The 52667-nt window shown below is 37.9% G+C and overlaps 2 protein-coding genes across 8 annotated transcripts; one reads left to right on the top strand and one right to left on the bottom strand.

Moving 5' to 3' along the window:
* Positions 1 to 5461: 5461 nt before the first annotated feature.
* Positions 5462 to 14696, top strand: cfap418 (cilia and flagella associated protein 418). The gene is made up of 6 exons (XM_079837847.1): positions 5462 to 5828; positions 6087 to 6183; positions 6321 to 6379; positions 6535 to 6600; positions 6823 to 6918; positions 13983 to 14696. The coding sequence occupies exons 1-6, from the start codon at positions 5689 to 5691 to the stop codon at positions 14140 to 14142; spliced, it is 618 nt and encodes a 205-aa protein (XP_079693973.1). The 5' UTR covers positions 5462 to 5688; the 3' UTR covers positions 14143 to 14696.
* LOC307138452 (uncharacterized protein) lies at positions 6221 to 31689 on the bottom strand. 7 transcript variants are annotated; one of them, XM_079836752.1, is made up of 20 exons: positions 31486 to 31689; positions 29741 to 29809; positions 27213 to 27503; positions 26807 to 27112; positions 23588 to 23650; positions 23363 to 23488; positions 22796 to 22912; positions 21779 to 21916; positions 17494 to 17580; positions 17325 to 17381; positions 17150 to 17230; positions 16885 to 16971; positions 16710 to 16796; positions 16532 to 16618; positions 16341 to 16421; positions 16129 to 16245; positions 15962 to 16042; positions 15064 to 15177; positions 14751 to 14908; positions 6221 to 6927 (listed from the first exon to the last, which is right to left on the bottom strand). In XM_079836752.1, exons 1-19 carry the CDS (start codon positions 31535 to 31537, stop codon positions 14787 to 14789), a joined length of 2163 nt encoding a protein of 720 aa, XP_079692878.1. In that variant the 5' UTR covers positions 31538 to 31689; the 3' UTR covers positions 6221 to 6927; positions 14751 to 14786. The 7 variants fall into 7 exon arrangements, with proteins under 7 accessions (XP_079692878.1, XP_079692877.1, XP_079692882.1 ...); XM_079836751.1 differs by lacking the exon at positions 6221 to 6927 and adding an exon at positions 14488 to 14659; XM_079836753.1 differs by lacking the exon at positions 6221 to 6927 and adding an exon at positions 14512 to 14659 and having other exon boundaries at positions 16341 to 16418.
* Between the last annotated feature and the right edge of the window lie 20978 nt (positions 31690 to 52667).

The following is a 52667-nucleotide window of genomic DNA, read 5'->3' as shown; positions in this document are numbered from 1 at the left end:
TAACTAATGTAAGCTAATGAACCTTATATATATATATATGTGTATGTGTGTGTGTGTGTGTGTGTGTGTGTGTGTGTGTGTGTGTGTGTGTGTGTGTGTGTGTGTGTGTGTGTGTGTGTGTGTGTGTGTGTGTGTGTGTGATTAATGGTTAAACAGTGTAAATTAATGGTGTGCTGGGCTAACTAGAGCTCTTCTTAAAACATACTTTGTTCTTATATTTTTATAGGCTATTCTTTAGGTAGGAATAAAATACAATACCGTTTTTATTTGTATGCATTTTCTACACTTCAGACAGGTTTCTGTCCGGATTTGTGTATAAATGGAAGACGTCACATTAGGCTGTTCAATTAGTTTCGTTTTGTGAAGAAAAGGATATGTAAATGTGAAGATGTGAACGTTTGTTCGTGGACGTGTGTTGTTTGGAGGATTCAAACGATTTGTCATTGCTTACACGAGCGCATATGAGGAAAACACTGGGACAGTGTGTGAAATAGTTTTATAATAAGGGAAAATTTCCCATAGTTACCAAATGACCGTTAATAGTGTTCAAATATAGGCATCATTGTGACACTTACCGCTACATGTTCTTTTCAGGGTGGAATTCTTGTATGCTGAGAGATGTCAGTTCGTTTTGGTGAACACAACATGCATCGCATTATGAAACTATTATTTTTGACATCTTGGAGTGAAAACATAGACTGAACTTGAGGCCACGGGCAATCTGCCTCCCGTAGCTCACACACATCTTCCTCAGCTTCGGCCATCATCTTCCGACTAAACGCGCGCTAATTATAAGCGGGTGATCCGTAGCAACCTCTCGCGAAGCAGCCTCTCCAACGTTTCGCGAGACTTGCGAAAGTCATATGAACTTATTTTAATATATATAATATAATTATTACCATTTGACAGTAACGGAGGAACGCCACCGAATGTAACTAAGTAAAAGTACAGTTTTTTCACAAAAAATTTACTTGAGTAAGAGTAAAAGTACCCATCTTTAAATCTACTCTAAAAGTACAAGTTACCCAAAATATTTACTCAAGTAAATGTAACGAAGTAAATGTAATTCGTTACTACCCACCTCTGTATCGGACCTACTTCCCATTTCTGAACACGTGATTTATTACGAGCTTGTCGCGCGCTTTGTTGTCGGAACTAACAGGAATCATGGAATAGCACTGGGTTTATTGCTTATTTATTGGGGAAATCTTATATATGCACTTATTTAACGAAAAGAAAGGCGATGTAGCTATTGTGGAAAAAACTAATAAAGAAAAGGCTACCACTCACAGCAACAACCGTTCTTTCCCTGTTCGTCACAGTCGCCGTTTGAGAAATAAGATGGGTACAAGCTTAAAAATCATACATAATTATTTTTCTTCTCTTTTTTTGATCATGTAAAAATGCAGAAACGTTTGTGTGGTGGGTAGGGTTAGTGTAAGGATAAAAAATATACAGTTTGTACAGTATAAAAAAAAACATTACGTTTATAGAGAGACCCCACAAAGAGAGTTATGCCGCGTTCCAGGCAACCGGTAACCCGTGTTTTTACAATCTTCTACCCGTGAAAGTGCACTGGAACGGCAGTCAAACCCGTGACTTCCCACCCGTGAACTCGTAATAGATCGATGTACTCCCAGTTACGAGATCTGACGTCACATAGCTCGCGAAACAATAATGACAGCCCCGTACACGGATGCGGTGTTTATCAATTAACGTTAAATAAAAGGTATAACAGCTTCTCTTGCCGTATGCGCCGTTTTTCCCCTCCGTTTCCCTCAAATAAGCAAGTAAGTAAGCACCTTTGGCAGTTTGGCGTGACTTTGTCTGGAGTCGCGAGTCGTGGTTTGAAGTTGTAACTTACGGGCTCAACCTGCCTGGAACGGTGTGTGTGTGTGTGTGTGTGTGTGTGTGTGTGTGTGTGTGGCGCGCGCACAAACACATAATATGTGTTTCTCCCTGATTTATAAAAGAGTCACCGACGGCAACCTAGCTTCTTATATGAGTTGTCGTGGCCGAGTGGTTAAGGCGATGGACTAGAAATCCATTGGGGTCTCCCCGCGCAGGTTCGAATCCTGCCGACAACGAAACGTTTTCCTTTCTGAAACTTACACCTAGCAAGCCGGAAGCAACATTTCCTCGTTGACAAACACGGTAATAGTTTATAGTTGACTTAGATGTGTAATTTTTTCTGACTGTCCTCTGTAACAAGAACTGTTTTGTTTTTAAAGGGCCAGCAACAGATTATGTTAGCCTACGACTTGTGACTACTGTAGGCTACTTGTACTTGTTTAACGATCAAGACTGGGACTCGGGGGAAAAACAAATATTATTATTACTGTATATAAATTAATGTGTTCTATTTGTGCTTTTGGAATAAACTGTATTTATGGTAGAAATGTGTGTATTAATCTTTCAATTTTACAAAAAAAATCTGATAGGTCAAATAGATGTTAGATGGCTAGGTGTAATTCTTGACTTTACAGAAAAATAAGTGAAAAATGTGAAGAAAACACATATAAAAGGACATATATATATATTTTTATTAATTAAATAGGCTATTTCATTTCTCTTCACACATTGAACAACCCATTTCCCCCCACACATTTTCCTCTAATTTCCCCCGAGCTGTTCGGAACTGTTAGGACTTGGACCATTGGCTGTTCGGAACTGTTAGGACTTGGACCATTTGCTGTTCGGAACTGTTAGGACTTGGACCATTTGATGTTCGGAACTGTTAGGACTTGGACCATTTGCTGTTCGGAACTGTTAGGACTTGGACCATTTGATGTTCGGAACTGTTAGGACTTGGACCATTGGATGTTCGGAACTGTTAGGACTTGTGTTAGGAATTATTTGGAATGTGTTTGGACCTTTTACAGTCTATGGTTTGGACATTTAGAGTGTGTTAGGACCATAGACTGTAAAAAAATAGGTTAGAACTTATAACAAATAGTTAGTACTAGATATTCTAATATTTGATAAGACGAAATATCTTCTTATGTTTGATTAAAAAAATAAAGCAAAGACGGCAGTATTATGAAATGTTATTACAATATTTGCTTTCTATTTGAATATATCTTAAAATGTAACTTAGTGTCACGTGATTCTTCAGAAATCATTCTAATATGCTGATTTGGTGCCCAAGAAACATTTATTATTATCAATGTTGAAAATAGTTGTGCTGCTTAATATTTTTGTGGAAATAATAATAATAAAATCAGGATTCTTTGATGAATAAAAATGTCAAAAGAAGAGCATTTATTTGAAATAGAAATGCTTTGTAATATTATAAATGTGTTTAGCAATTTGATACATTTATGTATAATAAAAGTATTCATTCCTTTCCAAAAAATAACTTTAAACCGGGAAATAACCAAGGTTTTTATGATATTAATAATTTAAAACAAAGAAACATTATGGCAAAATGACAATTAAGTCATTTAAAAAAGTAAATAAAAAAAATTCAAGAACCTGCACTAATTCTAATTTCAAATTTTAAATACAAATGAAATGTCAGATTTTATGTTTTAAAGTTTTATCTCAACATTTCTCTCGCTGATTATAAAAATATAATGAAAATTTTTATATTACTTTTTTTTATTCACTTGTGGTTTTAGAAGTTTATTTATTGTAATATGGTTAATTCATAATAGAGAAGGGCGTTTTCGCCAGTCTCTGTGTTCTGATAGCACTCTTCAGATGAAGTATCACCTGCAAAGCAGAAAAGACAGATAATAGGACATTTTTATTTAATTAAATATTTAAAATATTTAATTTATCTTCACACATTAACAACCCATTTTTTTCCTACACAGTTTCCCTTAATTTCCTCTAAATTCCTAGTTGAGCTGTTCGGAAATGTTAGGACTTGGACCGTTGGCTGTTCGGAACTGTTAGGACTTGTATTAGGAATTATTTTGCAATGTGTTTGGACATTTAGAGTGTTAGGACTTATAACAAATAGTACTAGATATTTCAACGTGTTTTCTTGTACTCATTTGCACAAAATGTGGCGTGTTGCGTAGGTTGTTGTTCAAAAGTGTTACTTTAACAGCCCGTCTAAATATTTTATAAAGCTTATCTGTAAGACAGAGGGTGACATGATGACTTCAACAAAGGTCATGCTGATGCTGAGCAAAAACGACAACATAGCAGTTGCCATACCCTGGCGTTCAGACAAGCAGGGGAAATAAGCAGCTCATGATGCTGCGCTTTAACTTAGTTCTGTTGCAGCTTTGAAAAGCAAATTTAAACAGCCTAACGCCGTGTCCTAAACATAGCAATGCATTTATTAATTTATGTATTTGCATTGATTTTGTATTGTTGTTAAGTTCTTTTAGTGGATTTCTGTCCACATTTTGTTTAGATATGATGTGATTATTTGGGAATGTCGTTGTTGTATGGCCAGAAGGACTCATGCCGTAGCCTACCCTAAGGCAGGGGTTTTCAAACTGGGGTCCGGGGACCCTCAGGGGTCCTCCAGAAGGTTCTAAGGGGTCTCCAGAAAAAGATAAAGCAAAAGTGGTTAAAGTCTACCGTACATTCTAACTGCTTCATTTCTAAATGCTTTATGCATACTTCCCAGGATTGTATGTTTGTTTTGTATCTTTCTAGTGAGTTTCTCATTATAGTCCCCTTTATCTTGCTCACTGGGGTTGTAAAGTAAAATATCTAGCTTCTGCCAGACCGCCTTCTGAATTCAACTTACAAAGGAAGTGTAACGCCTCTCGCAGTTCAATTTTTTTTTCGTAAGTTGTATACAGAAGGCAGTCCGCGGGAAGCTAGATATTTTACTTCATAAAGTTTTAAATATGGACATTTTTCTTACACACACACCCATCGATTAACTTCAGAAGGCCTTTATTAACCTTCCGGAGCCGTATGGATTATATACGGAAGATGGAAGCACTTTTTTGGGCTTCAAATTTTGGGCAGCCATTCACTGCCTTTATAAAGCTTGGAAGAGCCAGAACATGTTTTAATATAACTCTGATTGTATTTGCCTGAAAGAACAATATCATATACACCTAGGATGCATACATACAAAATATAAAAAGATTTTAGGAAGGGGGGTCCCTCATAAAAGGTTGATCATATTTGGGGGTATTTGGCATCATAAAGCTTGAAAACCCCTGCCCTAAGGTTATTGTGAAACGCCGCCACTGGATGCGTGAGGCAGTCTAAAATGCCTCACCTGCTACAGTGATTACGAGTGGGATACATGGAGCAATGCTGCCCCCTCCTGATGAAATTATGTTCCCACTTGGTATTTGGCAGATACCTTAACTGAAAAATAAACAGTCACAGGACGAGGCCACAAGCCACAAGATGATGTAGGCTTCTGGGTTTTCTGATTTATAAAACAGTGATCGACCACACATACGGTTATCTGTATGAGTTGTCGTGGCCGAGTGGTTAAGGCGATGGACTAGAAATCCATTGGGGTCTCCCCGCGCAGGTTCGAATCCTGCCGACAACGAATCGTTTTCCGTTCTTAAACTTACGCCAGCCATACGAAAGCATCATGTCCTCATGGATAACACGTTAATGGGAATGTTTACCAGGACATTCAAGTAGATTTTTTGCAGAATTTAACTAGTTATATGAAGCCTTTCTGAGCGGACAACAAATAAATGAGCCACACGTCTCTATGGTAACAAACGTGGCGTTCTCCATCAAATAATAATGGCGGATGATTTAGACGATTTACTTGATGAAGTCGAATCAAAGTTTTGTTGTAGCACGTCGACGTCTAAACAGTCAAGTTATGTTTCAAAACAAACGGATCAAAAGTGTGCGAATCCCAAGGACAAGAAACAGTCAAGGTAGTAGGCTAGCGGATTAGCACTCGAGCTAACGTAGCTAAGACTAATGCAAACAATTTAAAACTAAAACCTTTATGTATACAATATAGATGTGCATTGTTTTGTTAGCAATCGGACTAAAATGCTAAAAATGTTTGCCACGAGGCTAACAAAACAGCGTCACATGGCTAATACTTATAATGCATTCTTAACTAAACAAAACCAGATTCTTCCGAGTCAAACTTGTAACATGTCGATTTCTATTTCCACTTATTCCAGAAAGCAAGGCTGTAAAAGAACTGAACATGAGAATGATGATATTGACAGTATGCTGCAGGAAATTCTGGATGATGATTATCAACCCATCAGCACACACGTAAGTCAAATAACTGGACAAACCCTAGTCATGGTGTGAAGAAAGTAATACTTTTTATTTTTTCAAATAACACTGGATAACATTAATATTGCTAGTTGTTGTTGACAGTGCACAATCATCTCTTGTGATCTGAACAGGAACCCATTTCAGCAAAGACTTCCACAAGTGATTCCTTTTCTCAGACTGTGTTCAAGAAGTAAGTTTTTTTTTTTATTTATTGGGCCTGAAAAATCCAAACATGTACATAGAAGTCATACAGGAGAAATGGTGCATTTTAAAGGCAAAACGTAACTAGATTCAGGATGTAAGATGTGTTGTCAATGATTACCTCGTCACTTTTTCCTCAAACAGATGTTGCCCTGTGTTCCTTGGTGGAAGCTCTATACTACATGGCATTGGAACCAGCGTTTCTCAAAGGTGGAAATTACATCACAATATTGAATCTTGCCTGGATTGTAATTGTTCTAATGTGCACGTCGCACAATAATAACAGCAACCAGTAATACAATGCACATAGGCATTTTCCCCATTAAGAAAGCACTTCTTCTGACCAAGTAATTCAGTCATGACAGATTTACTTAGATGTGCAAATGGATTCTGACTGACTGTGGTCTGTAACAAGAACTCTTGTTTTTGAAGGGCCTGCAACCGATTAAGATGTACATCTTGTGACTTCAGCGTACTCATGTTTGACGATCACGAGTGGGACTCATCTTGCAACTATTTATTTTTCAGGTAAGGTATCTGCAAAAATATCAGGAAGGAACATAATTTCATCAGGAGGGGGCAGCATTGGTCCTTGTATCCCACTGTAGCAGATGAGGCAGTTTTAGACTGCCTCACGCATCCTTTATCTCTCGTTTTTGCACAGCATCAGCATGTCAGTTAATGATGCCTTTGTTGAAGTCATCATGTCACCCTCTTACAGATAAGCTTTATAAAATGTTTGGACGGGCTGATAAAGAAATACTTTTCAACACAAGCGTTCAACAACGCAACGCGGCACCCTTTTTGTGCAAACCCTGTTTTCCGCCGGACTGCGTCATTTCCTTATTATCTTCAGCACAGTGTCTTGCAGCGTCTCTCTCAACTTTAGCATCAAACAGACAGTGAATCATTCGCACCATGTCTTTTATGTAGTTATCTTCCATATTTAGGCCACGGTGCACTTTGCTGCTTGCTCAGACACAGTCGAGCTCTAAGGGCCTTTGTGTTTTAATGATTTACTTTTTCGAGATGTTCAAGCTTACATCTTTAATTAGGAGAGCATGTGGTTGGAATTTGTCAATGAAGCTTTAAAAACTTTAACCTCAGGCTTCCCCTTTTAAACAGGTGATATAACAGCTCATCAAGAAACCACCTGTTTGATTGTTTTCCAATTTACAGTTTCCATTGCTTATATTACATGCTGTAGTTTCAAATAAAAGATAGAATAGTATGAAATGAACCCATATTTCTGGGGGCGTATAACAAAACATTTCTATCTTAGGTCTTAACTTAAGATATGATAAGTTAATTTAGGAGTCGTATTACAGAAGCAAATCTTAACTTGATTTAGGATTCTTATCCTATCTTACAAAATCTCATTTTATTTGTAGTTAGGAAATCTTAAACCGCTCCATCGAGTTTGGTAATCAACTGTCAGGTCTGTTACCAAGCAACCAATTACGCACAAACTGCTTCTGAGGTAAACCTAAAATCAAAATGGAGAAATAACGGCATGCTTTTAATTTCAGTGCGGCAGAGATGAAATTTCGATAAGCTCCATTGAATAGTTAAAGCCTGTTTTATAAATTACCTTTTGCACACAAAAAAAAGCGTAAGGCGTTAATCACTTGAAGATGACAGCGAATGCTCCGTGACGGCTCGTTGGTCTCTGTAATGTTGGTCACAATTCGTCAACTAACTGCAAAATCATGTGTCGTGGGAGTCTAATTATTTATGAGTATTTTATCATCAAAGCGCAGCACATCCTCTGGGTCCTCCAAAAGTCTCTCCACCATCAAACGTTGCTGCTCTTCGTCTTGTATAATCAAATGTAACGGCAATCTCGAAAAAGGCTTTTTGTTCTGTGATTTTTACCGTTGGATTTCAAAAAGGTTGAAGTTAGGACATCAGTGGGGTTGTCCTAAAGTTAAAGGGTTACTTCAGCGATTAGCATTAAGCTTTGTTTCAGTAGAAACCCAGTAGTATATTCGAATTATCGTACTTTCCCCCTCATGCCCCCCTGAGACGAGAGAATTATGCATTTTATTTTTGGTATTTTATATCGTCATTTTGCGTCATTGGAGGATTTTTTGGCCAGAGGCTAGAGACTACAGCCAGTAGAAGGAGCTGTTCCGCATGTTTTCAACCCGCCCATAGGGGTGGGATCTCACTCACGGAATGTAAATGCGCACGCCCGCTGCCGCTCGGCTCGGGCATTCATAACGGAGCGGTGGGGAGCAAAGTGAGTGTTTCAACTTTTCACTGAATTCCTATGAAAGTTTAGCTTCCATAAGCATGATCTGAAAACGCGCCAGACTGGACACGTGCCGTGAATGACTGCCACGCTTACCTCAGCTCTGCTCCGCTCTTCTCTCGTGATGAATGAAATCTGACTCCTTCAGCGTCTGTGACGTGACTTTCGTTCGGCTCACTCACACGTTATTGAAAAGACACGTTCAGTTTTTAATTGTAGTGTCTGTTCTCTAACTGAACAAAATTATTTTATTATTATGAAAATCAAAACAACGGTGGGGGCGGTGCCGCGGTGGGCAAGTGAAAACCAGTAACCGTAGCTTTGGGAGTGGCCTCAAAAATTATTTCACATTTCTACTACATAAATGACTCAGTTTAAATACACATTCATCTTCCCAGCACTGAAGTGCCCCTTTAAGACAGCTTTTGGGATCTTTTGTTGAGCTAGGATGCTTCTGTAATACCCGTTTCCTATCCATAGTTAAAATAATATTATTCACTTAAGAAATGTCATTCTGTAATAGCTTTTGCCCTAAATGAGGTCCTAACTGAAATTGCCATGGTTACCAAACAGATAAGATGGTATTCTAAAGTTAAGATGTTTCTGTAATACGCCCCCTGAAGTATAACCTCTTCAAAATACTTTATGGCTGACAGACCATATCAGCAGTTTTTAACCACTTAAAGGGATAGTTCACCCAAAAATGAAAATTGTCATCATTTACTCACCCTCAAGATGTTCCAAACCTGTATGAGTTTCTTTGTTCTGCTGAACACAAAAGAAGATATTTTGAAGAATGTTTGTAACCAAGCAGATAGAGCAACCATTGACTACCATAGTATTTTTTCCCCTACTATGGTAGTCAATGGTTGCTCTATCTGCTTGGTTAATTTTCATTTTAGGGTGAACTATCCCTCTAAATAGATGCAGACAATTTTTCAAAGGACTTATTTTTTTAACCCTATGTTTACAATGTCTTCATACTAATGGTTCTTGTATTTAAGATCCAGCCAGGTGTATAAAATAATTCTACACAAGGTCATATTTCACTTCAAAACTGCATTTAAGTTATGCAGAATATGATGGAAATGTGCTTTATTGTTGTTAGATATACTGTATATAGCTTTAGAAATCCAACAGGTCTGATTAAAATGGTCCTTAAAGTTGAAGTATGTAATATTTTTTGGTTAAAATACATTCTCTTAACTTAGTTTATTGTTCAGTGACTGCTATTAGTATGCCATTCATGGGTTTATCTCCCCCAAAAGTGTAAACATTGAGCCTCCCAGTCACCATCTAAACATTGAGAGCGTTCTGCAATCTCTTGAGTTTGGGGGCGTGGCTACTTGTAGTTATTACAGACGTGGAGGCTTTTGTATGCGGTTGAACATTGTCTTTTATCAACTATATCCTCCTGAGAGCTAGAAAAAAAAAAGTTTTGTGAATTTAGTTTTTCATGTCATTACATTGTTTAGAGCATAACATTTTTTTTTTAATTATATTTTATTCATGTTATGTTATGTCTGTAGAGGACACCAGGACCCAATAAAAAGACATGAATAGACAAAAACCATGAGGTCCAGTCAATTTTTAGGTTTCAGGATTTTTTTATACCAATCTTTGTATACAGATGATCCTCAACTATGGTATCAAAGATATAACAGAATGATTTGATATACAATTTTGCTTTATGCAATGTGTGTTAAATGGCCTTATAAACAACCTTGCAGACGGCCCATTAGCGCCACTCAAACATCGCAAACACAGCTCTTATGGGTGCTTGTGAGGCATGTCTCAACCGCTAAAAGTAGGCAACTTTCAATAAAAGGCCTAATATATTATGAATACTTTTAGCTGTCTTGAGCAAATGCAAGTGTCTCGCTTATAATAAACCCATCCAGTGTTTAGGCCTAATGTTGTTTGTTAAAGGGCCCAAGGTTTTTTAACATTAATAAGAGTTCCCCTAGCCTGTATATGGTCCCCAAGTGGCTAGACATTTTGATAGGTGGCTGTCTTTCTCTGCCTTTGAGAAAATGAGAGCTCAGACGAGCCGATCTGGAATCTTCCCTGTTATGTCGTCATAACAAGAAAGGTTACCTCCCCTTCCTCTGCTTTGCCCGCCCAGAGAATTAGGAGAAAATGGATTCAGTTTATCAGTCGCGACTCGCGATGTCAGCACAGGCTTTACAAACAGACTTTTACCATATGGATTCGACAGCACCGCCACAAACAGTGAGTAACAGTATTCATTAATGCCTGATCTGTGATCAGTGATTTCAGATGTGTAGCTAAATATTCAAGTTCACGCAGACTTTCTTTCACGCTCTCAACAACTCGGTACAATAAAACTTTCTCAGCAATCTTTATCCAGCTCTGCTCTGCGTCTCTCTCTCTCTCTCTGGCAGTGCGTGGAGATCTCGCTAAACCATGCCCCCTCCGCCACATAGTCTAATACTCATTTCAAATCCAAAGATGTCAGCCAATCACAACAGTGGGCGTTTTCACTGATGTCTCACAGCAGACACGCCCCTTGAAACAGAGCATTCAAGCCAGAGGGCTAATATCAGTATAGAAAAATGCTTTTTATTTCTAAATTATGAATTTTTTTGATGTAAAAACCATACTAACAATATAAGTACACCTCCGGAAACATTATAAAATAATACAAAAAATCCATGCTATGGGACCTTTAAATGGTTAAATTAGCAAGTTTTCCCATTATAAACAAATGTATCTACCATCATCATCTTGGCGTATTCCTCGTGTCCGAGAAATTTGCATGTTAATGTGTTCTTGAGGCAACTTTTAATGAAAAAAGAAGTGTAATAATGGGAGTAATAAAACGCAAGATTTTCTTAATAATATCTAATATTTCCTAGGAATATTGAAATATAATTTATTTCCCTATTCACTTGTTGCTTCACTTGTATTCACTTGTTCACATTTTCCTGAGATGTTGATTTATAACAAACAATTAGAAAATGTCAGATTTAAAGGTCCCATGGCATGGCATTTTTCTATTATTTTATAGTGTTTCCTGAGGTGTACTTATATTGTTAGTATGATTTTTACATCATAAAATGTCATAATTTAGAAATAAAAGGCATTTTGTCTATACTGCTGTTTGCCCTGTGGCTGACTGCCCTGTTTCAAGAGGCGTGTCTGCTGTGAGACGTAAAAACGCCCACTGTTGTGATTGGCTGACATCTTTGCATTTGAAATGAGCGGAGGGGGCGTGGTTTAACGAGGTCTACGACGCACGAGCTGCTGCCAGAGAGACGGATGGACCGGAGTTCACTTCTCATCAGTTCTCTCAGCATGTCTCAGTTCAGGGTGAACTGTTGTAGTTACTAGAATATACTTCAGGTTATTAGTTTATTTCTAGTCGGAGGGGCTGTCACTCATGTCAGAAAGTTAGTAACTTTAGTAAATTATGGATCAGCGCTGACTCGAGACGCGAACCGTTTAGAACGATTCAGTCCGATTTGGTGAACTGGTTCGGTTCACTAGAAAGAACCGATTCAAAAGAATGATTAGTTCGCGAACCGGACATCACGGAAACGGAGCGATTGCTAACAAAGTTATTTATAGTAACTACTGAGTTGTGAGAGCGCTGTCAGTCAGCGCGAGTTTGTGTTTGTATCTGAGAGTTCTGAATAAACACGAGTCCCAGTCACGCCGAGTCCGTCTTCATCATTATTCTACCAACTTTGTAACACATGCAATGTACCATTACAGCGAGATGAACTAGTTAGTACGTTTGATTAAAGCATTATTTCTAGATATGTTCCAATCATATGAAAAGCGTCAGTGAGTAACTTACACAGCGCAAACAAATCAAGATCTCTTGAGCGTTTACATGGGCGTGGCAGATTCTCTGGGTGGAGGAAAGGGAGGTAATCGTTCCTGCTTGGACGTCAAACCAGGAGACTTCAGGATTGGCTCGTCTGGCCTGTCATTTTCTCAAAGGCAGAGAAAGACAGCCAGAACTCGGTTTTACACCAATCAACATTTCTATCCACTTGGGGACAATATTCAGGCTAGGGGAACTCATATTAATGTTGAAATACCTCATAAAATGAAAATTTCATGCCATGGGACCTTTAAATAATTACAAAATATTATAATTTCCATAAGAGTGCTAAATTTGATCACTAAATTAATGTCAGTCATTTCTAAAGACCAAAGAGAAGCAGTTTTCATTGTGAAATCTCTGAAAAGCCCTGGATGTGCTCTTTACAGGACATCTAATCTTAAAACGGTGACATGTGCGGTGTCAGAGAAATTCACTAAAATATAATGTCCACTGCAGAGGACAAAAGTCTATTCCTGGGTCCCAAGAGGATATGGAAAGAGACTGCATCACTTGAATTTGTTCATTTGCAAGGGAACCCCTTGGGATACAGGAATAACCATATATGAACTTCACTCCCATGGTATGCCATAACATGCCATAAATCACCATGGCTGGCCTTGCACCGCTTCGGTTACAGAAATGGAAGCTTAGATTCGCTGCATTTAAACTTTCAAAGATTAAACAGGCCATGAACACGTCAAAGCAACGCACTACAATGGATGCCTTCACAGCGTAATCATGCAGCTGTTCAGAAAGACATAGCAGTTTATAATGTTTTGATGTGTGCAGTGTAGGCAGCCTCAAACAGTTGTAGCGTGTCAAAATATGTGCCTGGTGCATTAGGCCTATACACTGGATGGGTTTATTATAAGCGAGACACTTGCGTTTGCTCAAGACAGCTAAAAGTATTCCTAATTTGTTAGACCTTTTATTGAAAGTAGCCTACTTTTACCGGTTGAGACATGCCTCACAAGCACCCATAAGAGCTGTGTTTGTGATGTTTGAGTTGCGCTAAAGGGCCGTCTGCAAGGTTGTTTGAAAATATCCTTCATTTTTGTAATTCTGCTAGGTGCCACATAAGGCTTCCATTTTTTGTGCAATAAATAACTTTTTTATATACATAATATTATTTTATTAGTAGTAGTAGTAGTAATATGTTACTGGGGTGTAATGAGACCAATGGACAAAAAGTGTGGGGTACTCGACTTTAGAACTTTTTTGGCTCTTGTTCAAAACAGCCAGCCCCAATTTGAAGTGAGAAAAGCAGACCCACATATAAGATATTAGTTCTTAAAATTTGTTGGGGATGTACATGTGCCAAAAAAAAAAGGGTTTGCTGTCGGTGATAAAGTTCCAAAGATAACCCGAAGCAGTGAGCACATTGTGTAACTGAGCGCTCTTGGTTGAATTGGAGATTTGTGAACTACAAGTACAGAAATATATTCAAATCCTCAAAGCTTCTGATCTTTTCCCTTTCTTTAGGAACAACATGCCGGACTATCACAAACTTAAAGCCAAATTGAGAAGGAGAAAGGGTGGGCGTGCATATGCCTGCCAGTGTAGCTGGCACTCTGTCCTGTCCCTCTCAGACCTGAGGGAGCAACAGCAGCTAAAGTGGGTTTGCGGCAAACACGAATCATGAACTCGAGTCTGCAACAGTTCTCCCTCTCAAATCTTATCCAGCAAGTGTCATGTCCTCCCCTCCCTACAAAAGAGAATGCTGGACATTTTTCTAAATTTGTGGGGTGGATAACTAAAATTCCTGTTTTCTTCTATAAGTGTAGTTTTTTGTTTTTAATAATTGTGAGTCTCGTTGTCTACACTACATTCTTCCTCAGAATTATGAAGCACAGTGGATGGTTAATATTATATAGACTATTTTTTGAAAGGATGTAATGTGTTCAAATATTGTACATACACACGCACATTTCTAGACAATTTGCACAATTGAGAATTATAAAAGAATAATGAGATTGGATCCATCTACAAGGTTAATAATAGGATGCTTGATCATTGTTAAGAATGTTTATTATAATATAGATGAACAATGTTGATTTATTTTCTGTTCTTCCGGTATATTCATAAGAAACACTCAGGTATTGCAAGGGCCCAGTTTTGTTACATTCCACGGTTTTCAGGGATGTGTTGTTGTGAATCATCTGTCCAAAATAATAAAATGCACAACATTGTCCACAGAATAAAGAGAATAAAAAAATAAAAAGTGTGCTTTTTGAAGCTTTTATACTTTACCTGCTGAGAAAATCTCTTGCAGTCCTCATGCTGTTTTCACCAGGTTCCAGTGTCAACATAGTCAGTGTCGGAAGATGCAGCAGAATTGTCCTCCCTCTCTTTTTTAGATGGTACATTCACGTACGATGCCTCTGATGTTGTACTACTATTATCGGTTTCTAAAGTAAATTAAAAAAAGTCAGTGTCAGTGTTTTTGCTTTACCTCCGACTTGATTCTGCTTGGGGTTTAAAGGTTACTGTACAAAATCTCCACGTTCAAAAGGGATTTCAGAAAGGAAGCTCACTGTGCAAAGTCTTGAAGTACAATAGGTACCTTGACTGAGGCTTCTAGGTAAGTGCTCGTCTTCGTAACCGTCAGTACTTTCTGTTGTCTGTGCAATGTGGGGATTCTGAAAAGACGTCTCAGGAAGTGATGGGCTTTCCTCACCTTCCAAAAACAAGACAGATGAATTGTAACTATACATATATATATATTTTTTTTTGTTGTTGATATTTTCGTAACTATTAATCTGTTTAAAAGGTGCAACTAACATTATGCAGATAAGTCAAATATACAGTGGTTTCCAGATCTGAAACCAAATTTATATTAAAAAGAATTTTATAAAAATATTGAAAATTAACAAAACAAAGGGACATGTTTTTGAATTAAGTTTCTTATGTTTTATAAAAAATACAGCATAGACTAGTATCATGAAATGTTATTACAATAACTGCTTTCTATTTGAATATATCTTAAAATGTAAGCAACATTTATTATTATCAATGTTGAAAATAGTTGTGCTGCTTAATATTTTTGTGGAAACAATATTTTTTTCCAGGATTCTTTGATGAATAAAAATGTCAAAAGAACAGCATTTATTTTAAATAGAAATCCTTTGTAATATTATAAATCATATTTAGCAATTTGATCAATTTATGTATAATAAAAGTATTCATTTCTTTTCAAAAAATACATTTAAACCAGGAAATAACCAAGGTTTTTAGGATATTAATAATTTAAAACAAAGGAACATTATGGCAAAATGACAATAATTTAAAAAAGTAAATACAATAAAAAACATTCAAGATTTCTTCAATTATGCTTTAAATTTTATCTCAACATTTCTCTCTCGCTGATTATAAAATTATAATGAAAATATTTATATTAAATTAGAAAAAATAATAATAATACATTTAAAATTAAAATTTATTGTAATATGTTTCATTCATACCATAATAGAGAAGGGCGTTTTCATCATTGTCTGTGTTCTGGTAGCACTCTTCAGATGAAGAACTGTCTGAATCATTCCTATCTGCAAAGCAGAAAAGAATTCATATGCTTTCGTATCAAAATACACTCATGTCAATATTGTTGCATTGGTAAAACAAAAAAAGGTACCTCGACTGTGGACACGAGGTACATGACAGCTGCTGTAAGGAGCGGTGTTTCCTGTCATCTGAGTGCTCTGGGGAGTCTGTAGTGACTTCTCAAGAAGTGATGGGCTTTCCTCGTCTTCTGCAGAAAACAAATGCCTGAGGTTTAGCTGACAGAATGAATCCTCAGAAGGCTCATTGACAATACCCATCAAGCTTCAATATAAACTGCTTCACCACAGTGGAGATTCATGTCCATCTCTGTGTTTTGATAGCATTCAAATGAAGATGTGCTGTCTGAATCATTCACATCTACTGCTGAAGACAAAGAGAATTCATGAATCTGAAATGTATTTCCACACTACAAGATACTGTTTACCCTTAAAGTTGGGAGAGATATTTAAAATCAGCGTGATACTGAGCTTTACCTTGACTGTCAGTGCCTGCTAAGTGATGGTCACCATAAGACAGGGGTGCAAACTGTGAATTTTCATGCAATGATGGCGCTTCCTCACCTTCATGGAGATAAAATATGAGTAAATACACCTAGACATGTTCTCCCTAGATTAAATGACCTAAATTAACATATGATTTATTTTTGCATACGTGACTTGAAATTGATGTCTGTGTCGGTCTCTGTGTTTTGATAGAACTCTCCAGAAGATGTACTGCTTGAATCATTCACATCTACTGCTAGAGACAAAAAAAAGGGTTCATAAATAAAAAAATATATAATTGAAATAAAGAAATATTTGAAATCTGAGGTTTCAATCAGCTTTACTTTTACTCTCAGGTGCTGGTGAGTGATGGTCACCATAAGACAGGAGTGTCAATGGTGACTTTTCATGAGGTGATGGGGTTTCCGTACCTTCACGAAGGAAAAAATATTAAATATTCACAACAATAATAATAATAAAATAAATGAACAAACATACCATTTTATCAATATTATGATACATAGATCTAGACATGTTCTCTCTGGATTAAACAAATGAAGGTGCATTCAAATATAAAATGAACACGGAATAGGATTTATTTGTGCGTACGTGACTTGGGAATGTTGTCCGTATCGGTCTTGGTGTTTTCATAGAACTCTCCAGAAGATGTACTGCTTGAATCATTCAAGTCTGAGCAAAGAAAAATTTATACATTTCAGACTAAATGTTTCTTTACTAAATTGAATTGCTAAGCTGATTAAATAGTCACATTAGATCAGTGTACCTTGACTGTGGGTGTCAGGGGCACCAAAAGACAGTGGTGTCAGTGGGGGTTTATCACCTTCAAAACAAAATAACGTTAAAATATCGGTAGACTTATTTTTGTTTAAAATTATGAATTAAGGTAAGAGTAAAATATTCCATTGATCCGATTAAGGTTTTTTTGTGCATACCTGACCTGATGGTGTCCATGTTGATTTGCACGTTGTGTGCATATCTTTCTCCAGAGCATGTACTGGCTTCGTCATTCATATTTCCTGCTAGACAAAGTGGAGAAAAATTCATACATAACAAATGTGGTTCTTCACAAGTCACTATTTATCATGCAGATACGTCCACAATGCTAAAAAAGAAAAACTAGTGAACTATTTAATTACTAGAGAACTACCGTACAAAAGTTTGGAGTCAAGGTTTTTTTTTTTTTTTTTTTTTTTTAAAGGTCCCATGGCATGGATTTTTTATTATTTTTTCTATTCTGATGTTTGCCCTCTGGCTGAATGCCCTGTTTCAAGGGGCGTGTCTGCTGTGAGACTTCAGTAAAAATGCCCACTGTTGTGATTGGCTGACATCTTAGCATTTGAAATGAGCGGAGAGGGCGTGGTTTAACGAGGTCTACAAGGCACGAGCCTGCCAGATAGACGGATGGACCTGAGTTCACTTCTCATTAGTTCTCTCAGCACGTCTCAGTTCAGTGAACTGTTATAGGTACTAGCATATACTTCAGATTATTAGTTTATTTCTAGTCGGAGGGACTGTCACTCATGTCAGAAAGTTAGTAACTTTAGTAAATCCGCGCTGACTGGTTCGACCGATTCACTAAAAAGAACCGGTTCAAAAGAACGATTCATTCGCGAACCGGACATCAATGGACCAGAGATGGAGAGATTGCTAACAAAGTGATATTGTACTGAGTTGTGAGAGCGCTGTCAGTGCAAGTTTATTTTGTTTGTATCTGAGAGTTCTGAATAAACACGAGTCCCAGTCACGCCGAGCCCTTCTTCTTCCTTATTCTACCAACTTTGTAACACATGTAATGAACCATTACAGCTGTCGAGATGAACAAGTTACGAGTAAGTGTTGATTATAGTATTATTTTTAGATATTTTCCTATTATATGAAAAGCGTCAGGGGCATTGAGTACACAGCGCAAAAAAAAAGACACAACAGCGCAGTAATCGAATGTAATCCAGTTTATTGTGAGGATAGCTGGCTAGCCTAGCCCCCCTTCAGCTTAATCTCGCGCCACGTCTGGTGCCTCCGCTGTGGGCCAGATGCAGTACTGGGGGTCGACGATGTTGAAGGCCGACCAGCCAGTGCAGCCCGAGCTTCGGCGTGCATGAGGTTTATCTCTAAAGATGTGGCTCTGCCGATGTTGAGCAGAAACTCACGACTATATGCACATTTTAGAACAGATAGACGCGACGAGGATGTACAAAAACACTGACTCACAAGATAGAAAACATGAAAACACCGTTCTGTCGGGAGAGCGAGAAGCCGCAGCGTGTGCATGAATAATAAAGTTCTGTGTGAACTTGAATGATTAGCTACACATCAGAAATCACTGATTACAGATCAGAAGGAACTGAAAAAAGACTTCTGTTTTCATTTGTATATCCAAACACTGAGAAACTGCCAGCATTCACTCGTTCACAAGCCATGATCTCTCGAGGACAAACAAATATGCCGCTTGCATGGGCGTGTCCAAATTCTCTGGGCGGAGGAAAGGGAGGTAACCGTTCCTGTTATGACGTCATAACAGGAAAATTCAAGATCAGCTCGTCTGAGCTGTCAGTTTCTCAAAGGCAGAGAAAGACAGCCAGAAATCAATTTACACCGATCAAAATTTCTAGCCACCAGGGAACAATATTCAGGCTAGGGGAACTCATATTAATGTTGAAAAACCTCATAAAATGAAAATTTTATGCCATGGGACCTTTAAAGGAAGTAAAAAATGAATACATGTATTCAGCAAGGAGACATGCTATTAAACAGAAAGTGACCGAAAAGACTTGTATAATGTTACAAAAATGTTGTGTAAAAATGTATCACTGTTTCCACAAAAATATTAAGCAGCACAACTGTTTTCAACATTGATAATAATAATCATAAATGTTTCTTGAGCACCAAATCAGCATATTAGAATGATTTCTGAAGAATCATGTAGTAACCTGGGTAATGATGCTGAAAATTCAGCTTTTGTCATCACAGGAGTACATTTTAAAGTCAAGTCACCTTCATTTCTATAGTGCTTTTTACAATACAGATTGCTTCAAACCGGCTTTACAGTAATAATAGGAAATTAATGGAGGAGGGATTGTTTTGACAGTACAGCAGCTCAAGAAAAAAGTTATTGTCCAAGGTATATTTTTGATTGATTATTTTCAGTTGTAAAAAATGATTAGTTATTTACTTTGGGGCCACTTACACGACACCATTTTCAACTAAAATAGAAAACATGCATTCTGGCCGTTCATTTGCAAGGCCACAGTGTTTGGTGGCTTGAGAACACAAACTTTGAAAAATTATTTGAATCTGTGAAGCATGCACGTAAGCATTACGTTTAGTCTATAGGCAAGCACGTTTGAATACTTATGTGTGCAGGTGCATAGTTTTTCTTTACAAAATGACCACAAAATGACTTGTCTGGCATACATTATAGTGAATCCATGTGAACGGGAATCATTTTAATAATGTTTTTAAAAATGTTAAAATAGTTATTTTAAATTGTAATAATATTGATTTTAATGTATTTGGGATCAAATTAATGCTGCCTTTGTAAGCATTAGATACTTCATTCTAAAACATGTTAAAAATCTTACCAACTCCAAACTTTTGAATTGTAGTGTACATTTTAGTTAATTCACTGTCAATGACATTTTGTACCGTTTTCTCTGTCAGTTTTACCTCTACTCTCTCTTCACATTTGAAATGTTAAACCGTTAAGCAAAATCACCACAGTTTTTGACCTACTAACTTTATTATTTCTATTCACATGAAACCTACTCATGTCAGCTAAAGTATTTCCTGATTCGTCTCTTTTATAGTAGTGAAAAGGTAAGTACAGCATATCCTGACATGAGAGTTATGAAAGATCTCAGACAAGATCAAATGTCAGTGTTGCACCGAATTTAATATTATATTGAATATTGAAACGTTAGTGTGTGAAAATTATAGAAAATTATAGCATATATATAATAATAAATATATAGCAGGGGTCCTCAAACGGCAGGCCGCGTCCCGGTTCCAATCGGACTGGGAGAAAAAAATGACAACGGTAACACCATTTTACAGTTTGTACAGCTTAAAGTGAGCAGTGTGTTAAAACAACGGAACAGTACACACCACAAACACTCAGGGTCGTTCATGGTTATGATCTTTTGGCGCTTCCAAACACGCTTTTCGCTCTGTGCACGATGCTTCTCTCTCCAGCTAAAGACATAGGGCCCTATTTTAGCAACCTAAGCGCATGGTCTGAAGTGCATTGCACCAGGTGTATTATAGGGCCCATAAAGCGCCAGTTATTTTAACAACAACAAAAACAGTGAACAGCAAAATTGATTGATACTTCTGCTAAAACACTGCAGCAAACGAGTATTTGTATCTGTCATAATGCTGTATTTGACTCTAACTGTTTTAAAAAAAAAAAAAATAGATTTAGCATTATTAATCAGCATGTTAAGAACATTTCATAATAAACAATGTCAATAATTGGGAAAGTTATTTGTAGATGGCAAGGAAAGACAACTAAATCTTTGAAATAACAGTTTTCTGCTCATGATGAGAGCATGTTGATTATTATGTACATTGTTTGTTTGTTTTAGTAGATTGAACCCATACAGTATCTTTTCTGTTAAAATGTAAAAATAAAATCTTACTTTTTAATAATCATATCCAATAGGGCTTCACTGATGAATTGTTTGTTTGTTTGTTTGTTTTAGAACTTCTCAGACTCCACTGCTTTGGCTCAGAGGGCCCAATATACTCATCTTTGATGACTATTTAGGATTTTTATTCTTTTCTTTTGCAAAGTACTACTGCTACACAGATGGAAATGTATAACTATTCCAAAAACGTATTGTCCAGAACTCTGCTGGGAAGGAAATATAGAGACCGAACCTCTTGGAAATTTAATTGAATACCCCTGCCATATAGAAAGGCTGTTGATGGCACTTTTGTACATTTGCTCTCATAACACAAACATACTTTGACTTTTCTAAGGGAGATGTTAAAAGTTGTGCTCAGCTGTTGCACTGACAGTGGTTTAGTTTTATGTGAAATAAAGTGCAGGGGAAAACTAATTTCCTTCTTTTTTTTAATGTAAAAATGGCTTATGCCAGTAATAGCTTTCGGCTGATTCTCGGTAAAGTAGCTTTTCTTGATGTGTGTAATTTTAAATACGGACTGGTTATATATTTGTGGTCATTTGCAGTAGAAATGGTGCCTGCTAAAGCAGCATACTTGGTGAGTTGTTTAGATGCAGTCGAACGCTGTTGTGATGTTCATAGTCTGAATCAGTGTCAGAGTTGTGAGTGGGTTGATTTGTTCTCTTGCTGAATTTACGGCCATAGTTTGAGCTCATTCTCGGGCCAAGACTTTCTGAGGGATAAAAAAAAGAAAAAAGAAAAGAAAGTGCACATTTATGTAACATTGAAAGTTTGACTACTATACTACCGAAATGAACGTTAATGGCGAATACAAAAGTCATGTCATTTTAGGTATATTAATTATTACAGATCCAGTGCATAAAAATTCAATAACTTTTTATGTAGTTTAACCCATAATAAAAGAAAAAAGAAAATCACAAAATATGAGTATTGACAAATTTCACCATTTGACTTGTGATTCGATTCAATTCTGATTTTCGATTCAATTCGATTTTGATTCATTTGGATATATCAGGTACAGTATATGGCAAATTTTCTCCAGAGAATGTACCCTGTCAGTTGGTACATTAGCTACTATAATAAAAAAAAGTTAAAATTAAGGATATTTTACCCAAAAATGAAAATTACCCCTTGATTTACTCACTCATCCTTAAGCCATCCTACGTATATATTGAATTTCGTCTGAAAGAAGAATGTCATATACACCTAGAATGGCTTGAGGGTGAGTAAATTATGGGATACTTTTCATACAAACATTTAAATTAGCGTTTTATTGACATCTTTCCATGGTTGAAACACTGATTTGAGCATGAGACATGAAACAGATTTGTACTGTATCTTTCAACATACCTTCAGATGTTTATTCACATTTATTTCATGCTATAATTAGCAGTAAAGCAGATGTCATGCCACATTAAAGAGAGCCGAATCGATACTTATTGATTGAATTTCGTAATAAAATTGACAATATTTTTGGTCCATTTAAATGAGAATAGATTAAAATCCATAGATTATATATAGGCTACTAAATACTAAAAATATATATAATAAGTTATGAGGATGCAGAAATAAAATATATTAAAATACAAACCATACTGACACCCCCTGGCAGCCGGGACAATTTGTGTGTCGTAGACTGCTGTCTCTACATTGGGCTGGTCCTCCAGGCTTGTGTGAGAATTACTGTGATGTTGGTGAATCACACTTGCTGTTGGCAAAGAGGATGAAAAAAGAAAATTGGCTTAAACTTCCCCAGGCAGCACTAAGCCTCTGCCTTAAGCTTTTGTATTGCTAATATCAAAAGAAATAGCACACAAAAGGTTTGACTCTCTTCATATTTTATGAAAAAAACATTTCCTGTTGTTTGAATGGAATGCACACGTTAATTGGCCAAGAAGTGAGTAAATTCTTGCTTAATTCAATAAAATGCAACGTGAATGAACATAAATAAAAAACATAAATGTTGTACTACTCTTTGTAGTTTACAAGTTTGTTGTAGCTCAGCTCTATTTGTTCAGTTCCATTCATTTAGAAGAAAACTTGTGCATCATTTCTTTTCCAATACCACTTCTAAGGTATCCATCAATTTTTTTTAAAAGTGTTTAAAATTGTCTGGAATATATCTTTTGAATATAAAAAGTGCTTTTACTGTACTTGCCCTTTTCTCTTTTGAAATGCACAATGATGACAGCATTTATAATAATAAACATAAGCAGAACAGTAGATAAGATGATGCAGCCAATCGCTGCTGCTGAAACTCCACTGCTGCGTTCTATTGCTGCCACTGCGGTTGACACAAAAAAAAACAGAGAAGGGTTTATAGACAGAAATCATGCAAATCATTTATTTTCTCTTTTAAAAAAAGAAGAAACTGAAGCATCACCTGCCACTTGTGTTGTTGACTCCAGCTTGGTTGTGATGACTGTGGGTATGCTCTTAACACTTTCTGTATGAAAGACATTTAATCCAGTGGATACATCACAGGAATACAAATAACCAAGACTCATCACTCTGGATTTCACAACAAGACACTAACAAGTTTAAGCGTATATATGTGTGCTTTGACATTTCAGAAATACTGTTGTAAGCCTGCCCTACTTTTAACCTATTTTCAGTCCAACTGATCCACCCCAAAAAGTTAAATCTGACCTACAACTGAGACTACGAGCAGAAAAAAATTATGTTAATGTTCCACCTCAAGAGGTCACATACTACAACCTCAAATACACACAGGAAATTCAGTTGCTAAGCAATACATTTGGCACAAAAAGTTCCCGTAAGCGTCCCAATTCGCATACTATACATCCTAAATAGTATTCGATATTAGAATTAGTGTCCCAAATTGTAGTATTTTTAATTAGTATTCCAAAGATACCAAGATGGTCAACTATTTCCAGCTATTCAACTATGGCTAATATTGCCCACAACCCATTGCGTGTTGGCCAGAATTTGATTAGAACTACAAACATGAAAAGTAGTTTTAAAAGTTTATGTTGCGGATGTGCGAGACCGACAATTAAGTAGAGAGGATTAAATAAAGGATTTGATTTGAGTGATTAATAACCAGTATCTATCCTAGTGAAAAAAAATCTTTATTCATTGATAACCACTTTATATTTCATCTGCAAAAGCATTGTGAACTTATATTTGGTTATTACCTTTTATATGTGTCATTATGCAAACACATGAGGAGAGTTCTCTGCATGAAAGACCCACGCCTGGCAGACCAACCCGCTACTACATTTCTCTCCCAAACGATAGGAAATTAAATTAAACTGAATGTGAAGGATTTTAACTAGTTGCAGTTTAAACGGTGACAGGATGCACGTAACTAAGCAACAGAGTGGTCTGTTAAAGATGCAATTATGATGAAGTAGTATGTCCCAAAGCTTGCCTATTATTCTGCTACACACTCAAAAGTATGCACTTTTTCTTCACAAAAACAGTACATACTTTTAGGACATAGTATAAGTAGGCGAATTTGGATGCAGTGAATGTCTACACATCAAATGTCAGCATGAAGATGAAATGGCCCCTTTTTACTTTCCTACTGAACAATTCACCAGTGTATGTTTCCAAATAAAATGTCTTTGTAATCTTTGTAATCTTTAATCTTTCCTTTCAGTTGACATCATTCAGGCCATGTGGAGGGCTTGGATAATGTTAAACAATTGCCAAATGGCTAAATACTATTTAAACAAACGTGCATTGTCCATACCGGTATGTAAGGTCCACATTTTACCATCCAATCAATTCCTGACAAGTAAAAATTCCCACCCTACATATTTTCTATTTGAAAATCCTGTTTCACTCCGAAATACGCAATGTTACGGAAGTTTAATTCACTTTGACTTCAAATGTTTTTTCTTTGTGTAGAAAAGAGTGGTTTACATGTGTATAGTAGGCTACCTGAACACACAACGCCAGCGTCTTCCTTGTGTTCACAGTAGCTGGCAGTATTGTTGATGCCCCCGGCTTGATTTTTTTGTGGTTTTAATATGCAAATTACACATTTCTGAGCGTGAAAGAGGATGACGCATTTAATATTTAAAAAATGATTTTATTTACAACACGGAAACGCCTGGAACTCAAGGAAGTGTTGTGACGCATGACAAAAAATAAAAGACTGACGGTAGGGGTGTAACGGTACACAAAACTGACGGTTCGGTACGTACCTCGGTTTTGAAATCACGGTTCGGTACGAGTTCGGTACAGCAGTTTTACAAAATTGCATTTTTATTTATTTTATATTTAACAGTGGTTTACTGAAGATGAAAAAAGTGCCTGTCCTTGAATGAATTAAATTATATCTAAAAGTTTATTGAAGATATTTCTGTAAATTATATAGGGAGCCCTTACTTGCACATTAATATTAAAGGTTAACAACAGAGCCCAAACTATTAGCCTAAATTCAGTTGCTATTTATTTTTAGGTATAATAATCAACACTCAAATAACACATTGTATGCAAACATGTTAACTTAACATAAGGCAGTTTTTGCATTAACTTCTAAATCTAATTATAAAATAGTTTTTTCTCCAATTCGTTGTTGAAATATAATCATTTATACACAGTGTCTGTCATTTTCATGACAGGTTTATTTAAACATGCATGGAATAATCAAGACATAACTAACAGGTTAAGTAGAATATAATGAATATATAGGCTAATATAGAGCATATATTTAGTGAAAGAGTTGATTTCTCTAATGAATACAATTTTGTGGACACTGACTGCCTGAGGTAAATGTGATGCTAAAATTACATTACATTGTTTCGTTTACAAGCAGTTATATTGACGTATTTTCGCCGTTGAAACACTGATTTAGCGATTACACCACATATATACATGACAGTAAGTTGTAATGTATCCTAAACATACCTTCATGTTTATTATTTAGTAAGAGATGATCGATCGCCTTCACAGATGATCTCGTTCACGCGCGTGGGCGTCGCGCGGCCGCTTGATCTGTGATCAGTGATCAGTCACGCGTCAAAACGGCATGTATCGTTTGAATTTCGTGATAAAATGGACTGAATACTTATATGTTCATGTGGGAACTCGGATTGAGGTGTGTTCCGTGCTTAAAACAAGCCGACTGTGAACTGTTAAAGATTGCACTCGGAAACCGTTCGGTAACGTACACTCGTGCACCGAACCCACCTCTCTAAAAAAAAAAAACCTCTCCGGTTCTACGCGATTTACGTAGGCTAAATGACCCAATTGACCAAGCAAACGGTGATTGTCGCCGGAAAGCGACAAGTTTTCAGGTGTGTATTCCTAATAAAATGTCTTTGTAATCTTTAATCTTTCCTTTCAGTTAACATCATTCAGGCCATGTGGACGGCTTGGATAATGTTAAACAATTGCCAAATGTCTATAAATACTATTTAAACAAACGTGCATTGTCCATACCGGTATGTAAGGTCCACGTTTTACCATCCAATCAATTACTGACAAGTAAAAATTCCCACCCTACATATTTTCTATTTGAAAATCCTGTTTCACTCCGAAATACGCAATGTTACGGAAGTTTAATTCACTTTGACTTCAAATGTTTTTTTCTTTGTGTAGAAAAGAGTGGTTTACATGTGTTTAGTACCTGAACAAACAACGCCAGCGTCTTCCTTGTGTCCACAGTAGCTGGCAGTATTGTTGATAGGGCCGCACTCCCATAAGTTGCTCTCTGTGCCATTGCATTTCATTTTGCTGATATGGATTGCTCCACTGCCGGCCTCAGAAATGTTTACTCTTATTGCACTGCCACATCTCAGCTGGGCACATACTACTTGTCCACTTTTGATGTCAAAATCATCATCACACACCGTTCCCCACTGCCCAGAATACAGCAGCTCCACCCGTCCAGCACAGCGATCATGTCCTCCGACCAATTTGACAGCCTGGTGTTCTGGAGGACCGAGGATAGCCCAATCAAATTACAATTAAAGCATCGAGACAAAAGTAGAGCGCTTATCAAAACATCTCTGAGAAGATCTCACATTACTCACCGCAAATGACTTCAGTTGCATTTGTGCAGTCGCCTTCTGCGGCTGTTGTGCAGTTGTGCAGTTTTGAGTCTTTCAAGATGCAGTCTGCAAGACAAGTGTCACTGTGCACTGTTGCTGTTGTGCCGATCTCAAAAACGTGGCCACAACCAAAACGTTTACAGATTTGGAGAGCAAACTCTTTCTTTTCCTCGGCATCCAGAAGGTTGAGGGTCACATCGACTGTAGTGTTCTGGTGAAGAGCTCTGAGAACACCAGAGCAGCCCTTGGACAGACTTAGTGTGGAGAGCTCAACTAGTTCAGAAGGGGGAAAAGGTCATAATTGATTTCATTGAATCGTCTACCTTAATTGTTTCTATCACTAGTCACACTTTTATCTTCACAGCATGCAGGGTTGAGTCAGAAACTTTTCCAGCATCGCATTCTGGCACTGATCTTATCTGACGGTTAATTCTGTTCTCAGAGTGTATTTCTAGCAAACCAGGCGCTAGACTTTTATTTAGACCCAAACAGCAAAGTGATATGTAAACCGTGGGGCATTGTTTTGTGTTGCAAAACGTTGTAGCAGTACACTGCAACACAGCCACATCCCGTGAGTCACTTCCTGTGGAAATGTCATATTGTAGCATGGAGGACACTGGGGAAAGAACTTTTTTTTTAAAGAAAGTTTATGACATTGCCTCCGCAGTGTGGTTTGAGCACATGAAGCGCTCCTGATTTTTGACTACAGGATGCAGATTGTGTGTATATGGTTTGTGGAATTATGACTAAATCTGAAGGTCTTTCTTTGGGGTGACTTCTGAATAGGGTCAGAGGTCACTGGTCTGTTGGTGGTGAAATACCCTACTGTTCAAAAGTTTGGGGTCAGTAAAGTTTTTTTTCCCTTTTATTCAAATTGATCAAAAGTGACAGACTTTTACATTGTTACAAAAACATATATTTCAAATAAAGCTGTACTTACTATTCATCTAAGAATTCTAAAAAAAGTTTTTCAACATGGCTATTAATAAAGAAAGCTTCTTCAGCACCAAAACAGCATATAAGAATGACTGAAGGATCATGTGAAACTGAAGAAATTTGCCAGCCATCACAAGAATAAATTACATTTTAAAATATATTAAAATAGATAATATTTTACAGTATTACATTTATTTTTTGCTGTGTTTTTTGGTCAAATAAATGCAGCTTTGGTCAGCATAAAAGATGGCTTTCAACAAAACATTGAAAAAAATCTCACAGACCCCAAACTTTTGGTAGTGTAGTTGATGCAGAATCATGGATATCTGTCACTTTCCACAAATAGGGAACAAAATAGTGTTTGACACTAAAAAAAGTTGTCTTATTTTTTTTTTTCAACAAATGGTCAATGACAGGAGGTGCCGAAATCTGCCGAAAATGTTAAATCATCAAACTCAGGAGGTCATATTAAACATTATATAAGCATCTTTTATTCTCTGTTCATTTTCTCCAATGTTTGAAACTTTTACAATCCTGTTAACAATTTGGGGTGTGTATAAATAAAGCAATACGCTCTAGGAACCCATGGTTTACAGCAAACAGAACAGCTAAAGGGCGATGTTACACTCTTAAAAAGATATGGTCCATGAATAACCTTTAACATCCATGGAACATTTCCATTTCACAAAAGGGTCTTTATAGTGGAAAAAGGTTCTTTAGATGTTTTTTTTACATGTTCTACACTAAGAAAAAAAAAGTTATATTAAGAACTTCACTGAGAGGTTCTTTGGGGAACCAAAAAAGTTTGTTCTATGGCATCGCTGAGAAACCTCAGTTTAGTAGTTTGGAAGCAAATGTTGGTATGCCAATAAAATTACACTTTCAAGAAGATAAAGAAAAAGAAAAATGTTCACAACAACTTCAATAACCGATGCCGATGAATACCATAAACACAGCAATATTTGTACAAAGTGGGAAAATGGAATACGATTATTTACTTGTCTCCTCGCAATGAAAGGGTTAAATATTAATATGTAAAATTACATTTTTGATAATTAAAATTAATTAGTAATTATATATAATTTCAACAGACTGTCAAAATGACAATATTATTATGGGATGCAGTCGAGAGACAAGGGTCTCTCGATTAAGTGCAAGAACTTTCTGTAGGACTCCAGCTTTTCTTTACCTTCTTCATGACTAATGTATGTGTGATTGTGTAGGGCATTTACTTGCACATATTAAACAGTGCTTAATGATTTTTAAATTAATTACAGCGTGCAAAAAATAGAAGCGGCTGTCTCTGGGGTGGTAGATTGCTTGTGCAATCTTGCTGATCTCTTTTCTCTGTTCTGTTTGATGATAGCGGGTTGGTCTCAGCAGGCCTACCCCAAACACTGTTCTAATGCATATTGTTTAACATCTTGATTAACTGCTTGATTCCTCTGTGGCCCACTTTTGAATAAGTGAGCTTTTTTTGATCATCGTGAGATTGCTGCTAACACTGATCTAGATGTTCACATTTCTTAAGAATGTTTAATTTTCTTAAGAGTAGTAAAACACATTGAACTTACTCTGTTTGTCTGAATGATCAGCATGATTTACCAGACTCTTGAAAAGACGGTCATCTGTACCATTGAGCCCTGAGGATGAAAAGATGAACATCATGAGTTTCGCTGAGAATATGTTGCTTGAGGCCAGATGGCCAAAAAAAAAAAGCGTAAAAATGTAAAACAAGCACTCAAATCTACAGTCTTTCAAACTGCTGTAAGTCTCCACAGTCTACAAAAACAATATTCATCAAAGAAAACAGCAATGAGACACTGTTGAACAAGATGCAGCTCAACATAAAAACAACAAACATTATGCTCTGCAAAACTTCTGTAATGTTTGTGTTTTGTTACAAAGTTGTCTTTGCATTTAGTTAACATTTGAACATTTTGTAAAGGTGGGAACAATTTTAATATACAACAAATTTGAATGTCCTGTGGTTTTACACAATGAATGAGACCGTAATATGAAATATGCACAAGCTAATAAAGTCATTGGAGTTATTTATAATTAGGACTATTACTTTAAACCCTGTTGTGTTAAAGCAGACAAGATAAAATGGCTGTTGACATATTTCAACACGTGGGTCTCTAAATAAGTTTCTCCAACTGTCTCACATTCAGTAGCTACAAACTGCAAAAACTTGGTCATTAACATATACTAAAAAAAATCACAGAATTAAAATGATTAAGAAAAAAAAAAAGATATTGCATTTGTGACTGACCAGTAAGTCACACCATTTAAGCGTTCTCAGGGAATCCAAAAATACACATTTTATTTTTATTGTTTTACAAAAATGGCATGATGTCTATGTCCGCTTTGGTAATTAATTTAAAAATGACACCCACATAATAAAATAAATGTAATAAATAAGTTCAGGTTTATAACTAATAATATAATATGCTCTATGACACTAGATTTGTTGTATTACAAAAATATTTTTTGTGAGAATTTTTTAAAGAAGTATACTGAGATTTTTTGCAAACTTTTATGTTATATAGACCAGTCTTATTCATCAAAACACAATTTGTAATTGTATTATTAGTAGGCTTTCTGTCCGGATCCCATTTGCGCTACGCATTCTTTACAGCAAAACACTGAAGAAAAAATAACATTTGTCTTATTCTATAATTGAAACGCTAATAACATCTGCAGCTTGTACACAATCTAAATGAACTCCATATAGTCTAAAACTGGCTATTAGGAAAATTCAGCGATATGATTTGTTTGTTATTTTTAGCCATCTTATGCATTTGACTTACAAATTAAATAACCATTCTTCATTCAATCTCCTGTGAAGCTCAGCGCATTTATTTACCAATGTGTCACGGCGCACTGAAGTGCATAAACGAATCTCTGGTTGCACTTTGTGCAAACAGCTCTTTGGAAAAGCGTTGTAATGAGCCGAGGCATCGGTTTACTTTCTTTTGTCACTTTAAAAAAAAAGCCTTCAGATTGCATTGTGCTGCATTAGTTAAACTGAGCTTTGTTTTAACTACAAAGCATCTTACAACTTTTGTTGAAAGGGCACATTTGATTTTCCATCTATGATAGTGATTGTCTCTAAAGAGCTAGTTAGATGGATTCTGCAACAGCCTTTGAGAATTGCACAACCTCTTAAGTATCAACAACTTAGTAGACTTATTAAATAAATATTAGAATATAATTAAAAATTAGAATGTATAATATAACATATCGCAGTTGAACTCAAGCTCTTTAGATGAAAGACCTAGTCTGCCTACACAATCATACATCAGAACCATTTTACCTTGAGACAAAGACAAAGCCTGGAGAACAAGACACAGCAGCAGAAGCGGCATCTCTCAGTCAGTCAGCCTAACAGCCAAAGATTTCAGTTTGTCCCTGACGGAGTTACTCTGACTGATGAACGTGACCCTGCACCTTCAGCCTTTGGTGTTTGTGCAGTTGCTGCATGTGGTTTCCACTATTCGCGCATCATAACTCACACTGCACTCACTACCACAAACACACACCCTATATTTTGCTACCGTCACAGGTCAAGTGCACATGTTTGCAGTGTTATACAGATAAACTTTCACTTCATTTTGGACTGCTTTATAATATGTTTCAGTGGATAATGGAGTTGTTTCAATTCTAGCATTAGTTTTGTAACTAAGCTTTTTGTTCCTTGAGTTTCTTTGAGTATTTAAACAAAAGGCTCAAGCTAGGCAGAATCGATTAAGCGATCATGAAGAAAAGCTGTATAGACGAATAGTCTGTTGTTGTCGTCAAGCCTAAATTACAAGAAACAGTGTTTGAGTTTAAGACATCAAAGAAGACCCTCCTACACTTGCGCCCACTGTCCCAGACTTCAAGCAAAATGTCCATTCCCTTCTCCTATTGGATTTCTGCATTACAGAGAAACTGATGGCCAAAACTACTTTGTTTTGTTTTTTCTGATTTTGGAGCAAGGAAAATAGCTAAATGCAAATAATTAAAGCCATCGAACAAAATAAACAAGCTTTTAAAATGGAGGAGAAAAGGTTTCCCATATATTTTGCTGTTGACATCAAAGGCCATGTGTCCAATCAAATGTTTATTTTATGTAAATTCATCTGTCATTTGGTCCAAGCCAGCCAAATTAGGCAGATGCCAATATAAAGCAGGAATGAAACTGCTTTTTAAAGAGGTAAAAAGAAAATATAACCCAGCCTGCATTAAATAAAGGTTCACTTGGAGTAAAACCACAATGTGTTTTGTGGTGAATTACTGGCTGGCAAGAGCATGAATCGAAATTGAAGTTTCAATGGTGTAGAAGTCAAACTTTTGTTGAATTTTCCTATTCAGCCACTGCAAAATACATATTGTTGAACCTATGTATGAAAAACAATAGTAATGGTGTGTCATCACTTGTCTTTCCAACTTTTTTACCCCAATTATATAGAAATGTTATTAGACAGCAACTTGCCTTTCGAAAATCATATTTCATATTCTACAAACAACCTCAGAAACATCACTAAGCTACGAAACATGATTCAGAAAAGCTAGTTCATGCATTCATGGCCTCTAGACTGGATTACTGTAAAGCATTACTGGGTGGTTGTCCTGCATCCTCAATAAACAAGCTACAATTAGTCCAAAACCCAGCTGCTAGTTCTTACCAGGCCAAGAAAATATGATCCTATAACAACAATTTTAACAGCTCTACACTGGTTACCTAATAAGTTCCATATCGATTGCAAAGTATTGCTACTGACCTATACGATCCTAAATGGTTGAGCTCCTGTGTATTTAACCGATCTACTATCACCCTACAATCAATCACAAACATTTGGTAGTACTTAGGATAAGTCCTCTAAAGGAGGGAGAGCATTTTCACATTTGGCTCCTAAACTATGGAACAGCCTTCCTGATGATGTTCGGGGCTCAGACTCACTCTCCCAGTTTAAATCTAGATTAAAGACAAGTCTCTTTAGCCAAGAATTCACATAACACATCTCGTAACCTCCAGTTATATCAGATGAAATGCACATGATTATCTTTTGCTGTTTCGCATTTTTTAAAGATTTGTATTCAAATAAATGTGAATTGAATTTAATATAATCTCTGGCTGTTAGAATGCACATTTTCTATATAAACTTTGAAATGAAAATAAAGAATAACTTGACCTTCATTTCATATGGACTTTAAGTGTGGTGAACTGGTAATCTAACCAGATTTTTGGGGATTACTCAAACTGAGACTCACTGAAACGTTGCAGATCTAATGCAGTGTTTCTACCCACAGAATGAACTGAGCATTATGGGATGGTGTGGTTTAGTGGTTAAAGACCTGGGCCCGTATTCATAAAGATTCTAAGAGTCCTCTCAGAAAACTCCTAATTTAGCTTAAAAACTTTTACGTAGGAGTCTTAGCTTAAGACCTATTCGGGACCAATCTGAGAGCAACTCTGAGCAAGGAAAATACAAAAACTTTTATCTTAGTGAAGAGGAGGGGCTGACCCCATTGCTACGTATGACACAGTCTTTTGAAGACTGTGATTGGTTGGTTGTCCAAAAAGGGGAATAAAGGAGCGCTTTTAAGTATAGGGTCTATTCTAAGCCTTCACTTTGAAATTACAAGCGCAAATTGTCCTCTCTCTCACTCACACACACACACACACACACACACACACACACACACACACACACACACACACACACACACACACACACACACACACACACACACACACACACACACACATTATAAATATATGTATATAAATCCTTTTATTATTTACCATGCTGTTAATTTTCTATAAGGTATTTGATTGGCTTAAAACTATAAACATTGTTCCACTCTTTCCAATTACACTGATTGCTGGCATGTCTATTTAATTGGTGGTTTGAAAGTTGGGTTTATTAATGTTTAATGCAACAAACATGATCCCTGCACGATCTAATCTATAGGTCTTATTAAGTCACTGTCATCCATTGTCTCCAACACATTTCTTCACCCTCTTCGTCTTTCTGCCATTTTCTCCGCTGCTAAAGAAACTCTTAAGCCTCTTAAAAGTCCTCATCCGTGCTCCTAACAAATTTGACCTTAAGACCTCTTTTAAGGGTTAAGATGCTTTCTGAATTACTTTTTTCTTTACTAGGATTTTTTTGTTAATTTTAAGAGTAAACGCCCACATTTCTAAGAATTTTCTTAGAATTTTGTCACTAGGAGCTACTCTTTGCATTAAGATTCTTTATGAATACGGGCCCTGGAATGCGTTTCTCAAAAGCCTTGTGAGCTAAGTTGATCGTAGAGACCATTGGTGGCAATTGTTCTACAATTAGGTGCTTTTGGGAAATGCAGCCCTGGGCTGGTTACCTTAAAGTCCTCATGAAATCAAAATCAACCTTATTTACTTTGTTAGCACACATTACAGGTTTTAGGATGAAATATTAATCCACAGAAAAAAAATAGTTTGCCGTGATAATTCAAAATCTGAAAAGTAACTTCCAGTCTGGAATGGCGTTCCCTTCCTGATGACGGCAGTTTGACGACCACTCCCCTCCAACCGTTAGTCTGCTATGAGCGCGAGATGGAGAGGAGGAGCGCTGAAGTAAAACCCTGCCCTCTATTCAATATTCCGTTACGCTTTCACAAAAATAATAATAATCACAGCACTGAAATAAAATTAGTTGCAACTTCCGGTTCAGTGGGACTTTAAGAAACGTCATTGTGGCAGCAACTTTTGGATAAAATTAAAAAAAACAAAAAATATTCTGTATACTCTTTAGCTGCATATCTGTGCATAACCACAAGAGGGAAGCTGTAATGTTATTTGTTATTTTTCTCGAAGTACAGATAAGATGTGAAAAGTATCATCATTATTTATAACCTTTAATTTTGTGTATATATTTCAGCGTCCGTTTCAAGTTGGAATGTGATTTCAGGTCGACTGCTGTGGCCACATGTTCAGCCACTGGAAATATTATTTGCTGGTCGAAACCCTGCTGAGTAAAAACGATTTGCGTCTCCACAGCACAAATGCACTGAGATCTCTCTCTCATCTCTGCAAATAGAAGACACAACAGGTTATAGCTTTCTCACCATTATGGCCCTCTCATGAAACCTTCACGCTAACAGTACACAGTCCTAAAAGCAAAGCTATTAAAAAGGACAACACTTGAGTCACGAGTTTCCATTACCCTTCAAATTGGCCAAATTGAAATTGCGAATTGAAGATACAACCAATGGAAACATGTCAATTTCGCAAAAAATCCCATATATCGCAAAAAGGTTTTACGCTCGCATGAGGTGGTTTTTCAGCCAATTTCGAAAAAATGAATTTTTTTGCAAACCTTCTTTAGTTGATCATTCTTTCAAGATGACGTGGTATGTTTGGACAGAAGATGAGACAGGGTTCTTTATTAAAAGACAAAATAATTGAAGGGAATACTGGATGCTAAACAAAGAAATGCCACAATTTATCAAGACCTTGAAGCAGATAGGTGGGAGAAACACCCAGAAACACTCCCTTCGACCTACCAACACCTGTTGATTTTTGGAGTGACTTTTTAATCGCATAACATTGGTTAATGGAAAGCGTAAGGATTTGAGCGAGTTTGATAAGGGCCTAATTGTGATGCTAGATGACTGGGACAGAGCATCTCCAGCTGCAGCTTTTGTGGGGTGTTCCCGGTCTGTAGTGGTCAGTATCTATCAAAAGTGGTTCAAGGAAGGAACAGTGGTGAACCGGCGAGAGGGTAATGATGCATTTGGCTCATTGATGCATGTGACTTTCCCGTGTGGTCCGATCAAACAGCCAAGCTACTGTAGCTCATATTGCTCAAGAAGTTAATGCTGGTTCTGATAAAAAAAGTGTCAGAATACACAGTGTATCGCAGTTTGTTGCATATGGGGCTGCATAGCCACAGACTAGTCAGGGTGCCCATGCTGCCCCAACCCGCCCATGCTGTTTTCTTTTACATCACGTGGATGGCTGGGTGTGTGTGCGTTGCTTATCTGTCGAACACATGGCACCAGGATGCACTATGGGAAGAAGTCAAGCCGGCGAAGGCAGTGTGATGCTTTGGGCAATGTTCTCCTGGGAAATCTTGGGTCCTGCCATCCATGTGGATGTTACTTTAACACTGTAGTGGACAGCACATTCCAGGGCCCAGTTTATGGCCGGGCCACTCTCTGTCCATAACAGTGGACAAAGGTTTGCTACATTTTGATTGGATCTTGGTAGACTGAGACAAACAAACTGTCCAACGCCATCAGATAAGATGCTATGACAACATCCAGACACCTCTTAGAGGCCAAAAAGACCAGCTCTTGTACCAAGCCCAGGAAGGACAAGACATCTCATTGGCCCAAATGCAGTACCTGCCCTTCACCCACATCCCTAATGTCCTGGTCTATGACTGCCATAAAAATTCCACAGGACCTCAGCAGTAGTGGGTGAAAGAAAGACCACAATGATTCATCCAAATCCAGTCATAACTATGTTTGGAAACCTTAAGACTGATGTAAACTACACACATCCATTTCATACTTATTCAGAGAAATAAGTATTCTCAGTGACAGCTATTTGTAATGCAACATCTTACACAGAATCAGCTGTTAATGAACAAATGAATGAACAGTTCAATCTTTTCCCATCATATTTGGTTTCTATTTGTTTAGAATATTGCCAAGGGTATTCTGATGGTGGTTTGGAAAGTAAGAAATGCATTGGTAAATTTTAAAGACTTCTAACTGTGTACAGTATGCAAATGAGGTCCACAGGAGAAAGGAGGGTGAGTCTCACTGTGGACCCCCTCTGATGCCAGCAGCCAATCGCAACACTGGAATGGAGAAGCGCCAAATTGCAATCTCCTCCTATTCGGAAAAGGATAAAGGTACCCTTTCAACAGACACACCTTGTTCTGAATTTCTCCTTGAGAGAGATTGTGACAGAGCAACAAGTTCTGAGTCTGTCCAGCAAGGATGAGACTGTAACAGTTCACCAAGTTCTGAATTTCTCCTTGAGAGAGATTGTGACAGAGCAACAACAGGTTTTGAATTTCTCCTTGAGAGAGATTGTGACAGAGCAACAGGTTCTGAATTTCTCCTTGAGAGAGATTGTGACAGAGCAACAGGTTCTGAATTTCTCCTTGATAGAGATTGTGACAGAGCAACAAGTTCTGAATCTCACCAGCAAGGATGAGACTGTAACAGTTCACCAAGTTCTAAGCCTCTGGTTCATCCAGAGAGACAACAAAAGATCCAAGGATCTGAATCTACAGCTTGTGAGGCAGCAACAGATACGACCACGTTCTGAGCCTCCAGCCTTTGAGGAAAGAGACATTAACAACCACTACGTTCAGAGTTTTAGTCCAGCGAGACTACAGCACGTCCCGAGTCTCCATGCCAGAGAGAGCAAAGCGGATTGACCAAGTCCTGAGTGTCTGACCCACAGAGTCAGAAGACACACAGAGACATTTGCAACGAGGTTAAGCTCAGGAGAGCAAACCTTCACTTCGAGGTTCTTTCATCTGCGTGTTCCAGATTAAGGCCCTTCTGCACCTACTTCAGGGCCTCATCTGCGTGTTCCAGATTTTAGGACCCTTTGGTGCTCAAGGAGATCAGCATCCCACAGATCTTCATGTTCAAGACTGTTGAAACGGATTCCAGCTCCTTTCCCACTGCATTTGTCACCAGCACAACCAGTGGAAGAAGTCACCTCCATCAGACTGCTTACTCAACCACGCGGAACGTAAATATCACTTAACCAAACCTCTTTCCAGAAATGGTTAATGGACTGCATTTATATAGCGCTTTTAACAGACCTACGGCCATCCAAAGCGCTTTACATTTGCCTCACATTCACCCATTCACACACTCATTCACACACCGACGGCGTGAAAAAAAATTCAGAAACCTTGGCATTGTTGTATATTATCAGTATATGATTTTCTAATTTACATTAGAGTTAATTTAACTGATGCTAGTTAATAACAAATAATCTTCCGTTATTTGTTTGATGCATAATAAGGTTCTTCACCTTAGTTTCAGAGAAACAACAGTTTATCTTTCCATAAGATAACGCAACTCTTCCATAACCACACTCAACTTAATCACATGTATTTTATGTATCTTATGCACTTTATTCCTTTATCATTCATTGTATTCACTTAGTAGTTGTGTTAGTTATTCTTGTTTATCTTTTGTTAATAAAATCTATTTTATTACAATTGTGTCTTACTTGTGCTGATAATACAGAAAAGGCTCTACAAGTTAGAAATCTCACCAATCTTTCAGATAAATCAGCTGACCAACTCTCCCCACTTTACATTCAATCTAAAATGATTGAACAGCCTCCTGTTTGGAGTGTTCTCATAGAGCCAAGATAAAAGGCCTTGCCTAGTGTCCCAAACTAAGAGAGGGGGAAGTAAGTGACATGTGATCCAAAAATCACAACGTCAGCGGTGATGTGAGTACCAATAACTACCTTACTTAACGTCCTTGGATGGACGAAGGTAAAATCACTACATAATTGGCGTCCCTTGTTTGGGCCCAAAAGTGAAATTATTACAACACGTACCACCAACCTAAGCATTGTTGCAGACCATGTACACCCTTTCATGGAAACTGTATTCCTTGGTGTCTGTGCCCTCTTTCAACAGGATAATGAGTCCTGCCACAAAGCAAAAATGGTTAAGCAATGACTTGAGGAGCACAACAAGTTTGAGGTGTTGACTTGGCCTCCAAATTCCCCAGATCTCAATCCAATCGCGCATCTGAGGGATGTGCTGAACAAACGGTCAGGGCTGTTTTGGCAGCAAAAGGGGGACCAACACAATATTAGGTCATAATGTTATGCCTGATCGGTGTATATATAATAAGTAATATTTTAAGATATCTCTGTTCTTTGTGTCTAGCCATCTTTCAAAGACTTTATGCCTGCCATATATATTAAAAATGAATACTAATGCCCTCCAATGTCTTTTTACTGCAGTTGGTAGCTACCCATTTAGAGCCACGAGATGGCATCATTGAGCTATTCTAACTAGCATTGGCATGAAAGGAGTTATAAGAAAGATATTAAAGTACATGGGTCGGTATGTTGCCATGGCCAACGTTCAAATATCCAGTTTTGCGCTCAATGGCACAATTGACCAATAAAAATCAAGTATTCCATAGACCTGTGTATAAGTGTTACCTTAATAACAAAATCACATCTTTAATATTTCAGTAAGATCAGATGAAAACATCTTGCTCTACAGATGAAAAGTCCTACAAACATGTTTAGAGCATATCAGAGTTGATATTTCCAAGAGGCATCTTCAATAAATCCACTCATTGGAGGTCATGCCACATCTATAGACCTTACTCAGAGCAGTGCCATGACAGCGAAATGAAAGCGAGGCTGTGAAGGAGAGACTTAAGGCCTGTACACACCGGGACGAATATCGCGCGCGCTTATCGCCAGCGTTTTTCGTGCCGTTTTTCGGCGCGTCTTGAGTGTTCACACCCAAGCGATTTTCACTGGCGCTGCGCCGAGTGAGCGTGCACATTCAGTAGATGCGCTCCCGGTACACAAGATGGTGCTGCGGCACTTTAAGCCTCTGACACTCGCTTGTCACACAGAAGGAGAAGAGAGACAGTATTTACATGCTTGCCAAAACCACAGATATATTATGCGTATGGACAAAACCATTCACACACTTTTTGCTAACTGGCAAGCAGCATTAGCAGTTCATCTTCTTCTTTGTCTACTTACTACTTCTTCGTCGTATCAATGTGTGCTCGGCAAGACTGTTTTGTGCTTGAGCGCCACCAAGTCGTCTTTTACTGTCACTTCAGCAGCTCCAGGCACGTGAACAAAAGCGCCGATCTCATTGGTCGGACAGTTTTTTACGCGCCGCGTCAAAATAAAAAAACGAACCCGAGGCGTTTTTTTAAAAATGACGCTTTTACGCCTGGCGTTTTGCGCGTCGGTGTGAACACTCACATTGGCGCCCATTGTTTAGTCCCGAGGCGTTAAACGTCGGCGATAAACGCGTGCGAAAATCGTCCCGGTGTGAACAGGCCTTTACTGTATAAAAAAAACTGTATAAAGCACCTAGATCACTTAGCCTATAATTTGTTGTCAGGAGTTTTTAAATATATTTTTGGTAGTGTTTCGTCAGCAGAACAATCCAAAAACTTAATTAAATAACAGTACAGCCCACTAAAGAGATGTACACAATATTGCTAAAAGTTTTGGGACACCTGCCTTTACATGCACATGAACATGTCATCCCATTCTTAGTCCGTAGGGTTTAATATGGAGTTGGCTCACCCTTTGCAGCTATAACAGCTTCAACTCTTCTGGGAAGGATTTCCACAAGGTTTAGGAGTGTGTTTATGGGAATTTTTGACCATTCTTCTAGAAGCGCATTTGTGAGGTCAGGCACTGATGTTGGACAAGAAGGCCTGGCTCGCAGTCTCTGCTCTAATTCATCCCAAAAGTGTTCTATCAAGTTGAGGTCAGGAGTCTGTGCAGGCCAGTCCAGGTCCTCCACACCAAACTCACTCATCCATGCCTTTATGGACTTTGCTTTGTGCACTGATGCACACTTTGCACAGTCATGTTGGAACAGGAAGGGGTCATCCCCAAACTCTTCCCACTAAGTTGGGAGAATGAAATTGTCCAAAATGTCTTGGTATGCTGAAGCATTAAGTTCCTTTCACTGAAACTAAGGGGCTAAACCCAATCCCTGAAAAACAACCCCACGCCACAACCCCTAACCAAACTTTACACATGGCACAATACAGTGCACAATTGCCTTTCACTTGGTGAAGTAAGGCAATGGAAACCCATTCCCTGAAGCTCTCTACGCACTGCTCTTGAGCTAATCTGGAGGTCTGTAGCTATTGACTCTGCAGAAAGTTTTTTACTTTCTTTTTTTACAGGGCCTATCACTTCGAGGCTGAGTTGCTGTTGTTCCCAATTGCTTCCACTTTGTTATAATACAACTAACAGTTGACCTTGGAATATTTAGTGGTGAGGACATTTCACGAATGGACTTATTGCACAGGTGGCAACCAAATCACAGTACCACGCTTGAATTCACTGAGCTCCTGAGAGTGACCCATTCTTTCACAAATGTTTGTTGAAGCAGTCTACATGCCTAGGTTCTTGATTTTATACACATTTGGCCATGAAAGTGATTGGAACACCTGAAATAAATGATTTGGAGGGGTGTCCCAATACTTTTGCCAATAAAGTGTATGTCTATCCCGCTCTAAAAATGTGTGTCTAAAAATGCCACTGCTGTGAATAAGGTCTATTTGTGTTGTTTAATTTATAAAAGACATCAGAGAACACAGAGACTTAACCACTCAGTTTAGCTACCAACAACAAATTACTGTCAGGGCATGAAACAGATTTATGAATGAGCACTGAATGAGCTGAAATTGCAGGTTATTTTCATCAACAAATTGAGGATCAGAGGTGAACAGCTGACAGGCAAGCAATTTGACCGACACATGAATCTCTTGTATAAATGGTCGATAAAACTTACAACAAAAATCAAATACAATATCTGGGAATGTCCCTCTATAATTGATTCTGATGAAACAAACATATTCATATGCCGCACAGCACACCATAGTGACTATTCTTCAAAAAGTTGAGAACATTTGTGTGTGTGTGTGTGTGTGTGTGTGTGTGTGTGTGTGTGTGTGTGTGTGTGTGTGTGTGTGTGTGTGTGTGTGTGTGTGTGTGTGTGTGTGTGTGTGTGTCCTATTATACTCAATAATAGATCTGGTTTTAATGAAATCCTGCAGGTCAGAAAAAAACTTTCTTTCCATCAAAATATGTGAAGACCAATGGCAGTGATTGTATTTTTTTAATCCTACACCTACAGCTCAGGTCACCCAGGTGACATTTCATTATTAAGCATAGACTATTATTTTTACTCAGACCCCTCACAGAACAAGCAAATTCATAATAATCTATAAAGACGCAGTATGTGTCATTTTACTATTCAGTGAGGAGTTATCTGACCTCAATTAAGACATTTAATGCTGGGTTCAATCACGTCTCTTTTCACAGATAACCGCTAAAGTCTTGAAATTACTTATTTCCTGAGATCCTTGACCTTTATTATATTAGATTTGATGTTTCAATGAAATACCCCGAAGCTCCACTAGAGTTGGTCATATGTGGCTGGTTCAAGCTAGATTTTTGTGTTTGCAAGTGTCTTGTGTGATACGGTCAGCTGTTCAAATGCTAATAAACAGATAAGATCTTAAAGTAATATATATATTGGGGGAAAAGGATATAAACAGACACCCTATTATAATAAAAATGTAGCTAAAATAACTGAAAGCTTGTTTCTGAAAACTAAAAAAAATCATCATTGTCAAAGTATTTAATCTTCTGTATTTTAAATAAGATCTGTGTTTACTGTGCTGTAGGAGTAAAACTGAGTCAGATCAGATGGTGAAATATATTAATCAACTAGCTTATTAATTATTAAAACTCTAAATGTAAACAAACAAATCAGCAACTGTCCTGTGGGATATATTTTTGTCATTTAAACTGTCCATTCTGTTATTTGTTTGGTCCTGGTTCTCCTATGAAGACATGACAACAAGAAAACTGTCCAAGTGAATTGGCCTCTACAGACTTTATTGTCATCGAACTGAACTGTCCACAGCTAATGCAAATGCTTTACTTTTAATTATCATGACAATTAGCATATTGGTTTCAGTAATTAAAACAGGACACAGTATAAACATAAAAGGCTCTTGAGATTCCTCCTCCAACCCTCACATGCCAACGAGTAGAAAAAGAATTCATTAAAGAAATTAATTATTTAATAAATGATTCATACACTAGTGTACAGGGAGAAGGGCCCTGGCCCTTAATTGAAGTGCGAGACGTCAAACTTCTTTTTTTTCTCTACTTCACTGAACAGTGTCTTGCAGGTTTTTCGAATTTGGCAACTCATTGTTTACTGACAATCAGGCTCAGGTGACCCCACAAAACCAGACTGTGCAACACTTCTGCTCAATGTCAAAAATAAGCATAAAATAAAATGAATAGACCCAGAGATGTCACTTCTATGAAAATATATTACAGTCCCACATCATCCTAATAATGACATGGTAGCCTAAGTGACTCTATATACCACAAAATAAACAGTCTTGTTGCACTAGGTAGAAAGGCAAGCCTGCACAGAAATAAGTGTTTACTGGTAGTAAAAACATAATCAAGCATTCTTTCAAAAATTGGCTGCTTGGCTCCCTTTTTCAGTGAGCACAATGCACTGTGTGCAGATGGAGGCTCGCTTCACACTTAGGACAGTAGTGGTGACAAGTGACTGTCTTTATGGGTATGAGTCATACAGTGAACTCAAAATGTTGTCACTTTTTATATGCTGGAGATCGTTTCTTAGGACCATTCTAGGACCAGCACTTGACCAGGTTAAGCCAGGGAGGGACCAACCCAGTATCACGCCAAAGCGTGTAATACACACGCTGGTCCTCTAGAGCAGTGGTTCCCAACCACGTTCCTGGAGGACCCCCAACAGTGCACATTTTGCATGTCTCCTCAATCAAACACACCTGATTCAGGTTATCAGCTCATTAGTAGCTACTCCAAGACCTGATGTGGGTGTGTCAGACAAAGGACACATCCAAAATGTGCACTGTTGGGGGTCCTCCAGGAACGTGGTTGGGAACCACTGCTCTAGAGGATGCGTGTCAATGTCACGCTTTGCCTCCTCTAGGCGTGAAAATGACACGCATTTATAGAGGTAGAGTACCAGCAGGGGGCAGTAATTTCCTCGATGCCAACAACTGGCCCACGGACCAAAGAAGACCAAAGACGAGCGATATATCTTCAATAATCTGGAGGGACACACCAAGCCGACGGTGTGCCATCGGGTAAAGTCGGGCCGACTTAATCCCGGGACACACTGCATGATTTTCGGCTGTCCAAGACGAAAAGATTGCCATTGTGAAACAATCATGACGATCTCTGTGACCGTGGCTCCTAATCGCTAACGTTAGTCCTTTGTCGTAGGCTACAATGAGAGAGGTTCAAAGACGGCCATTGTCACGGTCTAGAGACCAAAGATAGCCTACGATAATTTCCAGACACTGTCAGAAATTCAGCATGATCACCACGCAGTAGGTTTACCTGGGCCAATACAAATGTGACATGAACTCAACGCGACATGGCGGTAAAACTTAAAACTGCTTACCTCAAGCTCTTTTCCCCAAAGTGTGATTCATCGTGGTCTTTTTGTTTACCACTAGCGCATGCTGATGATGTTTCCAGAAAAAAATTGTTTCCAGAAATGATTCACTATTTCCCCAGGGAGTGCACGAATAGGGCTCGGGCGCTGCGTTGCATTCTGGGACGTGGCGGCCATGTTGATGGCCTCGCGAATGTAAACATACAGCAAATCAAACGAGGAGAAGCAGAGTTGGGAGAAAGAAAAACTATGTTAAAATCCCGAAAAGGATGTGGAATTTACCGGGATACGTTAAATAGGGAAGCCAGGGACCGGTATATGGACAAAATTGGAACTATTAACGGTTTGGATTCATATGAAATTTGCAGTTCACAAATGGATGGGTTCAGGAGCTGCAGACCATGAAGCCTATGTAACGTTAACCTTTTACCTTGAAGCATTCTGCACCGTTCTGTGTTCTCGGGTTGCACTACTTGCAAATAAACACTGAAAAATATCTGATTGTGTGACACTTCTTGCTTTTGCACATTATATTGATTTAAGTATATTTATTTTGAAGATTGTGGGTATGGATGCAACAGACACTTATGGCTGTATTTAATGCACATTTATTTTATTTCAACGCTAGGGCTCATGTTTGTCAGAGCACAACATACATACACAATCTTATAGAAGAATGTCATGTCTTCGTCCTTGCTTGGCAACACCATGTGAATCGGTACTTTATCTGACAAAATAGTGTACTTGTTGCGGACGGTTACAATCACCCTTTCCCAGTGTTGGGCACGTTACTTTAAAAAAGTAATTAGTTATAGTTACTAGTTACTTCTTACAAATAGTAACTGAGTTAGTAACTGAGTTACATCATTATAAAAGTAACTAATTACCAGGGAAAGTAACTAATGTGTTACTTTTTTTTTATTTTTTATGTTTAAATATGTCAAATAACTTGATGCCCCCAATATTAAATATGTTAAATGAATGAATTGGACACTAAATAGAATACATTATTATTATAAAACATTGTACATTAATGTACACTATTGTAATGTTGCTGTGGGACAATGTGAGAGACACCTATCAAATTCAATATATTATTGTAAATATTATCAGTAGACCTACTATAGTGTAAATATTGTGTAAATAGTATCAGTACTTCTTTACTACTCCTCTGGTAGTAGAGCTCACGTTATCACCTGGGTTTTTAGCCACTAATATTGTGGCTGTGATGACGTGAGGCTTCATTAGATTAGAAATAGAATTACTTGCCACCGACATGGATAGACTCTTTCTCCCTGGGCATAAGCTTCACGTTACATTTATGTAATGTTTATATGTTTATAAACATTCTTACCGTTCATCTCAACGAGGGAAAAGTAGCGCTTATACTTCCAGTTTGCGAAAGCTACCTTTAAAGTCGTTGGACTGCCATCGCTGACTGTGCATATGGGTGTGCGTCAAAGGTGTGTGTGTGTGTGAACTCAACCTATCAACCTCAACCTTGTCTCCCACCCACCAATCATCATCAGTTATGTGTACCACCCAACCCAACCCCCAACACGCATGGCTAGCGCGCGCGCACACACACACACACACGCGCGCGCGTTGCAGGTCCGAGAGCCTGTTCGGATGAAAACCGCTTCAATGAGCTAAATTATAGTAACGCCGCATTTTTTTCCTCAGTAACGCTAACGGCGTTGTAACGGAAGAAACAGTAATTCGTTTGATTACTCGTTACTGAAAAAAGTAATTCCGTTAGTAACGTCGTTTATCTATAACGCCGTTATTCCCAACACTGCCCTTTCCACGTGAATTCGGAGGTGGGCATTTTTTCTTGTGCTCCCCACATCTCTTGCATCAGCTGACAGCGTTCTTTTGTGAAAGCAGGGATCTTTACCTCGGCACACATAAGTCCCACACTGTCCTTTATGTCAAAGCCGCGATCAGCCAACACCATATCCCCATGTAACAGTTTGTCTTACAAGCGCGATCCAAGCGAGCCGACGACTCAGTTAATCCATTTTCGAACTTTTTCCCATGGCGATTATGTGATCTAGTGTTACACCCCACAATGCAGCAACGGTTTACCATGGTCTCCAATAATAACGCCAAATTAAGACACACGACTGAGAGGGAGCACGTCTATAAACAGTGCGCAGTAGTCCGAGTAGCAGCAAATGAGGCCATCAACATGGCCGCCACGCAAAGTAATGACGTCATACGCCCGAGCCCTATTGACAGTGGTAGCGCCATGACTGGTATCAAACGCTTGTCGGACATAGCAACAGTATCTAAAGGGGGCGGGTCTTTGAGAAGGGTGAATTCAACCGAATTCAATTCAACATGTAGAATCGGCGTCGGGCTTCGGCGAGAGGCTGTTCAGTTTAGCAAAGGAGTCGGTGCACGAGAACAAGAGCAAACGTGATGAAAGCAAGCAAAGTCATAACGGCGATTCGGCGAATATTTTCATTATAACATGAGCGGAGTGGAATAAAGAACGTGATCAGCGTGATTGATATTCAAAACGGTAAGTAAGTTGTTTATGGTTTGTATACCTTCATTATTAGTTTCACTTTCCCTTTTTGTTTCTGAATGTTGTCAGAACTGTCTGTTCTGTAGAACTTCCCTTCCCATCATGCACAGACTCATTGAACGATCATCTCTAGATTTCACCATCAGACAAGAACGCTTGTCTGGCTATCACCAGACCAAGCTCAATTTAAGATTGAACATTTGCTCAGGGGAGTCTGCTATGTATTTTCTGGTGCACAAAAGGCGTGATAAACGAGCATAAATTAAATGACTTCAACCAATCAGACCACAAGAGGCGTGATAAACGGGCAATGACCCATAGCTTCTCTATCCGTCATCGTGCTTAACCCGCCAATTGTCTGTGATTGGTTCCCGCAAAAGTGTAACAGAAGCAGTAGAAATGAATGTAGCCTACATGTTTCCAGACTGAGTTGCAGGGCGAAATCAAATCGCAGGCAGATCAGGCTGGGTTTACCCAGTCTACAAGGACACTAGACTGTAACCCAGCCCGATCTGCCAGCGATTTGATTTCGTCCTACAGCTCAGGCTGAAAACCTGTACATATTTTTATCCTGCTTCTGTTACAAATTTGCAGGGACCAATCACAAACTGGCTTATCCACCTGGCGCGCTATTGGCGGGTTTAACACAATGACGGATAGAGAAGCGATGGAGCGTTCTCAGACTCCTCAGACCAATGTTCAATCTTAAAATATTGAGCTTGGTCTGGTGATTGACAGAAAACAGACAACAAGAACACTGCACTGTCCATTTTCTCGTTGCTCTGTATTCATCTATTATTTGTAGTTTACTTCAGCATCTTCATGCTAGATACAGTGCTGTCAGCTGCCATAGTCTTTGCTGTTGTTTAGCGTTGCATCATGGTTATGCAAAGAAGAACAAAAAATTTATACAACAAGCTAGTGCATTAGTCAGAACGGACATATACTAAAGCACATCAATTAAAAAAAATCTAAATTACCTTATTCGAAGGAAGATCTTTTGGCAAAATCAAATCAAATCAAATGCATAAAAAAGTAGGCTTCACTTTTTTGACTTGTTATTTTTATGTATTCAAAGTCATTGTTTTAAGAAAAAGCTTCTTTCAGTTTTCTCCTATTAAATACTGAAAGCAATAATTACAACCAAACTAGAAAAAACACAGCAGACTCCTTTCACAATAATTGAATTAATTTCCTTTTCTGACTTTGTTCCTTTTCTGAATGTGTTCAATTTAGGCTGTAATTAGTGTTTATTCCTCCTGGTGTCTCAAGGAGATGAAGATGAATTGAACACAGTAATTGTGAGTTGATGTTTTTTTCGAGGACACTTGATGTCAGCGTGGCATTTCGAAGTCCTTTATAGCTTTCAAAATAAGGCTATTTACTGGTTCAGTCAATCCTTTATGTACAACAAAGTTCCCCTGGCAACCCTGTATGTGTCACAGCCGGTTGAAATAAATGATGAGTATAAGGATCTAAGTGCAGCAGTAGGTCTATAAATTTTATTAACAGAACTAGAAACAAAACACTGCTCTGTAAAAAATAAATCCATAAAATAACGGAAAAGGTACTGTCAGCTCATTACATTGTCCAGACATATCCGTTAACCCTCTATTCCTTAGTAAAAATTGGTCTCAGCAGCTTTGTGAATAGGTTTTAAGAGAAAACTCTTAACTAAGAAATTTTACTGCTTTTTAGGAGAACTCTTAGTGGTAAGATAAAATGTTTTGTGAATACGGCCCAGTTACATAGCTTCTTGATTTACCATGAGTACCATGTTTTACCATGGCTAATATCGGTCTAGCTTTACTGCAGTGTGCAACAAGTGTCTCATAGTAGCCACCGAGCGAACGCACACCGAGTAACGTTAGTACATAATTTTCAACATGCTCAAATGTATCTAATATGATCAACAGCGCTGTGTTACCCCACATATGCTTGACTGGATGAAGCGGAAGCGGAAGCGGAAGCGGAAGCGGAAGCGGCGACTGTGGCATAATAAAAGTTCCGCTGCTGTTGAGCCATGTGTCGCACTCATTTCTCATTAGCAATCACTCCAGCGGCCACATTGCGCTCCCATAACACTCGCCCGGCCCTGCTCTGCTTCATACAACATTAACCTTAATAATCTCATCCATGAACATGATTTCTGCCCGAGTCTCGCCCTGATTCTTTTCCACCAGACGACAGCTCCCTTGATTCCACACTCAATCTTGGTGTCATCAAGCTATGGCTTTGTTTTGAAAATGCGACATCTAGCGGTGAAAAACTACATATTGTGCCTTTAAGAAACATGCGGATAAAAGTGTAACAAGACCTGACAATGAACTGAATGAAACAGAGCTTAAATAGACTGACTAGACCAATCAACAAAATGAATAGCAGGTGTGAAAATGAATCAAACAATAAAAAATCCATAGATGAAAACCAGGGACCTGTACCATGACGGTAGTTTAACAAACTCAGGGTTACAGGATTAGTTTCGAGTTGACAAAACCAAACCAATCTATTCAATCTTTGTTGGTCCCATGATGCTGATCATCAGCTTTCTCTGTCTTTGATCCTGAGTTTAGGAGTTCAGCTGTGACATCAGTAGTGAACAGCCAATCACATGCTGTGTATCAGTGAAACCGAGATTTATTTCTCTCTTCTGCAGAATATTACATGATTGAAAAATATTAAGAATTTAAACAAATTTACACAGCAAGAGGAAAAGAGCCGTATATGAAAGAGGACAACTTAAAAGAAAATCTTACTACGTCAGTGCAAGTAAAAGTCATGAAGTTAGTTTAGTTGATATATAGAGAGAATTGAACATTTAAGCTCAAATGTAATTTTTAAAGCTTTATTTATTGATTTTAAAGCTTATTTGTATGACCTTTATATATAGGCTATTTATATTAATTTTAACAAAGTGCCTATTAATGATTGATTAACTAAAATGATACATGTGTAATTGATTAAGGGTATAATAATTGCATAAATATCTAAATCATTCAAAATTATTATTATTCTAAATAAGCATTGTTAAAAGCCAGACGCTTTAGTCTTTCGTACCTAAAACCCAGGATTGGCACAAACTAAGCTTAAACATATCTGGTTAGGCAGCTAAACCGGCTTCATGGTTACAGGCCCCAGGGAAACTGAACTAAAACGTGCAAAAATTCAGTTTTGGCATCACAGGTATAAATTACATAAATTCAAGGATATTTCACTATACTATTGTATTTGCTGTATTTTTATTAAGCAAATATATGCAGCCTTGGTGAGCATAAGACTTCTTTCAAAATCTTCCCAACCACAAACATTTGAACAGTAAAGAAAGGTGAATTTATTGTCTTTAAATATAATGTAAATGCAAAACTTACAAGGACAAGGACAGGTGAACTGAAATAAGTGGATATGTCCATTAAGAGAAAGAACATTTCCCTGACTGCTGCTAAAGAAAACACAACAGAGTCTTTCGTGTCAGCTTCTTTACATGTGTAAAATGTCTAAACAAAGCAAAAACTGGGCATACAATTAGCCTTCTTCGAGTCTCCACAACAGGTCTAAAAAATGAACAGGCTTTGTGATTTAATGTCCTTATGCACTCTCGCAATGTTTCAGAGCATTGATCAGATATTGAACATATTATCTTCTTGGACAGGCTCACATCCCAACAGTGATTCTCCTCACCTTTCTGCAATGGCAGAGTAATTTGGAAAACAAATTCATGTGGTATATAGAGCTGAATACTGACCAATGACATGTTATATAACCAAAGCAGATTTAACTTTTAGCATATCTTCGGCTTCATCTTGATGGCAACCTGCAAACAGATAAAACACACTAAAATACACATGGCTAATTATGATACCATCATGCTCTGTACAGATAAAATATTGGGTATGCAACACTGATTTCATTGGGTTCATGACAAGAGCAGCTTTGCTTTTATGGTGTCTGAACAATGAAGCAGAACATCACTGGCAGCAAAGTGCAACTGAATAAGAGGAGAAAAGCATCCACTAGCGAAGGCAGCAGACGGATGACTTTTAGTAGAACCTTGAGACTGGAGTTTTAAAAAGACATAAGAAGCGGAGAGGAAGTAAAGAAACAGGATGAAAAACTCAGAATGTGCCTGTTTATCAGACAAGGCTTCAAAGTAACAGTGCATTAGACCACAGACCGGGATATAGGTTATGAAGGACAAATGTTAAATATTTTCTCTCAAATGGCCAGGCTTCGGCATCTGCTGAAAGCTTTTGCATGTTCCGTGGGAGATGTGCACTTTATTGTTCAGTTGCTGCAGTAAGAACGCCTCTAAGAGCAAGATTATGTAAAGGTAAATGTGCAGTGCAGTTGTAATGACATTTCAAATTACAGAGCATGCAGTTTATGAGTATTTCCACACAGCTTTCAGGTAACCAAACAAGTGAAATTGGTTCTACATTGAGGTTACTGACAAATTCTGAAGGGATAAAAATCTTACTTTGCACGACCACACAGGTTCCCAGATAACCCCCTAGCTCTAGCAATGGGCCCTTTATGGCTTTTTTTATTAGAATATCACAAGAAATGTCTTTAAGAGTAAACATGCTACTTTAATGCAGTTTTCTTCAATCTGATGTGATATAGATATGTCTTGATTTTGTGTGAATATATTTTTACATGACCAGTTTAGTTCCAGTTTGTCTGTATAAAAATGAGGTCTGTGTTGGATGGATGGAAGGCAGAACCTGATTTCAGCAAGTACAACATGCTCCTGGTTCAACATCTTTGTTGGAACAACATTCCAATCAATCAATCAATCAATCAGAGGGGACAAGGGACACCGTTTACAGTTTATGTCAAGTTTAGGCTTACAACCAGGGTTAGGTGCTTCTACATCTGTGGTATTCACCTAACATTTCCCTCTGATTTCAGGGATAACTTAAGAGTAGGGTTATGTTTAGTGGTAGGGATAGGGTTAGGATTAAAAACTCTAACAGGAATGTTGTTTCCAGGAATGCGTCTAACTCAGCAAAATCTGAATGGATGTGGCCGATGATGTAATAGAGTGGTGCAGGTATGATGTCACTTTGTAGGCCAACCGGCAGTTAGCATCACACTGGTTCCCCTGATAAAAACCCAATAGGATTTTCCTATAGGCTTTTGGATTATCTCAAAAAAGCTAGCTCTGTGATCAACAAAAGTTTATACTTATACGTTTTGTCCATCAAGATAATTATCATGAGCACAACTTTTATTCATTTTGAAGCCTAAATGCAGTCGCCAGAAGTAAAAAGCTAAAGGTAGGCTATAAACAGACTACAACATTAGACTTCAATGTCACCATCACTAAGCTTCCGACAACTCTTTCAGTTTTTATCTCAAAACATTTTCCCAGAACGTCTGAGTTAGACTAGTTTATAAGAGCACAATTATGAGCATAATGAGGCTGTAAAAGTGGACTGAGCTTACCTTTTCGGCATGATGACGTTTAATCTCCCAAAGTGATGTCATACCTGCAGGATGGATGGATAGATGGATTTGCCCAATGATGTAATAGATGTCTGGACTGGTCTTTTTGATTGTTTTCTTTTGGATGCTAAAGTTTATGTTAAATGTTGTTGTTACTGTACAAGAATTTTGCTAAATAAATCATATGAAGTTTTCCTTCTAAAGATTAAGAAATTCCCTACATTCCAACATGATTAAAAGTAGGTCATAAAAATTTATATAACTAGCTAACTAGCTGGTTATAGAAATAACTAA

The sequence above is a fragment of the Gobio gobio genome (genome assembly GCF_949357685.1).
Source record: "Gobio gobio genome assembly, chromosome: 15".
Taxonomy (NCBI): Eukaryota; Metazoa; Chordata; class Actinopteri; order Cypriniformes; family Gobionidae; genus Gobio; species Gobio gobio.
This window is presented reverse-complemented; position numbering and strand designations above follow the sequence as displayed.

Excerpts from the sequence above, each read along its gene's own strand:
- cfap418 (XM_079837847.1), top strand. The coding sequence starts at position 5,689 with ATGGCGGATGATTTAGACGATTTACTTGATGAAGTCGAATCAAAGTTT. Across the intron at positions 6,380-6,534 it reads TCTCAGACTGTGTTCAAGAA|ATGTTGCCCTGTGTTCCTTG; the intron begins GTAAGTTTTTTT and ends TTCCTCAAACAG. Across the intron at positions 6,601-6,822 it reads GGAACCAGCGTTTCTCAAAG|GGCCTGCAACCGATTAAGAT; the intron begins GTGGAAATTACA and ends TTGTTTTTGAAG.
- LOC307138452 (XM_079836752.1), bottom strand. The coding sequence starts at position 31,537 with ATGCCGCTTCTGCTGCTGTGTCTTGTTCTCCAGGCTTTGTCTTTGTCT. Across the intron at positions 29,810-31,485 it reads GGCTTTGTCTTTGTCTCAAG|GGCTCAATGGTACAGATGAC; the intron begins GTAAAATGGTTC and ends TTTCATCCTCAG. Across the intron at positions 23,489-23,587 it reads GTCAACAACACAAGTGGCAG|TGGCAGCAATAGAACGCAGC; the intron begins GTGATGCTTCAG and ends TGTCAACCGCAG.